At 42.2% G+C, this 72,089-nt stretch overlaps 1 protein-coding gene across 1 annotated transcript; it reads left to right on the forward strand.

The window, feature by feature from the left end:
• Nucleotides 1–12,312: 12,312 nt before the first annotated feature.
• On the forward strand, nucleotides 12,313–55,429 carry LOC124145346 (rho-related GTP-binding protein RhoN-like). Its single transcript, XM_046515087.2, has 5 exons — nucleotides 12,313–12,751; nucleotides 33,347–33,437; nucleotides 52,529–52,638; nucleotides 53,231–53,365; nucleotides 54,311–55,429. The coding sequence occupies exons 1-5, from the start codon at nucleotides 12,533–12,535 to the stop codon at nucleotides 54,557–54,559; spliced, it is 804 nt and encodes a 267-aa protein (XP_046371043.1). The 5' UTR covers nucleotides 12,313–12,532; the 3' UTR covers nucleotides 54,560–55,429.
• Nucleotides 55,430–72,089: the final 16,660 nt, after the last annotated feature.

The following is a 72,089-nucleotide window of genomic DNA, read 5'->3' on the forward strand; positions in this document are numbered from 1 at the left end:
ATGTGTATGTGTTCGAGACGTGTGTACGTATTACCTGTAATTAGTTTCTTCTTATTAAGAAATTTATAGTACTCTATAGAATATTTGCTTTGGGGATGGACATAGCAGAAAAATATTTCGTATAAAATACATTGCACATTACAACATTCCGCCTGGAGAAGAAGAACAAAACACGGTACAGATAGGTTCTGACATATAACGAGAACACTGCAATACCCACCATGACAAACAATGCACAGCACTTCAAGATTTCTGCTTATTCATTCCATGACTTCAATACAAAACTTCAAGATGGTTAATAATCCATTCCTTGACTTCAATACAAACTTCAAGATGGTTAGTTATCCATTTCATGGCTTCAATACAAACTTCAAGATGGTTAATAATTCATTTCATGACCTCAATACAAACTTCAAGATGGTTAACAGTCAATTTCGTGACTTCAATACAAACTTCAAGATGGTTAATAATTCATTCCATGACTTCAATACAAAACTTCAAGATAGTAAATAATCCATTTCATGACTTCAACACAAACTTCAAGATGGTTAATAATCCATTTCATGACTTCAATACAAAACTACAAGATGGTTAATATTCCATTCCATGACTTCAATACAAATTTCAAGATGGTTAATAATCCATTCCATGACTTCAATACAAAACTTCAAGATGGTTAATAATCCATTTCATGACTTCAATACAAACTTCAAGATGGTTAATAAATCATTCCATGACTTCAATACAAAACTTCAAGATGGTTAATAATCCATTTCATGACTTCAATACAAAACTTAAAAGATGGTTAATAATCCATTCCATGACTTCAATACAAATTTCAAGATTGTTAATAATCCATTTCATGACTTCAATACAAACTTCAAGATGGTTAGTTATCCATTCCATGACATCAATACAAAACTTCTAGATGGTTAATAATCCATTTCATGACTTCAATACAAAACTTCAAGATGGTTAATAATTCATTCCATGACTTCAATACAAAACTTCAAGATGGTTAATATTCCATGTCATGATTTCAATACAAACTTCATGGTGGTTAATAAACAACGTTAAACAACAAACAAACAAACACACAAACAAATAAACAACATCATACAGACAGGTGATGCCACCATGGGGGTTATCCAAAGATGGCCTTCCCGGGTTTCCATAGTTATAGCTGTTATGGCATTGAGCTTGCAAGAACTAATGTGTTTTTCTTAATCCCATCTTGACATTTAAAAATCCAAATAAGACGCAATAAACAAGCTGCTGTCGACGTCCGTGTCTCCGGTTGAACGCATTCAATGTTCATTATGTGGAAGAAGTCATGACGTTGTCAGAGTCCTCGTGTTAAAACATTTGAAATACTACGATAATGTTCGTTATTCTCTGTTTAATGTTCGCCGATAAATAGTTTAAGCAGACAATTAAGGAAGGTATTTGAAAAGATCCAGTTTTACTGGAGATAGTGGATTTTGACGTTTACGTAAAATGTAGAGTCGCGTGGTTATTATGGCCATATTATTGTAGGTCTTTGTAATCGGTACTGCGTTTTCAATGCATTTCGGTGTATTTGAAATGCATGGGATTTCCGGTGTAGGATTCAGACATATGATCAATTCGTCTACTTTGGTTGGTGGATTGATTACATAGATAGTCCCTACTCATATCCATCTGCATCGTGTTAGCTTCAGATCGCAATATTCAGGTATACTCGGCTTATCCCGTTAACTGGGTAATATCACGGGCAGCATTGGAGTAGTAAGATTGTCTAGCTCACGTTCGGCTATTTCCGTCACAAAGAATAGCGCCCTCTGTTGGCAGACAGTGAAATGACACATAGTTTCATGTGAGATACCCTTTTTCGTGTTCATTTGAAATGACGGATTCAGTCTGAGTGAGTGAGTAAATAAATTAAATTGGGTCAAACGGCGTGTCAGCTTAATGTGGGAGGAAAGCCCGAGAAGATGCAGGTATCCGACTTCCAAAACTTTGGTGCAACCCACGTGCACGGGTATGGTGCTGACAGAAACATAATCGGGTCGAACCGGGATTCGAATTCTGGTGTGACCAAGGGACGCAACTGTGCAGAACGAATTGCGACACCTTAGACGACTGGGCCACATGCGCCGCCTTCAGTTTGAAATCGAGTAACATTACCAGGAGGGTTCACGACTAACGCATGGTGTGTTTTGTAATTTGTCACGATAACTAGTTTAATGTCTCTGAACTAGTTAATCCAGATCCAACATGGATCCCTTCAAAGAAGGGTGATTGTTCTTTGCGAATAACTCTTTATAGTCGATATCGATTTTGCTCGATATTTTATCGGTTTTGCGTTAATCATAATCGTAAAAGTGAAAAAGTAATGTGAAACAAAAGATTTTGGTTACTTTGCGTTTGGGTGAATGGAGGTTTCATGGGTGTTGCGTATGCGTGTGCGTGCGTGTGCGTGTGTGTGTGTGTGTGTGTGTGAGTATGTGTGTGCTTGGAGGGCGAGTGTGTGTATGTGCGGTAAAGTCAATAGTGAGTGAATGTTGTTTAACGCCGCATTCGGAAATATTCCTGCTATGTCAAGGTTGTATCGTCTAAACCAGATAAACCAGTGGTTGACATTATGATCAACATCCTACGTCTTCGGGTACAATGACACGCAATCAAGCCAGACCACCCGATCCGTTAACGCACCTCTTACGACAAACACAGGCCACATGGAACTGATTCTACCCCCGAATCACAACGCCGTTCGTACTTCATGTATTTATGCATGGTAAGGATACACAGACAGAGATCGTAACCCAAGCGGTAAGCCATGAACCTACGCCATTGTGGTTTGTTTTTCGGTTAACGCCGCATTCGGGAATATTCCAGCTAAATCACAGCAGTCTGTAACTAATCGAGGACCAAACAATCCTGTGATTGAGCATCGACCCAGGCAAATGAGATGTGATGACGTGCATTCAAACAAGTCACCGAACCGGAAGCACCCGATCCATTAAGTCGCCGCTTACAACAAGGTGGGGATCTATATTCTTACCTGCACTCCCCAAGGATGCCATCGTGGTGGTCGGAAAGATTACGCCCCGTCGTTTGAATATCGGTTTTATTCAGTCGATCTCATCTCATCTAATCTCAACTTGTACGACAAGCATTGGCAAGAAATGGTCAGGCAGCACAAGCAGCCAAGGTCAAGCCAAACCCAACACTGAACACAGGACAAAGTCGCTTCTCAGGTTAAGCCAGAATTTAGCATTAAATTGAGTTATTTTGATTTTAAAAAGTTCCTTTCATACAGTTTCTTTGGGTCATTAATGGCGTGCTCTGATCTTCTGTGTTATGAAATCTTCGCAACTAATTGCTTCTGATTAGATCAAATTCGCATCAACTTCTCCTCCGTTGCCGCTGAAACATCTCCCGTTCGACCAGTCAGGGCTCAGCTTAGAGATACAATTGAGGGAAAAAACAGAAACCAGAATTAAAGTGAAAAATACAACGAAAGGAAAAAATATAATTGTAGATTCCAGGACACTGCTCAGGCAAAAGGTCAAGATTGCACATTAAAACAGATTTAGAAGAGTGAGTCAGTATGGTTTTACGCCGCTTTTAGCAATATTCCAGCCATATCACGGCCGCCCGTTTGTTAGGCAGAAAAAGTAGTTTTTAAACTAAAGATGCAGTAGATCTGTCTGTTTCTAATGTCTGAGTAAAATAAATGCCAAATCGGTTTGTAGTGCATGACAAAGAAATACCCCAGCTACATAACGTAGGCTTGTAAATAATCGAATCTGTACATGACAAACCAGTGATTGATATCATGAGCAGCTACCCACCTAGTAAGGTTACGATGACATGCTTCAAACCAAGTCACCCGATTCATGCTGTGACCTCATCATTGGTTGCTGGGAACCAAGGCCCCGTTCCACAAAGCGATCTTAGCACTTATACGACAATCGTTAGCCTATGCTAAATTATGGGAGTTAAGACCACCTTAGCGCAAAGAGCGCTTTATGGAACGGGTCTCTGTTTTCTGTAACCCTCATAGGTTCCTTGTTCCTGCAGCGACATGTACTTCTGGCAGAGGTCTTGTCATATCTTCATGAGATGTCTTCCTATCCACCAGAGGCAACACTGTGCATTTGATCCGTTATAACTTAAAAGGTTAATCACAACGAATATCACAAAAAGTAAGGTTTGACTTTTTTATTTCTGTCCTCCATCAAAAGGAGATCCGGCAAATAAAAATAAGCTTTCCTTTTCTTTTCTGGTTTAGAGCTTTTTTTCTCGACGATCGATCCGTTAACCGCAACATTTAAAAAGTGTCTTCCTTGGTGATGTGTTGCCTCGACGGTATTGAGACATGGAAGGAATATTGAGCAGGTAGGAGGGTGTGTAAAGACGAGCATATAATCCTTGAAATAAAGTTATGGTTAAGGTTAAATAAATAGTAGTCTCTAAGGGAACCCTCGAGTATTAAGGAGCCCTCAAGTCGATGGGTTGAGTGTAGACCCGAGATGGAGATAGGTATGGGCTGATAAAATTGAGAAGGAGCTGAATAAGATAGGCTGTTTGGGCTGAGAAGAGTATGAGTATAGGCCGGTGGAAATGAGAAGAGGTGAGTACAGACTGGTAGAGCTGAGAGTGGGTGAGTACAGACTGGTAGAGCTGAGAGTGGGTGAGTACAGACTGGTAGAGCTGAGAGTGGGTTAGTATAGGCCGGTAGAAATGATAAGGTGTGAGTACAGACCGATAGAGCTCACAGTGGGTTAGTATAGGCCGGTAGAAATGATAAGGTGTGAGTACAGACTGATAGAGCTCACAGTGGGTTAGTATAGGCCGGTAGAAATGATAAGGTGTGAGTACAGACTGATAGAGCTCACAGTGGGTTAGTATAGGCCGGTAGAAATGATAAGGTGTGAGTACAGACTGATTGAGCTCACAGTGGGTTAGTATAGGCCGGTAGAAATGATAAGGTGTGAGTACAGACTGGTAGAGCTGACAGTGGGTGAGTACAGACTGATAGAGCTGACAGTGGGTGAGTACAGACTGATAGAGCTCACAGTGGGTTAGTATAGGCCGGTAGAAATGAGAAGGGGTGAGTACAGACTGATTGAGCTCACAGTGGGTTAGTATAGGCCGGTAGAAATGATAAGGTGTGAGTACAGACTGATAGAGCTGACAGTGGGTGAGTACAGACTGATAGAGCTGACAGTGGGTGAGTACAGACTGATAGAGCTCACAGTGGGTTAGTATAGGCCGGTAGAAATGAGAAGGTGTGAGTACAGACTGATTGAGCTCACAGTGGGTTAGTATAGGCCGGTAGAAACGATAAGGTGTGAGTACAGACTGATAGAGCTCACAGTGGGTGAGTACAGACTGATAGAGCTGACAGTGGGTGAGTACAGGTTGATAGAGCAGAGAATGGGTGAGTTTTGGCTGACAGAGCAGAGAGCGGGTGACTACAGACTGATAGAGCTGACAGTGGGTGAGTACAGGTTGATAGAGCAGAGAGTTGGTGAGTATTTGCTGATAGAGCTGACAGTGGGTGAGTACAGGTTGATTGGGCAGAGAGTGGGTGAGTATTGGCTGATAGAGCTGACAGTGGGTGAGTACAGGTTGATAGAGCTGACAGTGGGTGAGTACAGACTGATAGAGCAGAGAGTGGGTAAGTATAGCCTGATAGGGCTGAGAAGGGGTGAGAACAGGCTGATAGAGCAGAGAGTGGGTGAGTACAGGCCGGTAGAAATGAGAAGGTGTGAGTACAGACTGATTGAGCTCACAGTGGGTTAGTATAGGCCGGTAGAAATGAGAAGGTGTGAGTACAGACCGATAGAGCTCACAGTGGGTTAGTATAGGCCGGTAGAAATGAGAAGGTGTGAGTACAGACCGATAGAGCTCACAATGGGTTAGTATAGGCCGGTAGAAATGATAAGGTGTGACTGATAGAGCTGACAGTGGGTGAGTACAGGTTGATAGAGCAGAGAGTGGGTGAGTATTGGCTGATAGAGCAGATAGTGGGTGAGTACAGGTTGATAGAGCTGACAGTGGGTGATTACAGGTTGATAGAGCTGACAGTGGGTGAGTACAGACTGATAGAGCAGAGAGTGGGTGAGTATTGCCTGATAGGGCTGAGAAGGGGTGAGAACAGGCTGATAGAGCAGAGAGTGGGTGAGTACAGGTTGATAGAGCTGACAGTGGGTGAGTACAGGTTGATAGAGCAGAGAGTGGGTGAGTATAGCCTGATAGGGCTGAGAAGGGGTGAGAACAGGCTGATAGAGCAGAGAGTGGGTGAGTTCAGGCCGGTAGAAATGAGAAGGGGTGACTACAGACTGGCAGAACAGAGAGTGGGTGAGTACAGACTGATAGAGCTGACAGTGGGTGAGTACAGACTGATAGAGCTGACAGTTGGTGAGTACAGGTTGATAGAGCAGAGAGTGGGTTAGTATAGCCTGATAGGGCTGAGAAGGGGTGAGAACAGGCAGATAGAGCAGAGAGTGGGGTAGTCATGCTAAACTGCGGCATTGTATCTCAGTGTGCTAGCACTATTAAATCGGCATTAGTCCGGACTGGTACAAACAGCCACACAAACACACACATGCATGCACGTCGCTATGTAAGTGCAATAATCTTGAACGGGGCGTTAAACCCCTTTCACCTCACCACCTCTACCCACAAGATCACGGACCGAGGTCATATTATGAATAAGAGAAAGACATCTTTCAAAAATCAGTAATACGTATGTTTTGAGTTTAGCCAAGAGGCCCTGTGTTTTGTCATCTTCACAGTTTTCTGTCAACAGTACTTAAAATCGCTTTGAATTCCAGCATGTTAAACATGAATTCACTCATGTACACCTCTTGTCGCACAGTTTGGTGCCGCCAATCGGAGACTGGTACCATGCATGTGACGGGGTCACGTGAGAGATCCGTTCCACAGAAACGGAGCTTAGTCACGACATAAAAAAACCCAACAACACAAAAAAGGTCTTTAAGTTTCATAAAATTCCAAATTCCATCCCCCGTGCCTCTTCAGACTAATACTCTGAACAAGGAAGTGGGCAGTCACGTGAGTGTGATGTTATGTCATCCGAGACATATGTGCTCGTCATGGAAATCCCGCAATAACAACAACTCATGTCACTCGTGAATATAAAATCCCCGCTTTTTGTTCATAATTAAGGAACCACTTGTAACACTGGTGGAACTTTGATGCGATGGTGACAACGTCAAATAGTGACCTCATCTTGAAGTAGGAGTAACGAATGCCGCCCCATGTCTAGACATATCATTAAAGCGACACGTCATATATTTGTCGCGCGACCACTTAGACCGGGTTCAAAGTTCACTGGCTGATAAGCGGGGAAGAATTTGAGATCACCCGATCTCGCATTCCGAGAATATATGGGTATGAGATATAACATTTCATCAACAAACGCTAACAAAATAAATGGATAAGTCACCGCAATTCACTGTGCAGAGTTGCGTCCCTTGGGCACGCCAGAAATCAATGATCGTGGGTTCGAACCCCGGTTCGCCCCGATTATGTTTTGGGGTTCGTTTGTACCATACCTGTGCTCGTGGATTTCCTGCATTACCTCAGGCTTTTCTTCCACATCAAGCTGAGACTGAAATATTGTTTTAAACCCAACTCGCTCACTCACTAAATACATGTATACAAATAAATAAGGCCAGATAGGTACTACTGTCAGTGTGTGCAAACGAACATGTCTTGTCTGCCGGCTACATGGTCAAAATTGACTATCACAGATCAATATAAATTACTGGGACAATTGTAATCATTATCAAAATAATATCGAAAGGTACCGAAAATATGCGTCTAACTGGGACATAGCTAGGCATTTTACAAGTGGAGGCAACATCGAAGATGTAAACTGGTAAACTAGGGCAACGTTACTGACATGAGTTTCCATTCGTCTTTTACCTCACTTCACCTCACCTTTTCCCCAAATCAAATATTGTTTGATTTGGTTGAAATAAGACCGAAATTTCATTTGTTTCAAATTGTCGCTTTGTGTGACATCTGTAATATGTAAAACATACAAGAGTAGCTTCCCTTTGGTCAAGGACAAATACTTATGTGTAGGCAACTGTTTTCAGTTGGAACTAATATTATCTGTTGTCACTGACTAATCACTGAGATTGTGACGTTATATATTAATGCGCACATTTCAGGAAAATTTGAATTGTTTAGGTACCGTTTGTGAGAGACAATTGTTGAGAAGAATTTAATAATGGCATTAGATACCAAATAGGTTATTTCGCTTGTGTGCTTTGGGATGGTGAATATCCTATATAAGAAATAAATACTATTATAATTAGCCCGCCAAGTTTCGCTAAATACAACGTGTTTTCCCAAATAAAGCTAAAAGCGGCAGAAAACACATCTCACTCACTCCTTTCAGAAAGCAACACTTTTCTGTTCACTTATATACATTTGAAAAAACTCTTGATGTTAGTATTTAATCGTATGAAACATCGGTCTGGCCGACAGCGCTTATACTTAAAAGCCCAGTTGCCACTTCCACTCTCTATAACGAGACACGCCGTATAGCGAGTCCTCACAGCAAGCAGTTACACAATCAGGCAGCTCTGCCCTACATGTGGTCACCTGGTATCTGATGAACTGACTCAAATTCCCCTAACTTGGCCCATGTACATAGATATATATTTCGTCATGTCTTAGGTAGATGCATATATCCGAATCCTGAGAAACTAGATATGAGAAAGACGCCCCCTCCTCCTCCCCCCTCCCCCTTCCTCGTAAGAGGAAGTACGCTGCAGGATTTTAGTTTTGAATAAAAACACTCGTAGAAAAAACTCATGAACTTTCTTCCTGTTTCAAATTCAAGTCGGTTCGCGTTCGGCAATAATGAATGGCTGAGGTCCTTGACGTTTGAAGGTTATCGCCAGCCCACATTCACAGTTAACAGGTTTCAGCTCGTACAAATTTTCTTTCAGTTTTATTTATAACTGACAATAAGAGGAGAAAGACAGATTTATCAAACTATTTCTTCTTACGTCAAAGTAACATTTTTGCTCTTCTCCGAGAACAAAAACAGTGCCGCCGTGCTATCATATATCACACTAATTTCATTACGTCGCTAAAAGAAGTCAGAATAAAAATGTATAATGGTGTACTAATGAGTAATATTATGTCGTATTAAGAATGTTTCTTAAAGCACCTTGACAGTATTCCAATTATATCACAGAGAGACAGCTTCTGGAATGAAAAGCCACTGTGATGCAGGTAGTAGAACTTGACTACATTTGTACTAACAGTCAGCGACCCCGGCACGAAAAGAGGACGCATCTTTGCTGATCGTGATCAGAATCCCTGTGTCCTCAACAAACACCATCCAGTGAATAAGGTTTATCATCTGAGAAGGAGGTTATATTCACAGCCTTGGGGGAACCCGTTGGGATATTTCTATAAATTCACAAAATATCATTATTTTTAAAACACAGTTTTGTTGTCGCGTGTGAAAAATGATTTGCATACCAACATTTGATAATTAAAATTTGATTTAAATATTTCAATAATACATGCTTATAATGATGAAAAAAATGATTCAATAAAAAAAATCAAACAAAGTTGTTCATTTAAGGTCCAACTTCGATTAAGAGTAAGTCTTATGGTCCTTTTAATAAAAGCTCATCACTCAAGAAATAAGATAATTATGAAACAATCACCTTTGCATGAACGGATTTTAAAAATTTAAATCACACCAAGTTCTTTATTCAAAGTCAATCATCAAAAGTCAGGGCTTATCTGTAGCAATAAAACACATCCATAGAAAGTTAATAACTGCACAGAAAGCGATCTGGTATAAAGTGGTTTTAACTAATTAGCTACATACTGTGGTAACAGATTAAAACCTAAAGGCGACATAACAGGCAAGGCCAGTTGACTGCGTATCAGTCACAATCTAAGCCCTCCCACACCGACTATACAAATGCAATTACATGCAGACATGGTTTCTGTAATAATGACACCTGGGTATTCGTATCGGATTACCGTGAAATACAGCGAATTAGTGATGTTAATCCACCCTGACTGTAAGCCGATTAGTGGAATTAAGACCTTGAGTGTTGAGTAATTCTAAGTAATGGGTAGTGATAGAGATATTGCTCTTTTCTCTGAATGGGCCTGTGTTCCTCCAAATAGATACTCCACAGGGGTAAATGGGTGCACCGGGATTATATATATACAGCCATGTTCACCTATGTGTGATATGTGTGTTTCTAGTCAGGGAAACTTGTGACGGGCGAGCGTGGAGAGGTTTCACATCATGCCACAGCCGGGGTATTACACTTTAAAACTGGATTTGACCAAACAATTACGAGCGTTATCAAAACGTTACTAGCCTGATAACAGTCACCGAAACAATTAATGTCCAAAACACAATAGACTTCCATAAGTCTCAAAGGCAAATATTACTGGTTTAAATAATATGTTCTTGATTATAAAAGTGAAGCGTCCTCACTGTCAAGATTGTCCGCTTATCTAGACTTGCTTCGTATAAGGTTAGAATTACTATACACCCATGGACATATCATTCAGTACAGCCTTGGAGCATGAACACACAAGGCCATTTAGAAAGTGGTCAAATGTAACAAATGTTATACTTGGGATAACGCTTTCTGAGTAAAGTACAGATTCTCGTACTTTTTGGGGTTGAGTCCCGTCCGGAATTTGAACACACACTGCCAGAGTGATGCACCTAATCGCCAGCACAAAACGTCAGCGAGTGGGTTTGATCGCTGACTGTGTGTTGGCGATTAGGTACGAGAATCTGTACTTTATTCAGAAAGTGTTATCCCAAATATAGCATTTGTTACAGCCTTGGAGCAAGGCTAAAACGACAAACATGATACTCATCTGAAATACACCGCCATCGAATAACCATTTCATTTGTTTCATTTTAGTCACCATCAAACATGGCGGAATACATTTTTTGCCCGACAGTTTAAGCACTCAAGGTTTGGGAATTATTATTCCGAATATGTGTCCTACCTTTTCGTAAGTGGCTAGTATGTTTATTATTTGTTAATTCATGCCATTTGAATATTGAGCAATTATGCTGGGAATTGTGTTTTAACAATACACCAAGACGTCATGTTTACGTGAATGTACTATCAAGTCTCGCAGGCCCGAGCCGAGAAAACTTATTTTATTGCTTCTTAGAATTGGTGGAACTGTTTTATAAAAAAGGATTTTAATATCGATATGTGGCACAGCACAGGGGGAATGTTCTTTTAGGCATTATTCATTAAAAAATATATCAGAATTAGAGATCTCTCCTAGAGGGTTAGTGAATGTTGTATAAGCATGGCTCATTTGCGTATTATCGTGAATAACTCATTTTACTCACGAGCACTCAGCATACACAAACTACAGATTTAAATTCACTTGAACCTATCATCTGTAAGGAATAACAATCAATACGCCTCCCATTGTATAACATCCAACATTGATTTCAATGCACAGATAACATTCCCCGGAGCTCTGCTTCTGGTTATTATTATCGTGTACTCAAGCAAGCGATCATTAAAAGCAGTAAAACATCTTAAATGCTGTAGGTAAATCTATTAGTTGTTGTGCAGCGTTATTGAGACTGTAAATGGGAACGCAGCGGGCTAACCCATTTTACAACCCAATGTTTCAGCACCAACCCATCCGTTTGATAAACCTTCTGTAATAAAAACGTCAAAAGTTATCCTTCCCTTGTAAAATAATCTTTAAAGACCCTGCAAAGATTTCCAGCTTGTATAAAAACCAGATGGTTTTAAATTCCGTGGCTCCCTGGTGCGTATTTCAACGTAAGGCATTCGCCGTCATTATTCCTCCCAACTGAGAAAATAGCCCCTAGCACTTGGGAGTCAAGTAATAGCGACCCGTGGGCCGCATAAACTTCTGTTCTCCTCGTCTGGTTGATAAAACTACTCCGATACCGTTACGCATAACCATTATGCACCATGCAGCTTTAAATTGTATACTCGCTGCTTGGAGCTTTGTTGAAAATGTCTTGGGTCAAAGGTTTTGTTCGTTGGTCTCCGTGGGTTCTCCAGGAATGGATTGCTATGCAATAACCTCGAGTACTTCAACCTTGAGGATAGCGACAGCCTGGTTTGATTCATATAAAGGTAGATAACTGCTCTGTAGCTGGCACAACTCAAACAGGTTTCGTCTGTCAATGAGGTGGACTTTCCCATGTCGTCTGCTCGTGGCTACGCTGAGGGAGTGTTGCTGACGCCGATTGGCTGATTGCGCTGTACCACGTGATATCCCATTCACCAGAAGCACGTGACACTAACTCCGACTCGCACTGTGTACACAGTCGACAGTAAGCTAGCCTTCCATGCTTCAGCGATTAGTGAATGGGTGCAGTCTTGTCAGAAACTAGAAGGGGTGTGTGTTGATGGGTCACAGACAAGGAAGGGAGTAGAATTCCGTCTCAAGCTTCGGTTCGGATTATTATATCAAGACGGATTCTAAACGCACAACACCAATGAAGGACCAGGCTTGTTCCGAGTTTGTGTTTATGCCTCTGAAAGGGGACTCGGCTCGAAGCCCAACCCCAACTAAGGAAACAATGAGTGCCCCGACAAGCCCAGACACAGAGTCCGAAGTGACTTTAGTGAGATCTAAAATTGTCGTGGTTGGGGATTGTAGCTGTGGGAAAACTTCCCTTATTCGGATGTACTGCAAACCCGGTGAATTCTCGGATGTAAGTATGCTTTGAACTTTCCTAAACTAATTGTTTGACGTTTGTGTATTGTCTGTCGGTGTCAGGCCTTTATGAATGTCCCAGGTTGGGGTCTGCTTGTGCAATCGGGTATATATGTCTGTCAAAGTTGATAAGACCATTTCCGGCTTTCCTTGTGATTAACGTGTCACTATTTATATACATTCAGATAATTCCGCTAACTGCTCATCCGCGTTAACACACCAAAACTGTATAAGCGGTGATATTTAGAAACACATGGTCGTTGCACAACACGTGTTTACGCTACAGGTGAAATACATTCCATTCGACTTGCGAAAACAACCCATCTGTCATCAATATACACCAGGGCGTCTGTGGGATGCCTCTTCTATTGACTTCTCATACTGATTTGTCTCCTTATTCAACCCAGCGTCACTAATGCCTGGTTTCACCGCATGTTATAAATTCAGATTGCTTTCAGATGGTGTTGTATCACTGAGCACATCAATATTAATCACATCTATGGCGTGAGTAAGCATTGTATATAGGTATTATGTTCAACATTAAAGTTGACGCCCGGAGCTTAATTACATATCAAACATACTTTATCGTATTGATGAAATACCGGATAGATTTTAAGATGTTATTTTTGTATCCGAATATGTGATAAATATCACACCTAAACTATTCGTGTCTCGAAGTATGTCCTTGATCGAACCCTCAACGAGGGTATACCAGGGCTCACTTGCACAAAGCGATATTAGCGCTAAGATGATCGTAACTCCCATACTTTAGCATAGGCTTACAATAGTCTTAGCGCTAAGATCGTTTTGTGCAAGTGGGCCCTGGACTAAATAAATTAAACATTTGATTCATTTACTCTATAATCCCAGCCAGTTGCTTTCGTAATAAAACGTCTTAATTTAAACAAGTACGCTCATTTACTTCTTTGACATTCTTAACGTGTTTTAAGTTGCATCTGACGCTACTAATCACCCGGCTTGAGCGCAATACCTCCTATAATTAAGACCCGTCTTGACTTTCGCCTTATTAAATACTCCCGTACAATATCTGGGTAAGAGCAATTGTTATTAGCGGTAATTCCCTTTGATCTAAGCCGCTCACGCCCCACTGACTAATTTCGTACGTATTGTGAGGTAATGTGAACTGTTAATTAGCCGTTGACATTCGTGGACATGAAAGCGATCATCTCATACAGCATCGCACGACCTATTCCATTGGATATGGCCAAATGTATGCAGTGTTTCAGAGGAATGACGAACACCAGTAGGTTGGCTCCCAACCTCATGTCTTGGAATGACGTTTCTCTTTTCGCAGTGCTCTGGTGAACCAATTTGTTTTCCCGTTTGTTTGGAAAGGAGTTTTTAGGGGTTAAATACGTCATCGTTTGGTGTGTTCAACGCTTGCGGGATTGGAAATTCGCTTCCGTTTTAATGAGATTATACTGTTGATAATTTTTTATATTTTTCTCGAGCTTTACATTCAGTTCCGTCGTCTCTTTAAACTTTCTTGGCCGTTTCCAGTTTCACAACTTCGAATCTTTTATAACAGGGTCATTAAAAATGGTAAACAGCAAACCTTGTAGTTTGAATAGTGTACGTTTCCTTCAAATATATCCAAATTGAAGAACTTGATACCGTTTATGTGAAGATATAAGACGAAAACGTAAAATGATTACATGTGCTAAGTCAGGGCCGTACAGATACCACTCCTGAGCCGTAATAGGTGTAAATATGTGTGACATTTGTATTAAATATATTGACGCTGTTCGGAAGAATATATCTTACTTTGATATGACTATGTTACCTGCCCCGAGCAAATTAAACGGAAAATCTCGTCTCACCGTATCATCTTTATACAGCAATCTTAATAATTCACTTTGTAAGACGATCGTACACGTCCAAATGAACGTCTAGCCAGCGGTTGTTTTTGTTTTACCTTGACCAAAAGCGTACAAAAACATACAGGGATCGTATTGCAGTTTGTAATGAGAATCTTTTTTTGTGTAATCAAATTGAATTTTTATAAAAAAAATTTAATATCTATCGAGAAGAAAGACCGTATAAGAACACCAGCGTGGGAACAACGTTACTTGAAGTGCTTTTGTGAGTCTCTGTGTAGCGTTACGATGTGGGCACGTGTATAATATATGACAGCTATCGCTACGGTCCTGCGCCATAACTGTGGAATTAATTTGTATTTCATTTTTGTAACTAAAAGCCAAGGCAAGTCTAGTTTTAGACTAAAATCTAGTCTCTGAAATGAACATATCGTACATAAAAAAAACAGTTGTTCAGTTATCTTAATAAAAATATAATAAAAAGGAGCCCAGTGACTCTCTTCATTTTCACTGAAGTGATCTAGACTTGCCAAACATTATAGACTTGCATGGGCTGTATTTGATATATATTTGTATCAGGGTCTGTAAGACAGACTAGTCTAGTTTATTTGGTTCCACAGCAGAAGAGGAAAGGTTCTTTTGAACAAAAAACCTACAATTGTCTTAACGAAGTGTTTTCTTTGACTAAGTATTTGTCTACTCTAGCTATGTCAGGTTTCATTGACGAAAGTTCGACTACCCTGAATGTTCAACGGGAACAATGTTTCTGTGTTCGGTTTTGCATCCAGAGACTGGCAGAGTGGAGATCGCAGCAAATGCATGCCATTCCTTTGAAAAAACGTCAATGCAGGTGCATATGTGCCAAACCACTCATATTACATCAAGCACTTGGTAATCGTTCTCTGCCCCTTGGCGAGTAAAACCACAACGAACACGTTTTGGCATTCATCAACCCGAGTGGCTAACGTACCTTCCATTTACATGTATTGGAATGTCCATGGCTTGAAAGGTTTCTAAAAAGTTGCATATTATGTGAGATTGGAGGTAATGGTACTTTTCCCATGTGTAAGTTGCTATTTTTAGACGGGCATCTTTTTGCACAATACCTTCCTGCACATCCTATAATGGGCAAGCCATGGGGCTTATATTTAGCGCAGGTGTGCTGACGTCTTTGGATGGTTATTTTGGATACTGCTGGCTGTGCTCGTGTCTCTGATCTTCATGATAAGGGGTGGCGTAGTGCTGGATTCCTAAATGATTGAGTTTTCCGTCATCGTTTCCATAGACAATGACACGAGTTATGTTTATTTATGGCGCAACTACCTATGCGTATAACATCCAGTGCCATATCGGTCATGTAGAAACAAACGGCTGTCTTTACAAACAAAGGTGATGAAAACGAATGGTAATTTATTGATAGCAAGAATAAGAACGTTTTTTTTGACTTGTTGATGATAAAAATTATTTTAAGTTGTGATTGTGTTTAAATATTATTTGTACTGATAATCAGTTTTTAGTTGGCATGAAATGTTTTCACGACTTGATTATTGCTCATCATTATGGAAACGATTCCTTGTGATGTGTGGCGTTGGTTATAATGACTTATTGACGGTTACTGCTAGTCTGTCTCCCAGACTCAAAAGAATAAATTAAAAAGGAGTCCAACTCAAGTCAAGAATAATTTGGCAAGTCTAGATTGCCTCACCCGAAGTGGAGGATTGTCCTGGACTCCATGTGGAGTTTATGTTATATTTAGTAGATATAGGTTTTTGAACAAGAGAACTTTATTTTTGGGACTAAATGGCAGTCTAGGATACTATGCTCGTGCTCGATAGTGCGATGGGTTTGGATGAGTGAACTATTCGAAATTAACGATTAACGATTTTGAGCCTCATGAGTTAGTTTGTTCTGAATCTTGGATTCTTCATTGATGAGGTGACTTACACAACACAGCGCTCGGTTTAACAGGGGCGTGGCCTTTGACAAATGATTGGCAGATATTGATGAAGCATCAGATTTATCTTGACTTTTATTATCTGAAGTGAAGGTTTGCAAGTGTGAATTACATGTCGCTGTACAGCTGAAGGGTCCAATACGGACAATTTCACTCACTTAAAGGGACTCTCCAAGGAGACGTAAAACAATGTTAATGTATCTCGTATCTGGTAAAGCGTCCTCTGGGGTCATACCACAGCCTTAGGTTTTGTGAGACGGCGAGGACTATTTAACCAGCTAGCATGTAGTTGTTTTTTATCAACCTACAGTAAACTGAATTAATCCTAGTTTGCTGACATGCGCACAGGGGACTATTGATAAGGCACGTGTTTGTGCAAGAATCAAACGTTGTTTATAATCTCGTTGCGTGTGGGAACATACTTAAGGTATTTAGCAATCAATATCCATTAAACTGCGGTTGTAAATTTCACGTTGTGACGATATAAAAACTAATATTTCAAGTTGCTTAACAGTGAGGGTGTTGCCTCGGCACAGACGCGTTTCAATATTTCATTTTGGTTTTGAAACTCACGCGTGAGAAGAAAAGAAGTTGTTTATTTATGAGACTTTTCATGCAAAAAATACAAAGCATTAAATGGAATATGTTCCGCGAACTGATAATTTGAGTAATAGACTGTTGGTTTTTACTATGAAATCTATGGAAAAAAGAAAAATTGGAAGCATTTTGTTTTCAATTTGCATGAACAGGAAGTAATCGACCCACGTTTTCTACCCTGGGAACCTCTCCATGTAGTGAAATGATGTGAAATGGGTTCAACTGCAGTATTTGTCAGCTCTGATTGGATAATTCAATCTCTCCAAAACATGAACACATTTCTTGCAACACAGCGGAATTCTCCTTAAGAACCGTTGCATTAAAAAACAACAGGTTGTAAGACGCGATTATATGGGACTATTTCAAATAATGTTTTGATAAAATTACCGCTAAAGTAAATTACATCTTAATAGAATTTCAACTTTAGGATGCATTTGTCGACAGAGATGATTTGCCGATCTATTTAATGGACTGGAGTATTGGCCGATTCGCGGATAACATCTGCTCGACTGAGTTTGAAAATTTGCGAAATTGGATGTGAAATGTTTCATTAATATCAGTTGTCTGCTGTGGACTTCTGAGAATATCATCATCAATATCTCCGCCTTCAGCCGTCATCTCCCCCTCCACAAGTTGTAGGTTCCATTGCCCGCGGATGAATTGCATTAAGACTATCTGCACAAAGTTAATGCATTGTCATTTTTTCAAATGGATTCCGGTTTCTTAGAGGATTCCATTAGATGTGTCATTTCTTGAACTTATCACTTTCAACATCCCCGCAATGCCATCAACGGCATGCTCCTCGTTTTTATTATCGTAGTGCTCATTACGCCAGCATATTTGGTCATAGAGACTTTGTGTTTACCATAGCTCATGATTTCGTAAGGTTTACTGGGTTCAAATCCAAAATTCGACGTTATTATGTTTCTAGGTTTGTCGGCACCATGCCCGTGTTCCCCGCCGTGATATTGCTGGAAAATTGCTCAAAGTGTCGTTAAAGAATACTCGTTCACTTTAATATACCACTCTGAAGGTGTAGAAACATGACAGATTGAGAGAAATATATCTTCTTGTGTGTGTGTGTGTGTGCGCGTGTGTGTAACGCAGTGGTGCACTTTGTAGACAGTTTTTCCTTTTTGGGTAATAACTGCTATCCATATAGAACATAGAACATAGAACATAGTTTCAAAGTTTGTAAATTTAGCAAAAACCAAAAAATATCATACCCAGATTTTGTTTGAAGAGCAATAGACTAACTGACTATGGAGTTTCCGTGGCATGTAGACAGACGTAAAGTGCTACTTTTTATTCGACATGTCAGCGGGTTATTACCGTGTTGGCTGCCACTGACCTTTCACCTGCAGGTGGTGGGGACGCAGGATGGCCAAGGTTGAAGGTCGCCGAGTGACCGGAAACAGACGAGCTCTAATTAGCACTCTGTCAAAGATACCTGAGGGGACGTATTCTTTCCAAGTCTCCATGGCGAACGTGTTATTGTAGAGGTGAAAGAGGCAGGTTTCTCGCGTTAACCATAAATCTGATCTAGTGAAAGCTGTAGTTATCCTTTGTATTGAGCTTTATGGCAAACCACATGCTTCATATTGGACGTAGTCTATTTGAAGAGTGATGCACGAGATGATGTAGCCTAATGACAAATTACCACGTGAGGAGTCTCAGCGCCCGGAGGAGGGAATCATTTTGCGATCTGTTGATAAGAATTCAACCGCCATCGAACGTGCCTTACAATCTCGAGCTGCATATTGAATTTAGATAAATATGGCGACAAAACGATTCCGTAATCATATGAAATATCTTTTTACGATGGTACGGTCTTTTCGTAAGATTCCGACTAAATCACGAGCATGTGTGAATAAACATATGAAAAGACAAGTCAATTGTTTACCTGAAAACACAGGGGAACGAAAATATGGTACAAGTCAAACAAGGGAATTGCTTCAGAATTGACAAGTTTTGTCAATGATGCGTCAAGTTTGGAAATGTCTACCATAAAACGGTTTGAAAGCTTTCCTGAGGCCTTGAACACCAACCAACTTTTGCGCAAGAGGCGTGTCCCCGATGCATTCTTATAGATAGTTTGTTTTCAATCTGGTTTACGCCTTAGTATTACTGTTGTATATTGAACGCGGCTTAAAACTATACTCACTCAATCCAAATTTTGGTGACATATACTCAGTTATTTGATATTTATGCGAACTTAAAAAAATCTATAACTATTTATTCACTAATGTACCACCTTCAGCGTGAATTAGGATGTAAGATGGTCTCGCCGTTAATGCACTCTATTCATTTCGGAGGATTTTCGGAGTTTTTGTTATATTGGTGATGGCCAATTACCATTTGATACTAGTTGAAATAGAAACAGGGCCGCTTTATAGTGTTAACAGAGTTGGGATGAGGCTTCAAACCCTTTTAAGTTTGAGTTCTATCCAGTAGGCGTCTAGTCCAGTAATTGAGGGGGATTGAATAAAATTACCTCTAATTTAAGATATTCATGAAGAGACGAGATATTGCTTGATCAGTAGTTTATGTCATCAGGGAGACCCAGACATTCCATTTGTACATACACCTTGAGATCAATTCTTCGTTTCCATTTAAACCCTTAAAAATCGTAAAACGCCGAAATACATCCACCACAGGCTACTTTATTACCTCAATTACGGGAGACAAATTCCTCCGCGGTCTGTCTCGCATCGGTGTAATGCCGGGGGACTCATTACGTCGGCTTTTATTTTCTCTCTCCGCGGAAAGATGGTCACTTTGCAATCGAACTGATTAAAATAGACGATGACGATTGGAATTCCGATAGAAAATCCACTTATGTCACCCAAAACACCACCTGATGGACTCCATTGCGTAAGAAGAACAGGCCAAACGGTGATCGTCCGGCACACTTCTGTTTATCTTCCAATGCATTTGGAGTGAAAAGGAATCGATTAGGTTAGAACGGCTGAACATATTGCTATGTAAGTAGATGAGAGAGGCAGAAATAATTGGTGACTTGTGGATGGAAGGAGAATAAAGTTAGTTTGATTCGTGACATGGAAGATATTGGATTCGATTTCTGGCCATGCAGTGTTGACTTGTGTCATCACCTCCACTACATTCAATGTGCAGTGATATTGTTAAACTTGGGGATGCCAAATTGATGTTTTCCTTCGTTCTGTGAACGTTTACTAATGTACTAGACAAGAAAACTTAAGATTTGATCTCGATATGAACTAATGCCTACTCCAGCATACACTAGTATCGAAATGGTATTGGTATGGATTTCATCGGTAATGTCTTTGTCGATTGAAATGAAAGAGTGATGCTTCTGCCCACGAAATGGGATTCTTATTTCAAGAGAGATGCATTCATCAAATTCTGTTGTCAGAATTGACAGTTATATATGGTAGTTTTGTTGCAAATGATCGAGACGATAATAAACAGAATTGATATAGAAGATTCGCCTACACAAGAATAGGGCCTCACGTTGACTGTCGCTCAGTCTCAGAAAATAAATAATTTTGATACAAACATGCAAATAAATTTGAATTGAAAAGGAACCACGTTGAGATGGGAGATTTAGAACCTGAACCTGCGGAAAATCTGGACTTGCTTCTTTTAGGGCCATAGCATTACAGTAAGGGCTGGTTTGAAGGGGAAATCATATGGTTGAGGGACTGTGAGAGCGATTAGGGCCCACGTACAGAAGTTTTGCAAAGCACATGCACGCACACGTCGTTCTTCCTGCCAGTTTGAGGACGTTTCAGTATCAGGTCCTGACGACCACCATGTAGTGTCCAGGAGTAACATGACCCTAATCAAATACATGAATCATGTAGGCCACCATGTGTTACCGGAAAGGCAATTAAGACAGACAATGGTGTAGTACAGTATCGTCAGTATTGTGGATCTAGGTTTATTGTTCGTTGCAATTAAACCCGGAAACACATACTGATACGTGGTGTGCATTTTAAGTCGGTCATTTAAAGTGATACTTGTTTAATTCAAATGCAAATGTTGCATTATGCAACACCGTAAAAGACAAACGTTCTATTTACATACATTATTTGCGACTCCGTAAATATGCACTGGAACCACTATGGCTGGACCCTACTTTTCCTCAGTCACGGAGTCCATCTTTAAACACATGAAACAAAGGAAAAAGAATCACACTTATTCCCAGCGCTACACATCATGGAAAAGCCAAGTGCAGTTAGGTCGTTTACAGAATCAACATTCCTGGAGTACGCCATGTGTCATTCATGATTAATGATTATTAATGAATTGAAGCAATTACCAGAATGCCAACGCTTCATATGACGATATTTACATAGTGTCGAAGTAGTCTTTAATTGGACATTCGATTTCAGGTCAGCCTTTCTTATTATGTAAAGTTCCAGGTTGGTGAAGTAACAATTATGTTTTAAATTGGCCATTGATGTACGTCATTAAACACGGCATAATGCCAACTTTCAGCCGTTAATTTTAATTACCTTACTTAAATTAATTAAATCGAATGTTAAGACAATATTATAAATATCATGACATTTAAAGAATATTAACTGGTAAGGATAAGATATATGGATACTTGCTTGATAACGGTGTTAGAACCTACACCGAAACGTCACCGAAATTGTAATAAAGAAGTTGTTCATCCATATATATATATCTTTACTTAATACTCCCAACTTCTAAATGCTTCTATTAGCTTGTAGTTAATTATATATAGCACATATACAGCCATGACTCCACCGTATCATCGAACATATGTTAATGGTGTGTAGTTTATAAATTTGGTTAAACCAACAGAATTGGACAAAATAACCAGCCTTGCAGAACACCTCAACTACAGAAAATACGTATCCGCTCAGGCTGTACCGCTCAATTATACAACACTAAAATTCAACATGAATGAAAGAGTGTATTCGGAAAGGCAATGTATCAAAGATTGTAACTTCTTTCCACTCCCAATTATCTTTCCTTTGAGTCTAGCATCTTTGATTTAGGTGCCCCGCTGCTTGTTGTCGGGCGTGAAGTAAGAGATTCTGATAATCTTGTGAAATGAGAGGGCGCTGTACACACCTGGTTTGCGGGCACAGGTGGTATTGCTTGTAATTAATTGCAGTGGGTTGTCCGCGTTGCATCACAGGTCCCCGCGCTCCATTAGAATTAACTCCTGTCGAATGAAGCAACAAGTTTATTGCTCCCTACGGAATCACGGTCCATTTCCCCTCAAACACGTCCATCTCCCATATCAAGCTGTACATCTCGTCATGCAAGGCCAAAGTTCAACCCTTCAACACAGATAACATATTTCGACGCGTTGAATGAATGTTAAATGTGGATTCTGGTTCAGGGTCTCACCTCTGTACCATTGATCCTCGGTCAAGAATAAACATATTATGTTATCCGAGATTCATGTGCATTTCGTTATGCACGTTCAACAACGTCCACATGCATCACTCAGGGCTTTTCTGAAATAGTGTTCAAAGCGCCGTCAAGCCAAAATCGCTCACTCAAACGTCCAATCCGGACAGATAGCGTTTCTACGAATGAATGTAGCTTCTGGTTCAAGGCCTCATCTTATGGAGCCACGGTCAAGAATAAATCATCACTTTGTACGTGAGGGAGTTGATCCACACATATTGTGCTCCTCACAACACGTCGATTATTCAGTATTTCAGTTACATGAGGTATGCCGATCATTTAGCAGCGATAGCAAAGTCTACCTGCATCACTTCGGGCTATTCTGAAATAATGTTCAAGGCGGTGTCAAACCAAACCGCTCTTCTCACACGTTCAGCCCGGACAGATGACAGTTCTACGAATGAATGTAGCTTCTGGTTCAGGGCCTCATCTCTATATCATTGAGCCCCGGTCAAGAATAAAATCATATTGATATCCAACATCCCGTGGAAGAGGGGCTACTGATCACATGGAATGACCTTAACGGCTCATCGGTATTGCTTCAGCAACAAGAACAAGTCATGGAATTAACAAACCTAGTAATATATACACTTTATTTTAGAAGCAATGTGACATTTGTTAACATAGCAATGATTAATAAAGCTGTTTCAAAACGCGCACCGATTGCGTGTAACTGTATTCTAATTTAATGGCTCTTTGAGGTTTTACAAGAAAGCTATTTGGTCTATTTTATCGTATGTCTTAAGCAGTTCAGAAATAGTATGCGGTCTCAACCCAACCCCCAGCCTCCACTCCGTCAGACGCGCTGCAGGTTCACAATGTTTCAGTGGCTGGGACATGCGTCTCCCTGTCTGCTGTGGATACCTAACATACATGGCCGACAGTAATGTCTTTGTACAGAGATCAACGTTTATACACCATCAGCAGTACCACGTGCAGGTAATGGCTCCTGGCATCGAGGGATGCCGACCATCCCATTGTGCTGGCAACTTGTGTTATTGCAGCGTAATTGACACCAAGTGTCACTCGCCATCAATTATACCGCGATGATTACTACGACTACGTTTGTGACGAACACGTGACGCTACGCAGATGAAATAATAGCCCAAGCTGCGAAACATATAAATATATAATATATTATATATTACTTGGACATGACATTTTATATATTGGTTGGTTGGTTTGTTGTTTGTTGTTTTACGCCGCACTATTCCAGCTATATGACGGTTGTCTGTAAATAATCGAGTCTGGACCAGACAATCCAGTGTTTGATATCATGAGCATCGATCCACGCAATTGGGATCGATGACATGCTTCAACCAAGTCAGCGAGCCTGACCACCCGTTAGTCGCCTCTTACGGCAAGCATGGGTTGCTGAAGACCTATTCTACCCCGGACCTTTACGGGCCTTTATATATTGACCAATGTGTTAGAGAGTGAGTGATTTGGGTTTTACGCCGCTTTTAGAAATATTCCAGCAATATCACGGCGGATGACACCAGAAATGGGCTTCACACATTGTACCCGTGTAGGGAATCAAACCTGGGACTTCAGCGTGACGAGCGATCGCTTTTACCACTTGGCTACCCCACCGCCCCTGGTGTGTTAGAGCAGGCATCATGGATGTGTTCACCCATGTAACTGTGGGAACGAATAGGTCCCATGTCTGTCATTAAAGCCGATGAGAGAAGATTTGGTAGTCAGACTCAATGACTTGACTTAATGTATTACTTGTCATCGGGCACCGTATTGAGTGTATCGTCGTTCATGCTTCAATCAATGGTTTAAATTTGGCTTGCTTAGACCAATGACGTATATAGATATGTATATTGTATATACGTCTTTGCTTAGACTTATTGAATTGCAGCTTTCTTTTACGTAGCTGGAACATTGCGAACTTCGGCGCTAAACAAAAAATGCACCCACTCTCTTCACATGCGTGGCATTGTCAATATCTATTTAGTCTTTGAAAGTCAAACTCCCGACACAAAACGCTATTAAGGGTTTAGAACAAGTCCCAGATGACACACTGGCAGATGAGTATGGACAGAAATTGGTGGGCTGTGGGCATCTTGTTCAATCAACTCCCTGTTGTGTCTCGTAGCGCAATAAGGCCACATTTTTAAAAATTATATGGTTACGGATTTTCTGCTAACCAATGAACTTAAATTCTCATATTAATATACGTGTGTTGCTCAATATTGTTTTACCTTATTTGGCATAAAATAACTGAGTCAGTTTGTTTATTTTGATAGGTTTGTTTTAAGTTCATGATGTTAACTACCTAACAGTAACATTTATGTGTAATTCGCTTCATACGATGTGTGACGTGACCAGAAACTTTACATACAATTGATTTTATTAATTATGTGAAACGCTGTATTACCCGGAGGCCTTACTGCACCTTGCACAGGCAAATTTTGCTATAATTTGCTGACTACATCATTTCCAAATATGAAAACTATGCGGACATTATATATCAGTCTTGACCTTCTCAATCACCCTGTAGTGAAATCAAAACACCTGCCAATCTGTCAGCAAGTGAGACGATAAGGCCTGGGATTTGATCAGGCCGGCAATGTGTCAGATAGTTCACAACCATACGACCTGTGTTATCGATGCTATCTCTGCTCGGTGCCATGTAGAAATCTGCTGTTGCTCTTACACGCTCGTCTGAGACGTCAACAGACAGTTCCTTACCAGTCCAAGAGACGACCATAAACCATTAGTTGTCCGAGAAGCCTGTACCTGTTGCACCTACAGAAATACTTGCGTTGATGGCTGTAACTTCTTAACTATCCCAGAGACTTCCATATCAAATCATCTGATGCAATGCGGTGGCGACAGTCTCCTTGGTACAGTTAGGTATGATCTCTAAAAGTAATCAGGAACGTCCAGGAAAATGGATGTGTTTCAATATGCCCTGAAACTTAACGCCTCTGACAATTTGTCAAGCTGTCTGTTGCCATGTTATGAACACGTGAAGACACATACCTCCACTCGTACACCTGTACCATACCACTGATCTTTGTTCATAATTTCAAGATATTTAAAAACGTCATATTACATTAGATTGTCGAAACTGGCAGACGCTCCGGAAATGTCAAACATAACATCATTAATCTGATGGTGTCTTACAAAATGTCAGCTGTCAAACCGTGTGCGGGATCTGAGGCGTCAAACGTGCAGAACCAAGGATAGCTTATGATGTTTTATATTTATTATTAGTTTTCATACAACATGTATTAAAGGGCCAACTGATCTAGCCTATGGATATAGCCATTCTATTAATAGTGGGTAACATGTGCTTGAATCCGTGCTGAACAACTTGATCCATCTTGTATTATAGCCTTCGTTGACAGATTTTAGGACTCCATATGGAGCAATAACCACAAACTATGCCAATATATTCTTGTTAGAAGCCCTGGAGCAATAACATTGTGTGTTATCCCGGTCTATCTCTAAACCTATACTCCGTCCGGCGTTCATCCGACATTTGCCCACTGAGCTGTCTTGCGCAGACAGGAGGGTGACAGATGACGAAAAACAAGATCACTTAATGGAGCAACCCCACGAGAAGCATGTGTAAAAACATGGAGCAGAAATCCAATTATCCAACATATACACCGTGTAGTTAAAAGGTCAACTGTAACATCCCCACACTTTCACACACTGCCATGCTCCATATTATACACCAAACGCTGTAATGGGACATTTTAAGCCCCGCGCGGTAGTCATGCCTGCAGATAGACGGCCCGTGCAGTTGCTCGTCTGCTATCATAAGGCGCGGGAAAATTCGTGTCGTCTGCTCATGAAATTGCAATAACAGAAGACAATCAGCCGATATTATGTTCGGGGTTGGCTGCCAATATTGCCCCTAACTAGTGTCAGGACCCATAGACGTGTATGCAGTTTCGTGAAATGGACGCCATTTCACCTTATTATTGCTGTTCGTGTTGGTTGAGCTGCTAAAACTGATTATTGAGAACCATTCCCTTGTATATTACCCCAGCGGTCGATACTGAAACGCTTTTTCGATGACAAAGACGATCAGTTATATGGAGTTGTCGTCAGATTAGATATTTTTCGGAAGTTTTAGCAACTCCTGCTGTTCTGAATCAATTGATAGTTTGGGAAAGGAGAAAGAAGAAATAATCCGAAACAATTCTTAAACAGTCGTCAGTCGCTGAAGGAGAACAGCATGGCAGCAGTTCCATGTTGTTACCCCACTCGTTACTATTGCTGTCGCCAGGCTTCTATAAAATTTTAGATTCTGAAGGCAGTTTATTCGAGTCGAGTGGTTTGTATTTTATCGGCCCATACTGAAACATCCACTTATCCTGATGCTCTATTGTATAGGTGAGATATTGTAAATTATGCATCAGAGATCATGTTTGTACCCTGCCCTCTTTGGGTGTTTATGTACAATAAGTCTTCTCCTTCTGCTTCCCCAAAGTATTGTTAAAGGTCTAGGATTGACAACTACATTATGAAAAAGTTCGTTTAGGACCCCTTTCAAATTGTCTCCTCACAATACGGCCGCTCTCACACCATTCCCACCAAACCCCATCCAATCGCCTTTCACTGCTGTCCTCCCTCATTCTATTTACATTCTTAACTGTAAGACGCGTCGTCATTCCATACATCTCACGGTTTTCAAATTAAGTCTGGAAGGACACGGTTGTTGTTTTTATGCATATTTGGAAATCTTTACTGCCATCCGTGGACGAAAAGAAATATTTATGATGTGAACTGCAGATTGTTCCGCCTGCATGGAGTCGTCGCGTGGCTGCTCGCTGGGAGCCTTCTGTTGGTCTTAGAGGGGGGCATCACACTCTGCTCCGCTTTTTGCAAGTTTTTGTGCTTGTTTGTGTTGTTTTCACGAGAAAAGTTTCTAAAACTAAACTGATCAGACAGATGAAACTTGGTATGGGAACAGTGCCGTCACTTTGCTGTGACCCGTGAAGATCCGGGGTAGAATAGGTCTTCAGCAACCCATGCTTGCCGTAATTGGCGACTAAGCATGTCGTAAGGGGCGACTAACAGGGTCGGGTGGTCAGGCTCGTTGATGCATGTCATCGTATCCCAATTGCGTGGATCGATGCTCATGATGTCCATCACTGGATTGTCTGGCCCGATTATCTCCAGACCGCCGTCATATAGATGGAATATTACTGAGTGTAGCGTTAAACCACAAACAAACACTATTTTGAATTTCAATTACTGTCATCACATATGACAAAGGTGACAGGGGTGTGAATAAGGTAACCTTATTTTCAAAGTAATTATGATTTTTATGACAACAAACTTGGCTGTTGGGAGGGTCATGAAAAAGGAGCAACTGTTCGGAAGGGTCGCAGAAGTACTTCATGAATGAAAAATCACCGCCTCGGCTATAATTAAAGGCCCATCCTTTATGCCCTAGTCTTCCTATTTGTTGTTATTTCACACAGACCGGCAAATTATTCTTCAAAGTTGTAGAAGCCCTTTGGTTGTGGAGAACCCACACCATGACTGTATGTTCCTTTTATCAACGTCTAAAAATAAACATTCTTAGCGATGAAACAACTCGAGAACTTTACTTTCCTTCATATGAAGTTCTCAAATTACACAACTTGTCTGGGTGGTAGTGTCCTTCGTAGAGTGTGGGAAACTTGCCTGGATTCGTGCCTTGCGGCTCAAATTACCGGAAGTCTGCGTTTTTAATTACCAAACTTCCAGAATTGTCAAGTTGACTTCCGCGTCCTAAGAAAGGCACGACTCGCTAGCACTCTGAGACTGTCGTGGTGGAGAAATAGTGTAACATACTGGACCATCCCCACCCATCATATGTGCATTACGATCCGGCTACGCCGCGGAAACGTCCAACTACTCGCATACCTCCCCCAGCTGTGTTATAGATTATGTAAACGAGATTAGACATATTGTAGACGGTGACAATGACGCTCCCAGGCTGATTCTGGGACAACAGAATGAGCATTGATATGAGTGCTGTGTATGATAGAATGTAGGTTTTTTTAAGAGTGAGCAATCACAGGGTGCCACATTCTTACAGTAACTAAGATTCATCTCCTCTCCTCCTCCTCCTCCTCCTCCTCCTACTACTACTACTACTACTACCAATATTTCTACTCAGAGGCTTAAAGGACTATTTACTGACCTATTCACCCGAACTGTCTACCATGAAGTTTGTATGCAATCTACTTGTTTTGCTTCTACACAAATATGTAAATATTATAATACTGACGTACTTAGAGTACTTTTGGTCTATGCAGTCTTGTTGATTACCAATATGCAATAAGTGGAATATTCTTTCAATGAAGCCTTGGAGCAAGGCTACTACTACTACTACTACTACTACTACTACTACTACTACTACTACTACTGCTCCATCTGATACATTGAAGCTTCAACGAAAACATAGATGTCTGTCCAACAGCCTGTTGCGTGCAGAAACTCAATACGTTCAAGTTGGTGCAAGTCAAATACCCAGCGCGAACATTGCCTGACCAAGAATACAATCAGCCGTCATCTCTTCCTATTGCGAACATGCTGATGTCCTGCTGCGGGCAGGGCTAGGGAAGGCCCATGTGTTTGCCACGTGGTTGCGGAGATTAGAAGGAATAACGCAATACCCTTTTAACGACAACGAGAACGAGAAAGTACTTAAGCGTGTAGATTTGTTTAATCCTGATTTGTCTCAACCCTGTATCTGCTGTTGTTAATTCTACCCTTGTGGTGTTTGTGCTTCTTTTATTGTGCTACCCCGTTAGGAGCTATGAAGTGTTGGTTGTTTGTTCACAACAGGGTGTCAGACCGTTCCCACTGACGCGTGGTTGCATGATGAACAATCACCCATGATGGCACCCACGCCGTCTCACACACTCATTGCACACATAACTTACTCACACATGATGAGACCCTTGCTGACACATGGCACACTCTCTAGCACATGATGACACATTCTCTAATACATGACACTCTAACACACGACACACTCTAACACATGATGACACTCTCTAACACATGACAGACTCTCTAACACATGACACTCTCTAACACATGATGACACGCTCGGGAGCACATGGTGACACACTAGCACATCATGACAGTCGTTAGGAGTAACACATGATGGCACAACCACAAGCCCATGCCAAGATTTCTAGCTCATGATGACGCGCTCGCTAACAGTAAATGACACATGACACAGTCGTTAGCAGTAACATAAGATGACATACTTACCAGCACATGATGACACAATCGTCAGCACATGATGATACACTCACTAACAGTACGAAACATGATGAAACGCTCTGAAACACATGGTGACACGCTCGCTAACTGTAAGCAACACCTGACACACTCACTAACACGTCTTGTAACGCATGATGACACGCTCGCTACATTAGCGGCACAGTCTCACAGTTGACTTTCGCTGACTCTCTGGTGTTCACGTGTTCACACAACATGAAAACTAGTCTATAAAATCTCATATTAACAAAATATAATTCTCTCAGGAATACTTAGCCTGTCTCACAGACCCTAGACTAACATTTAGTCTATGAAATCTTATATCACACAATACCCTTCTTGACTCTAAAAATAAAAAAAATTCCCGATGCTGATTTCATAGAGCCAGCTAGCGCTGACTAGAATTGCTTTTGTATGCGTTTTTAGATATTTTTTTTTCTTAAAATAAATATATTCCACATTCATGGTGCGGGACTACCAAGACCCTAAAGAAGAAACTTAAAAAGGAGTTCAACACAAGTCAAGAATGATTTGGCTTGCCTAGATTGCCTCAGCTGCCTGCCTGAAATTAAGGATTGTTTGAGGCTCCATTTGGATTTTATTCTTTTTATTTTGTAGATATAGATTTGTAAAAAAGATAACTTTATTTCTGGGACCAAATGTCAGTCTAAGGAATACTGAACCACCGGATGACAGGCGTAATGTTACATGTTGGTTACATCAACATAAGCCATTCTTGAGTTTGTTGACCGTTGACCTTTGCCTGTCATGGAGCTGATTATATGGTAAATTTAACCTTGCTGTAAAATAAACCAAATCACGTGGGTAATTAGCGCTGACATCTGGGGTCGTTATCGTTGGCATGTGTTGGCCACGCAATAGGCTTAAATGTCACTACTTTAGGAAGTGTGTGTTTAGATCACCGTGGAACAGTATTGCCAAGGACATGATTTTTTGCGATGAGTTTTTTGCAAGGAGTTTGAAATAGATTCTTAGATTCTGCATGTTTGATGTTTGGACATAAGAACACAATCTGTATACACATGATCTGGGCTACGTCACTTCTTCGTTTGGCCCCGAATGTTTGTGAGATAAATCGAGGTCAAAACTTTTAAAAAGTTGAGAAAATGTTATCTTGGTAAAGTAACTTTAAAATTAAGCTATGGATATTGTGTCTACAATATCTACATCAGCAGGTGTTATAAACATACTCAATCTGGGCGCACATACTGCTTACGCTGAGCCCTGAACATGGATGCATACGTACCAGGTTAAAATCGTCAAGCAATGGCTTCAGCTAGGGAAATCAGCCAATTTTCTTTTCTTTAATTGAATTGATTAAATGCCATCGGCAATTTGCTGATGGCGTTTTTTTGCAGGACGGATTTAGTCCTGCTTAATTCCAGTCTCCAGAACTGTTTCGATTATATGTCTGACGGAATTTACGAAAACTAGAATTATGCACCAATACACCACAAGCATCAGTTAATTAAATCCCTGCAAATCTATATCATATGATCAAGTTTACCATAGCTACAACGGTATGACGCTGACGGTATGATATAAGCTACAACGAACCCTCGTGGGATAATTGTTGAAGTCAGCATAAATGATGACAGCAGCATCGTTCGTTCTCGCAATCATCCTTCAAGCCGATTTGAGACTGACGATATGTACACAATCGCAATCTGTCCACGCTCACTTCACTTGATTCTAAAATTCAAACATCGAGGTACAAAAAATGGAACAGCAAATCCTAGCGAGGAAGGCTCTCCGGAAAACTACTTTAAAACTTTTTTCATGATTTGTTAAGGTCATTAATTTTAAGATGTGTTTTGAAACTAGAGTCAGGGATAGTCAATACGTGCACCTGTTTTAATATATGAGCGCTAAGTAGCATAGTCACATAACTTGTTTTGTGTTTTGGTATGAATTAATCTGAACCTCGTCTTGTGCCAGGCGCGAGCCCGTTACCGGAGACTGCCGACTTTGGGAAAATTAATTAGGCATAAGTTAAGTCGGTGGAACTGGTCCGTTCATTAGATGAATAGCGTTATGGCTGGCGGTAGAACTAGGCCGTGTAATGTGGAGTGTGATACAGGATTGCTTCGATGCATCAGAGAGCTGTGTACATGAGCTTTTCACGCTACACTGAAACTGTATGAGAATATATCAAATGTCTCGTAAATTAATGTCTTCAACACCAATGAGCCGCAATGCGTATAAACGGCTATCCTAGTCTTTGACAACAGCTAAAGTGCCATTATGACATCGCTGTTAATTTGGACAAGGAAACAGCTCCTTCTATTGTTAAAACTAAAACCCAAAGGGTTTCTGTGAGAAATGTGTATTTATTCCGTTACGCTGCAATTTCAATAATTTCATCGTACAAACGAATAATGGGGTGATATACATTTGGCTATACTTTAGCTTCATGATCATCTTCGTTCTGTTTGTCAGTCGTATGCCAGACCGCCTCCGTGGTCTAGTGGTAGAGCGTCCGCCCGGAGAGCGGAAGGTCTTGGGTTTGATCCCCGGCCGCGTCATACCAAAAGACGTTAGAGGATGGTACTTGTTGTTATCCTGTCTGGCGCTTGGCATTTAGAGGCTAAAATAAGAACTGGTCGGTTCAAGTGTACTGTGTACTGTGTCTGAGTGGGATTTCGTGTTGAACTGCGGCATGGTATCTCAGTAACATCGCTTTATAAAATCGGCATTTGTCCGGACAAGTACAACTACAAGCACACACACACACACACACACACACACACCGAACACACACACACACACACACACACACACACACACACACACACACACACACACACACACACACACACACACACACACACACACACACCGAACACACACACACACACACACACACACACACACACACACACACACACACACACACACACACACACACACACACACACACACACACGAACACTTTATTTGTGCAATAATCTTGAACGCGACGTTAAACCCAATTCCACCTCACCCCAATAATATTCCATCATCTTTCACAATACATAAGTAGGATCTGTTACAGAATGTGGAAAAAACGGGATCCAGATTCTAAGAGTACTTTCACCTATTGCAATATTCTGTGCCCTTTTCACATTATTGCTTGATAATCATCGCAGTTGTCACTGTCAGATTGATGGGAATTCTGCTGGAGGCTTTAGCCACAAAGCATCTACAAAGTATGCGCCGTGTTGAGATGCAGACAGTAATAGATGTTTCACCTGCCTTCCAGACACGTCTTCGACCATTTCATGCGGGCTTTCATGGTTATCAGCTGTTTTGAAAGCATGCCAAACTTCCGACTTCTCTTGTGGAGTGGGTGAAAATATTTTCATAGTTATCTAAGATGGGCTGATTGATATATGTGCCCTGACAAAGTCCTCGCGTGATTTCTTACCAATTATCTCCCTTGAATTTGTAATCCGTATTGCTCGTATTTCTCATTCGTATTAGACTCAAATGATGAATCCCTTTTGATGATTTTTTTCAGACCTACACACCAACCGGTTTTGATACTTTCACATCCACCTATAATGTATCAGAGACCTACAGGATACAGATCAGCATATGGGATACATCAGGTAAGAGTAACCTCCTCTTTGTGAAATGCTCGCTGTTACACAGGTCGTGTGAAAATGGCAGTAATACCCATGATGTTGATTCTCAAACATAAGGGGTCCCAGTGTCATGTATGACATGGATTATGAAAAACATATGTCTACTGCAACCATTAATGCATCTCCATTCATCAAGATGCACATAATTTGTTCTTGGGAGGTGTTGGTTTCAATCCAAGGGACGTTTATTTCACAAGTCATACACCTAATGAGTTAGAGGTACAGTGGCGAGGGAAATTAAGCAGATAGCCACGTATTGTGTTTGTCTTTAATCATAGTAATTGTAGGCCTTGTGGAGGGGGTCAGGAAATCAACGCTGTGGGGGTTGACGTCACATGTTCTAAGCATTAGCAGAGATGAGGACTATTCTGTAAGGAATGTCATGTTTCCTGCAGACTAAAGCACGGGATCGCGAACATGTTGGCTACATTCTGGGAACATGCAGGTGTTCGCTGGTTTTAATAGACCCAAACTATTATCTAGCTTGATAGATAAACGGGCTAGTTTGACACGGGGAGATAGTGTCACAAGACTATGTACGATGTAAGCAATGTTGTCGGAATTGGGTTACACAATATTGGAAGAAGTTTTATGTTTGGTTGAAGTGGACATGCAGTAAGTTCGTATTAACATTCAAAAGTATGTTTCGTGTCATGTTCAAGGAAATAGCATTTTGTAACATCGACTTAGGTATGAGGGTTCATGTAGGAACAATTACCCCCCCCCCCCCCCCCCCCCCCCCCGACCCCCCCATTAAAAAAACAAAACAAAAACAAAAAAGCCCAGCCCTGCTCAATCCACCACAACCCCCCCCCCCCCCCAATGCACTTCTTGCCATACCCAGCTCTTCGCGCGCCTCTGGTTCTGAGGTCCAGGTGGTTGCTAATGGTTTTGCATGACGTGTAAATGTTACAGCAGATTACTTCACAGTGGGGCTGACTTATCTCCTGTAGCTTCTAGACACTTGTACAACACTCAAGGGGATTGTCAATAAAAATTCCAGAGATTTCAGTGGGCAAGGTAAACAAAATGTTCTACAACTGAGGCGAGATGTCAAAATATGCCGACGTTTTCAAACCTGGCAGACAAATAGTGAAGATGGATGCATTTCTACAATGCGTTGTATAACGTTCCTTTCACATACCAAGACTTTACTCAAGCGAATCCACAGCAACTGAAGAAACAAAGGGTTGAACGTCCGAGTGGGTCTGGTATGCTGGTGTTCGAGTTATGGAATCTGTATTTTAATCCGTTTTTTGTCGACGGGCAATGACCCTCAGTGTATGAAGAAATACACAGCTACTTTGAACTTTTAGCGTTACCCGAACAATGTTTTTCGTGCCTTCCGTTTTTTACCTTGAAAATACTTTCTTTGAAAATGCTTATCCTGAAGCTGCGAAAACGTAACGTTAAAATCATTACACAACAAAATCCCGGTCTCATTGGACTTAGAACACTTGTCGCTGTGCCATGTGGGGGCTATGCACCGCGTTGCTTGTGATGCAAATTGTGTGAGTGGCGGGTATTGACAGTAGAGCTGGACGTGCTTACCCTATCCGCGAACACCCGGTGTCACGATTGTACACATGTAGCTGTGCCATGTGGGGGCCATGCACCGTGTTGCTTGTGATGCAAGTTGTGTGAGTTGTGGGTACTGACGGTAGGGCTGGACGTGCTTACCCTATCCGCGAACACCCGGTGTCACGATTGATTTTCAGCAATCCATTCATTTATGTTTTTGTTTACCTTTTACTCTTAAACTTGGACTTGTGTCGGCAGATAATCGAAACTGATTTTTGTCTGGCGTTGACGTTTTAAACAGTGGCCAGCTAGAGGGCAGTGTGCTTGTTCGGCGTGTCCTGGTGGAATATCGCTCAGACCTGTCAGAATGATGCCATGAATGGCAGTGGCACAGTTCACGTGCAGTTCGGCAACGCTGGTGGTGTAGAGTAGCTGGCTTGTGGCCTCAATCGGTAAATTTGGGTTTCGGTCCTGCCCCACAATGAAACACATGTGATAAAGCATATCGTGTTGTCATATCAAGTACCTCGGAATCGTACAATGGACTCCGTTTTTAGTAGATATTTCTTATGATTTATGAAAGGGTCGTGTGGCTTGTGCTTTTTCGAAATACAAAACGCCTCTCTTCACCCAGCAGCGAATGGGTACCCGGTAGACCAGATCGTTGTGTGATATGCAATGGTTTTATGGTAGTCCGCAAACTGAGCATGCATTAAACGAAGCTCTAACCGTTTAGCTCCGAGCATTCGTTGGTACGATGTTATGTTAATACACATTTATTTGCGTAATGAAGAGCATCGATAATACACACACGCGAATACCATATCTGACCACATAACATCAAGTATTACTATCAAGGCTGTCTGTGGTCTACAAACGTACTCTTGTTAGAAGTAGCTATATGTGGTACAGTAACGTAATCTGGCCTTCACTGTTGACCTGTTGGCGGAGGACCTAGCCTACATACAATGTTTTATTAAGAACAATTGTGAAGACAACAACTTCCTCACTGCCTGGAGACTGCTGGAAAGCGGATCTGGATCATCATTTCCTGACAAAATCCCAGGAGATTTAGGAATACAATAAACACAGGATCGGACTAGGGTATAAATTGAAGCCTTCCCTTAGCCAAATAAATTGGATTTTTTTCAGATGCGCAAATCTGCCAATGTGGTATTAAGGATCCCCGCACCGTGAAATTAGCAAACATAATTAATTTTTTGGGGTCTGGCTCTTTAAACATGTTAAATGGATTTCTTCTTATATTAGGAAGTCTGATTCCAGTTTGATGAGCAGTGGTGTTTTTCTTTTTGGAAACACGGTTTTGTTCAATGAGATCATGAATTAAGAGTTTATTTTAATAAAAGGATTTCTCAATTCTCAAATGTGGTTTGTATCGATTTCGTAGGCAGCAAGCGTACTGGTGATGGTTTTGGTTCGTTGTTGTATTCTCCTGGGTCCAGAGGTCGATTGACTGACATTTAGTCTCTGAAATGAACTATTTTACAGAAAAAAACAGTTATGAAATTAATTACGAAATATAATAAAAAAAGAGCGTAGAGACTTTCTTCATTTTCAGATATTGCAGTAATCTAGACTTTCCAAACATTATAGACTTGCATGGGCTGTATTGGATATATTTGTTTCAGGGTCTGTATGACAGACTACGAGGTAGAATAGGTCCTCGGTCCTCAATGTGCATATTGTGGCAGTAAAGCTGTCCAGTATTCCGTGCTTGTCCCCCTAATTCCAAAGTTGTTTACCTAGTCTGTGTCATCGTTCTCATACTAGAAGTCTATGGTTTGCCTGACCCTGACCCCCGAGAACAGTGTGGTGTTATTGTTGGTGGAATACCATGAAGCGGAGTAAACCAACATGCACTCCCTCACTCTAGGTTCCTAAAATGTGTTGTGTTGGACTCTCTATACGGGTGCACAGCTGTCACAGATTTTGCGAAATATCAACATGATTCATAATCAAGCATGTCTGGTATCAGTCTGGCAACAGACCTAATGTAAGAAGGGCGATGGGGTAGCCTGGTGGTCAATACCCGGGCTCGATACGACACATGGGCGCAACGTGTTAAGCTCATTTCTTGTGTCCATCGCCGTGCTATTGCTGGAATATTGCTAAAAGCGGCGTAAAACCATACTCCCTCATTTACTAATGTAATAAGGAAGGACAATTAAAAAACAGTTCCACCCGTGCAGGTTCGGTAGACATTCCGATTTCTGGGATAGTATCCTGATTTGATGACGTCTATTAATTATCAGTATCTGTTCTCTTGAAACCAAGTGCCCCAATCATACCACAACAACATCTCCAGCCAATTTCAAGGGAGGCATGTGTGGTTTCTACACCCCTAAACACTTGACCTTATCTCCTGGCAAAGGGGAAGACCTGTTCTGTGTATGACATACCGTCGAGTTGAGCAAACAACATCAAGTGGCTTGACTTGAAATATGTTCTCACGGAAATATCACCGTGTCCTGCCCAGCATATTTTTCCTGTGAAAAGATTCTTTGTCATAGAGACCACTCCAAAGCACTCCAACTGTCTAAACTATGTCAGATAAAACCCGATTGCAGACCGTCTCTGCACGATATTTATGTTTTATCTTGGCGATACCACAGTGGTTGTACCGCAAGGAGATAGGTTTATAGCCTTGCTATTAAATTAAAACATGATAAACCCAGCCCTCAGCTGTTTAATGAACCCCGGATAAAATTTTATTTGGTTAATAGAAATATGCATGGTTGAGATTATCCGATGCGTCAGTTTTGCAATTCTGAGAGAATTGATGACGTCCGTGCTACACCGAGTACCTGGTGTTTTGTGCATTGCTTACAACACGTGTACCACCAAAACAGTTGGAAGTTGTATGTGTGGTGTGATGCCAGATTTTTTTTATGATCACCACTGCCACTGTGTCATTGCAATATCGCGGTAGAGCAAATATTATGTCTTTGTATATGTGTTTATGAAATGAAAGTCTATCCAACAAGGAAAGGTTTGAAATTCTCAGAATTAGTCTCTGGCTCTTCCGTCAACAGTTTCAGGTTCATTCAACAGAACAAAAGCTTCAGTCAAACTAAGATATCCGTCTTGCCCCAATTAGCATTACTTCGCCAATGTTAAACATGAACAAATCACACCAAGGTATTGTTGTCCAACCCCGATGAAAGCCTCGGTGATACGTGCCACAACATTAGGATCCCTTGCCCGCCCCATAACGACCCATTGTTTCACAATTGAGACAGTCTGCGGATTATTACAAAAATGTTCACGGGTGGCTGCTGAATGTGGACTATTTCAACGTTTTAGGTAGCAAGCAAAGGCTGAAAAAAGGACAAACCCCTGTGTAACTGCTCTCAATGATTTCGGCAAATAAAACTGCACTTTTGCAATCTATTCAATATTCTCCCGACCATTGTGTATGATTAATCATATTCTAGGCGTCAGTGTTGACATTTTATTTTACGGCTTGACCCTTAAATGCGGCCAGGTTTCCTGTCAAACGAAGCCAGACCTATCGACACATAGCCACATAGCCTGTGCCACGAATCTCTTGCTGTCAGTCAAGGCTGTGCTTACAAGGCATATTCTACTGAAGGTCAGAAGGCTCACATTATGTGTCGTGCTCTTATACAATTAAGGATTGACACAAACCTAAATGGCCAAATAAAATCAAACAATGGCTAATGGTTTTACAACAGGACTATTAACTGTGTCCACAGAAAAGAACAAACAAAAGACAAATCATGTCAAACTGTATAATTGCCTGAGGGTTCAGTGATGTCCATGGGTCTACAATGGCCAGATGGGCCTTGTCAGAATGATTAGGCATCAGTTTCAATGACGGTCGGCATTTGGTCCGACCAACCAATTGTTTATTGTTTTAACTATACAAGTGTATGTTTGACCTGTATTTTGGGGGCAGTTTATGACACTAGCTGTAAACAGATAAAGGCGAGCCTTCGTCAAGCCAGACCCAACGGTATCATAAACTGCTGTCTCAACCAGACAAAATGAAAGTGAAGAGTGTCTATCGCAAAGCTTCCGGTAATAATTTCCCACAGGGTAAACAAATAAAAGATTCCCCCTTTTCATATCGGACACACGGGGATTTGTATATGGTGGCCAGCACCGCATTGCATGGATACAGGTTCCCCGAGTAAACAGCAATCGCAGCCCTGTTTATGTTTCCACCCTCTATCTCTAGTCTTTGAAGAAAGCCATTTAATTTGCTGACAAGGAATTTGACAATTTGGACACTTCTATCTCCACATGCCTTATGTTATCTTTACATTTTATTATCGGCCTACTAGATAAAATGATTTTTGTAAATATTTACATATCGGTATTCCAACACAACCAAACATAGAGTGACACCGCATCAGAGAACGAGAAGACGCATAAAAGGATTAGACATTTCAGAAAAATAATCATATTCTTCCTGCCCGTCACAATATACATGTGTGCAATATATTGCTTAGGCCCCCGACTGTTTGAAAGGGTGAAGGTTAAGTTTCTTCAAATATGCCCCTGTGTTTATGTCTGTGTCTTACTCTTTTGGTTAGATAACCATTTCCTATCTATGACAGCTGAATGAACTACATGAACATAGCGCCTGTGTTATCACATTGCCGTGACATTGCACCTCTTATTAAGACTTATACCCCTTCAGCTGGAGAATAATGGAATACTGTATCGTCAACAAACAGGGCCCGTTCTTGTTACCAATATCTCCATCTGCCCCCCCCCCCCCCCCCCCCCCCCCCGTCTCTGGCTTCCTGTTCATCTTAGCAACCAAATGCCACACGGTTCCCGTGTTGCCCCGCCCTGGGTGTAATTCGAGCCCGGTCTGTTCCTATGCACAATCTGTGCCAATCACGATAGGAATTATTCACTGTCAAACGAGCATTAACAATAGCGGTTGTCAGAGTCTACCTCCCCGGTCCATCCCTTCATAGTCGTTAGTCAATATCAGACAGACATATTGGGAATATTTTACCCAAGGCTGAAAATGTAATTTGAGAAATCGATTATTTGGTTTATTGTCGTATTAATTCTACAAGATCGGCAACATGTATTGACCAGAATGTCTACTATTCAAAACGGCAAGAAATCCAAGTCACAGTCTCGAAAATGTTAAACTTTTAAAATTATTAAATAATTAATGTTGGCTAGATGTTTAGAAGTTCATCTCATACATGTTATTTACGCAATTGCAATAAAACAACTCAAAACTGTACAAATTGGATTTCGACAGACTGATTAATGAATATTTGTTACGCCGAAAGTATAACTATAAGCTATACGCTAAAAAACCCTTTCCACAAACATAAGAAATCTCCGCCGTAGTCACGTTGAAATTTATTATTTTTTGTATTCAGTCACTTAAATAGTTCCACAATCCCAGTCTTTCTGTAGTAAGGTCAAACTCATGCAATCTGCAGTCATGCCTGTTTACTGCAATTACGGCAAGGAAACCCTACAATTCCGTCTTTTGTGCCAGGAACGATCACAAGTAAATGTCACGGAAGTCACATGCTGACGTGAAATCGATGGCGAACTTCATCAAATCTGACCACTCCAATATTATGACGCCTCTGGCTAAAATAACAGGAAAGAGGATTATGGTTTTGACAGCAGTAATGGACGGCTGATAGAGCCATGGGCCACATTCTGACCGGCGACTTGAAGTATTTCTCCTCAGCTCTGGAATTTCCCCAGTAGCGGCGAGATAGTTAGCCCTCTTGTCCTCTGCCCTTATCTATTTCCTATTACACATGTCTTACTCTCGTCATGTTTAACCTCGGGGTTATCAGAAGGATGCGGAGTTTGCCCCATGTTATCAGTGTTCCTGCGAACGCCACAAAACAATGTGTCATGAACTCTGAAAGGCTATTTCAATCCATCAAACTTTTCTTATCCCGTGTGTCATTTTGTTTGAAAAATCAGGATATGCGCTATCACAATCATTCGTTCATATGTATCTGGTAAGATTGAAATAACGTTTTAATAAAATGTATCATAATTTCGTTATATGAGTTTGAGTTACCCTGCGGACTTCGTGTATAGGTTCCTAGATATACATCTGTGGTTAAACAGACTGTCCTTTTCTGTTGACTAGATGATTACACACATGTGTCTTGCTCATGATCATTTCCATTGTGCTAGTAATTCCCCAGACTACAAGTACTCATTCCAGCATATTGTTCCTCTGATGGCGACTACCGACAAAGACATCCCTTGGCACTGTCTCGGGAAGACAACTTAGGAATAAAATCTCCATCTATCCTGGGATAAATGTCTGTTATTCTGAAAACTGACACCCGGACTTAACGGGATTTATCTATGTATCGTTTTCCAGATGCCTGTTTCCGAGGGTAAGCTTTGTTCTACTGTATGGGATGACGTTTGCATTTGTCAACTCATCCATCAAAGAGTAATAGCACCGCGCTCCTGACTACAGCACTTGTTTGTGGCGGACACTGATCTTATTCAGGCTGTATCTATTATCGGCTTAAATATATACCAAATAGTACATATTCTTTGGAAACGATGAATAAATGAATTTTCTTATTTTGGTCCATATGCATGATTACACCTTCAGAGAAATCTTTTTTTGTATCGCGCCGACAGATGCATCGTCGATTGACACATTGAGAGTAGACACGGTGTTGTCAAATATTTGGATTAATTCGAATAGAACACGTCGCATATCTTCCGCCAAACTGAACTGAATATAGTTTGCCTGGCTGGACAGTTATGTCCGCAAGGTGGTATTTTCTTTCAGTCATCTGTTAGTTCAATGCTTCAGTGCGTGTTACTGTAAATCTGAGGTATTGTTTTGGAACTGGGCTTGTGACGAACGATGTATCACTGTGTATTTAACTATTATTTAATGTACATCTCATTTCGTTATATTTTCATTCTATCTATTCACCTTCTTTATGATTGTGGACCCATGTTTTTACGTATGGTGAGAGATGTGTACGTAACTGTTACGATTGTTATCTCATTACCTGCGGAAGAAGTGCTGTCTTTCGCGCCTGTTTTTGGAACCCTGGTGGAAAACGTCGAAGATGAAAATCATTGGTAATGTCAGACGATGTGTCAATGTTTTTACATGACTGGATGATAATGGTTTTAGGTTATTCGGTCGTATGAAAGTACGCCCGTATGTTTTATTATAAGACAAATGTAGATGGTAATATTACCCATCATCCTCACACGTTTGACAGCAATTTTGTGAGAGTCGGAACGAAATGTATTATCATACGTATGCTGATTCTGGGCATTACTTTTGTGTTGTGTTGTGTGGTGTTGTGTTGTGATGTGATGTGATGTGATGTGTTTTCTCCAGGCCCCATTGCTGGATTGTCTCAACACTATATTCGCGTACAGGACCGGTACGGTTTAATTACAAGTACTGTGGAACAGTACTCTTGCACTCCATGAGGGGTGGTGGGAATGGCCCAGAGGTTAAAGCGGTCGCTCGTCATGCCGAAGGCCCAGGTTTGATTCCCCACATGAGTAAAATGCGTGAAGCCCATGTCTAATGTGTCCCCTCTGTAATATTGCCTAAAACCATACTTCCCCAAGTGCTTAGTATTCTTCCCACCCTTGACACGTACTCGCTCTCTCTCTCACACACACCATGCACACATTACGTTGATCGATGCTCATGATGTCAATCAGGGGATTGTCTATTGTTGAGTGCGGCGTTAGACATAAAACAACACATACTAGTAAAATACTTATTACTGTTAATCTGAAACACGCTCATTCGTTTTTTCTTTCCCTTTACCCGTCTTGTTTTAACCAGTATATGTGTCACCTGATCACCAACACGATGACAATGTCTCATCACTCAAGACGTATGTGTAGGAATGTCATTATTATTTTCATCAAATATCGGAGAAGATAATTCATGACTTTTATAACGTATGCGAATGGGTTTTTTCAACGGATGTATAAAAGCAATCTCTTTTTGAGAGATCGGTCTTACAGTCCATTATTTACTTCATCACGAACGTTCAGTCCACTAACAACTATATTTCACATCTCCCTAACGTAGACATGAGAACACTAAATAAATACTGCCCTCAGTTGCCCGAAGGCAATTGATCTGTCGGTGTTAATTTCAACACTTTTTCTTAACCCTGCCTTCACCCCACGGCGATATTATCTAATGATGTGTCTAGCGTCAACTCTGTCACATTAGATAGCCTGTAACTTTAAGGGGCAATTTGAGGTTTCCCAGTGCAACAACCTTTCGTCGTTTCATAGGAAATTAAAGACGCCATGAGCTCCTCGACTTGCCGGACGCTATCCTACTAAGTGGCAGAATATAATACTACATCTTACAGTCTTTCCTCGCGAAACATGTACCCAATTATCAGTTGCCTAAGGACGTTCGTTATACCTTGCGTTAGGTTTACGTCGTGAAATGAATTAGATATCTAAACCTTTCAGCAGTTTAGAAGGTGTCAGTTTAATATGGTTAGAGTGTTTATCTCAAAGATAACGTTAAAATGTATAATGTGCATCTCGTTTCAAATTGATACGACCCGTACGGGTTGTCTTACTAGTTAAATCGGGAGCCAGTGATGAATATGAAGGTAGAAGGGCTTCGTGAAATGTTTTGCACCAACTACCTCTCATGATAATTAGAACCGTAGCCTCCCACAGACACCTTAATTAAGCCCTGAGATAAGCACACCGCCTACGTCACGGTCAAGGCGGTCTGCTACTGGGCCACTACAGGGTTGTTGATTAGGCCCTAGCTTGTTTGTTGATACTGCGTGGTGTTATTATATGCACCGTTGCTGCCATAATCACCCACAGATAGATAGGTATTCCATCACAGCGTCATATGTCCCAGTTAACCCTTGCTAAAATCTAGTTATGATATCCTTGCTTAGCCATCTGATTAACGAGTCAAAAGGTGTTTGTATTTTCAGCTGTTGAGGCATGATTTTGGAAGATGTGCTGACAGTTTGGGTGAATCAATGCATTAATGTTGCATTGAACCTTATGTATGGACTAACATCTAGTCTCGGAAATGAACATGTCTTACAGAAAAAAAATAGTTGTAAAATTATCTATATATAATAAAAAGGACCCCAGAGATTCTCTTCATGTTCGTGAAACTGCAGTACTATAGACTTGCCAAACATTATACTCTTGCCTGGGCTGTATTGGATATATTTGTATGAGGGTCTGTACGACAGACTACCTCATCTACATCTGCTACCCTCCATCCCCGAGTGAGGAATGTGAGTGAGTGAGTGAGTTGGTGTGTAACGCCCTTTAGTATTACATCTTCGCCACGGCCTGTCTGCGTCATGCGGAAGGACATTCCAGCGTGGATAACTCAGTAGATGCTCACCAAAAAAGCAATGACGAATCTGGGACGAAAACTGGGACGAATCTGGGACTCGAACCCAAGATCAATGGATATTGGCATCTCTGTTGGAAGTTTTTGAGTCTTAGAGCCCAGGCCGCAGATGTCTCGTGTCATTCTCTCTCTGTTTTGCCTCTGTGATTTAACTCTGATCCTGAGACTATTATGACTATTTAACATGTGTAGACTTATGACTAAAAGTATTGGAACCTCCAAGCAGAAAGCATTTGGCAAAATTAGGCGACCAAATTAATCGCAACGGAATTGTCTCATTTATTGTAACAATGTTTGCACGCTCGTACGACCGCCGAGTAAAGTTGATGTAACGATAGACACGAGTCCGCAGTGAATCAAATACACAGGGCGTCAGGTGACTAACTTGACACTCTGTCAACAGCGTAATTTGCTGGTAACGTTCTAGTTGCCTTGCTGTAGCATTACTCCTTCTAAAGTCTCTCAATGTGATGTCAATGCCTGGCCCGTAACACACTTGAATTCCCCCGATTTGTCTGCATGGGTATTTGCTCTTAGTTGAATCATTCCGTCTGCTAGCCGGAGCAGGTGAGAAAACAGTCGTCTGCAACCTGTTGTGCGAGTCGAGCAGCGCCACCTATATGCATATCTGTTGCCATGTGGCGAGCACAAGGCGAGGAGAGAATCAATTTTCGTATTTGCATGCTTATACAAAATTTCTATGAGGTCGTTTTTTTCGCGTGGCATTAGCACCAAGGACATATAAAGTGTGAAAACACACGATGATATCTCAGAACTTGCGCAGAATTAATGTCTGAATGACACAAGATTGTAAAGAGGTGTACGCGTGTGCTTACAGACGCTTAATGGTTGTTTAAGAGCGTTGGCAGGAATGTATTAATCCCCATGTCTGGTGCAGACCGCTTCCCTGGTCCAGTGAATAGTAAGAGCGTCTGCACGGAGACCGAAAGGTTATTGGTTCGATCCTCTGGCCGAGCCATACAAAAGACCTTGAAAACTGATAGTTGTTGTTACCCTATTCGGCGCTCGACATGAAAGGGATAAAACAAGGACTGGTCAGCTCGGAATCCGTATAATGTGTCTGAGTGAGGTCGCCTTGTTAAATGGTGGGATGATACAAGATACAAGATTTTATGCGTGAACGTCCCATGTAGAAACAGTGACAATATGCTTTGAAGTATATAAACAGATACATAATAAGTCAGGATAACAATACAAAGTACCAATCAAACATATTATGTTGTGACCTAGGATCACCTATAATAAGAATTTCAGATTTATTTGAAGTTGTGTACATTATAGCAGATTATTTCCATGTTACCTGGTTCATTATTTGAAAAAAGTGGACTTAATATTTCAGTAATGTTAAGGTTTCAAAATTATTATTTTTTAAGGAAAGGGAATTAAAGCGCCTTACATTTGAATATTCTGTACAAACATCAGCTACTGTTCTCCATCTTCATAGACTGAGCAGTAATCACAGATACGTTATTCCAAAGGTGTAGGTGGTAGGTGACATATCTGTGATCTAGCACTATAAAACCGACCTAATTCACACAGGTGCATTCATATAAGTTCAATAATCTGTAATGCAACCTAAAACCCCATTTCGCCTCATCTTGTCTGGTGCGATGAGAAACTCTCTTTCTGCTGTGAAATTATAGATGTATTACATTTGATCATCCACATATTCAGCACAGTCAGTATCAAGGTGAAGTAAGATCAGGTTTCAATGTTTAATTTTCATAGCTATGGCTGAACCTAATGACCGACTGCACGATTACCTCGTCGATAATATGCATGACCGCTTCATCTGGTTTTAACATCCTACCAACACACATGTATATATGTTGAAACACTTGCCATTCCTATCAACCGTCCTGTATATGTCAAACCGTGAGAACTGCCTACAACAACAATATGAACGAGCACTCACGATGATATATCTCTCACGGAACACGCGAACCATGACTACACATTTCATATACCGACAATTGACAGTGACTCATGGGATATTTACCTGTGATCTGGGCTGTGTTTTCCCAACATATTGAATGCATGAGCTTTTAGAATAATTCAACGCTTGAGATAATGTGACAAGTCTACCGCTTGAGCTAGGAGAAAGATACAATTACCTACAGTCAAATGTTGTGCTGGAAAGTAGACATTTCGACCTTCCTGCTTCTTGTGAAGCAGTCACCCCGAACGCCTATATGTGTCGGCCTGTATATACATCTGTCATAGAACACGTGGTTCAGAATGTCGGGTGTCAGTGTATGTTGATGTATGTGTCAAAAGGTCGTATATCTTTCGGGATGGATGGAAATGAATAACTCTTTTTTGTCAGTTCGACCTATTGAACATGATGGTCAGGTGAATTTGAGAGACACCTTTAAACAGTGAAATATTTGAATGTTTTGATAAAAGATACGGAGAAAGAATAACGCCTTGTACATACGTATATACTTTTGTCTTTTTTAAGTTGTCGATGTAATTTTGTGTGCGACGGTTGCTTTGTTATATTGATATGTATGTGTAGATTGGAAAAATAATATTCTATTGATAGTGATTCATAAAGACATACCTGTGATGTTGGTGGAAATAGCCTTGTCGCTTATATTTGTATACATTCCGAATTCAGACTGCCTGTCGTTTTATCTACATGACCCATGGTATTTGAAAGTTTACCTTAATCATGGTGTAAGCCGCCGAGGCATAGTTGAATATGTTCAGAAGTGGATTAATAATCCCTTTGAAATTAATTCAGACCTATGAAATTCGTGACAATTCAAAATGAGCTACACCGCAACTATGTCGCCGATGAATTGCACGTCACGTAGAAGTCAACATTCCTCGCAATCCAAACACGTCAAATCTAGATCTGAACGATGAGAGGTCTTCTCACACAGGCGGTTGGAGTGAATTGTGGAGGATATCTCGGCGCGGTAAAATTAGTGTCTCTCAGACAGACCCCAAAGTTAAAATATCCGAAAAATCCCAAGTATGTCTTCACCGCAAGTCAGTTTCTAAAAATGAAGACATTCTCTGGACTTCTTTCTCTTATATATTGAAACACACACCAAAAAAAAAAAATAATTACTAGATTTTCATTTCAGAGACTGACTACAAATACCACCACTAATACAACACAAAAGCGCCAGAAAACATGTTCGTGATACCAGGCAGCATGTGGTGTATTAATCCTGTTACATGACCTTACCCGATTGATAACCCAATAAACAAAGATATGTTTGCGCTTAATACTATCCCTCTGCATAACCCAGAGCGGTTGGGTAGCCTAGTGATTTAAGTGTTCGCTCATCACGCCGAAGGCCCAGGTTCGATTCCTCTTATGGTTACAATGTGTGATATTGCTGGAAACCATATCCACTCACTCCCTCCTGTCTGAATTTTAAAAATCAACCACTAAATGATGGCTTCACTTGTGACACAGTGCTCGATGTCACGGAATGCAAATATGCATTGCTATTCATATTTCCCAATAGCCGATAAAGTGCTTCAAGGTACCGCCACCCTCAAGTGCAAACTCAAGCAAGCTCTCCAGCACCACCGCTCAAGGGCTTGGATGACACGGTCATATGTAGCCTCATATCTTGCTATCACTCACGTTATTCAACTTTAATGCTCCATCATCATGCGATCCCTAATGATCCTTGTACTGGTTGCGTATAGAATTACGTCTGTCTACCACCGTTTCAAATAATTAATTCTCTCTGTTGAAAAATTCAGACTATGAAGTGATAATATTTCACAGTCGCTAAGATTTTATGAAACTGATAGTCATGCGTACGGCCTGTGGTAACATCAGATCCTCGATCGGGGCTGTATAGGAATAAGACGCACCCCAAGGACAATAAATATTAGGGTATGCCTCTATGGCTTTAATTTTTTGTGATATAACTGAGACATTCATAACTGTTGACTCATCCGCCAAGGTGGCGTTTTACAACCCCCACCCTTGTTGGACGGGAAATACTCCTTGGCCATAATTAGAAATAATATATTAACAGGACTGCAGTCGTTTATAATCTCTTTGCATCAATGGTTCATTTTAATTGAACGAAGTGCCATCCAAGTGATAGTTCTACACTTTCATTAGTTTCATATTTTGCTCCAGTGGTCTGTTAATGGTAATGCTGTTTAAGTAGGGTTCATTGGCTACGTATTTTGATAACATTGTTTAAACCATGTCACCACAGATCTATCTATCTAATGACAATAAACTCTTGAATATGTCTATCTTTAGGCGATGTCGTAACAAAATATTATTGAAAATGACAGTTATTACCCCATTCTCCACCAACCCTGACAATGAACCTAAACACACGGCTTTTTAACCACATTCAGTCCAGATCGATGTACTTGGGTTTTCTCAAAGTCAATTTGTTGCCAGAAACTCATGTCGTAAATGAACCTCGTGGGCAAAATGAATATGTCCCTCGTAAAGATTCTAATCATAAGAACATATAAACGTCACAAGTCATTGACTTTTGTTGCATACTGACAAAGTCGTAGCTCTGCACAACGACTGTGAAATATATTTGATGGAAACCAATCTAAATTGTAAAAAATAGCCATCTGTATTCCACGCCTGAAAGACATGTTATGAAAAGAAAATTAGGAGAGAAATGTTTTGTGTCATAAAAGGATCCCATAGACAATATGTTAGTCTAATAAAGATGTACATTGATATGACAGATGGATTCATTCTCAAATTCTAGAAAGAATATGTTTCAACAGTATATTGTCATTCGTGGCATATCGTCTGAGTTAATAGCAGGATAATATTTGAAGCATACTCACATGTTAGATTTTTGAGAGAAAAAATCAGTGAAAAGGTATGGAGTGAGTTAATGTTGAATTACGGCACAGTAAACGCTTTCCTAGCAACATCATGTTGTTTAACGCGCCGGTCTGTAAATAATCGAGTCTGGACCAGACAATGCAGTGATTGATATTATTAGCAACGATCAACGCAATTTGGATACGATGACATGCATCAACCAAGTCGGCGAGCCTGACTACCCGATCCCGTTAGTCGCCTCTTACGACAAGCATGGGTTGCTGGGATTCTAGCCCGTATCTTCACAGGTATGGAAATGCAATGATACATGACCAATCAGATAGAACGGAATTCTGGAAATACTGGTGAACATTTGTTCAGTGACAAGCTTATCTGTTTGATTAGGTCTCCTCTCTGCAGGAACGCGATGTCGCCCATCACCCCATAAACAAGACCGCCGATCGTGTGTTCGAATCCCACATATCCCCGATGATTTGCCTGATCTGTCAGTTCGATGTGTAAACGTTTTGCTTCGTCACTTCAAACTTTCCTTCCAGACTTTCTGGCAAGCCATAATATAACAGAAATCCAAATCGCAAGCTGGAATCGAATTTGATACGGACCCAGGATATATAAGTTTAAACAGGCTTAATTATAGCTCGAACACAAACACCATTGTATTTACCATATTTCACAACGTATAATACTCAAATTCTTTCTGACTGCTATTTCTTCGATCCTGAAACACAAATTTGATTCATGTTTCTCCTTCTTCTTTTTCTTAGCTATGCTAAGAATGAAGAGGCCAATGTCATTTAAATCAGATCTTGGTTCTCGATACCGGTAAACAACAATTTGTTTATGGCGGTAGCGAGAACTAAGATCTGATTTTAATGAGACTGATGCAAAGGCTCGCTTGTTTGTAGATTTCTGGTTCATTTTCAAATTTAATACGTTCGTCTTTCACATGGAACATCCGTAAATATACGCGAACAGTGCACGTGTAAATGCATCGCCACACGCGTGTATCGCGTCAACTTACGTCATAGCCTGGTATGAAAGACTGATTCCTTTCTGTAAACTGACAACAACAGTTGGTTTCTTTAGTCCTGCCTCAACATGAAGGCTACGTATTTAGAACACTTCGTTTGAAATATAATCTTCAAAGACGATAACCCCTTTCAAATGGGGTTGCGGAAAATCAGGTCCCAATGTGTTTCGAATCAGCATCATGTTATGTAATTTGAGCAAGATGTGTTACTTTGCCGTGTAAGACAAGTTGGACGAGAACATGCTTTGTGATCGGAGAGACGGAGAGATAAGGGGTGGGCATATAGAGGTTTCGGAGAGATAAGGGGTGGGCATATAGAGGTTTCGGAGAGATAAGTGGTGGGCATATAGAGGTTTATAGTGGATGGTGAGTGGAGATGGTTGTGAGGTCGGAATGGTTGGAAGAGGGTGTGGGGTGGGAGTTGGGGTGAGGTGGGCTGGGAGATGTTGGGATAAGGTTTGTGGGAGTGTTTGGGGTTGAGTTAGTGAGAATGATTGTTGGGATGTGGTTGGGGGGAGGCTGTGGGTGAGGTGGGAGTGGTTGTGAGGATGAGGTGAGCGTTCACTGCAGGGTTAATAAGGCGTGGAATGGATATAGGGCGTGAAATGGATGTGGGGTGAAATGTGGGGCTGGGATATGGGGAGAAAGGCTATGAGGGTGAGGTGAATGTTGTTGCAGTGTTGGGATGAAATGGGTGTCATTGTGGAATGGTATGGGAGTTGGGAGGTAGACTAACACATAAACTATGAAATATTTTATTACACAATACATTTCTCTCCTCTAAAATTAAAACAAATAATTTACCTGATGCTGATTACTTGTGGAATAGAGTTAGAGTTGGCTTGATAGGCTTTTATATTAATCTAGATTTGATTTTTAATATGCATAGTTCCACAGTCATGGTGCACGACGATAGTGGAGGGTGGGTCGGTAATTAGAGACATAAAGGTGGCCACCGGTATATATGTTGAAGAAGGTTTGCAGTATTTTTTGGAATCCGAATTAGTTGCGTTGTGAAGTACAAGCTATACCAGCATGCGGTCTACTTTGCTGCTTACTGTTATGGGAGTAAGGAAAACTAGCCGTCAGCTAAGGACGCTTCCCAGCTTATCTTGTGGGCAGCCATGAAGTATTGCACAACCTCCCGAGTTACCCCAGGGAATAAACAAATCCACACCCATCAATTTGGCACAGTAACAAACCCAAAGATCTTATTTATGTTCACTTATGCCCCGAGGGCAGCCACAGAGAATTTCCGCCAATGTTACTTGTTCCCTGGCATCTGTCGTTTTTATAATTGAATGACCTGGCGCATCATCTCATCATGTCGACGTTTGGAAGTATCGCGTTATCTATCTGGAATGTTGACTTAGCGAGAAGCGGTTTTATTTGTTCTGCTTAGTGGCGGTTGGATGAATACGTGTTAAACACCTACAACAACTTTGGCTATTAAAATGTTAATGTTTCAATGCCACCCCGTCGTCAACAAATATCTTCTCTCAAACTGTTGGTGGCCCTAGGATAGTGGTTAGATCATTCGCTTGTCACGCCACAGAGCTGTTCTGATTCCCGTCGTGGTGTGTGATATCCATTTATGGTGTCCCTGGAGAAATGCTGGAGAAATGATGTGAGCTCGCTCACTCACTCACAAACAAAAAAACAACAGTGAAACGAACAAGGGATATAGTTCTATGGATATACAACATCTTTCTTACAGTGAATGCGACGTTTCGGTATAGATACTAACACTGTTATTAAGCAAGTGATGTGTCATAAACGGGGAACCCCCAAAATTGCGGACTCGTGAATATTGTGGAATGATCATGAATAACATGTGTCCAGATCAACTAATCATGTATACATAATAATGTCCAATTGATTACCGACAGTCTTGCGTAGAGTTTCTTGAATAAGGTTTCATAGTTTCCCTCTAACTTATCACGAATAATAGGTCTCCAGCAACCCATACTTGCCGTAAAAGTCGACCTTGCTAGTCCTAAGAGGCGGGCGACTAATGGGATCGGGTGGTCAGGCTCGCTGACTTGTTTGATGCATGTCATCGTATCCCAATTGCGTGGATCGATGCTCATGTCAGTCATTGGATTGTCTGGTCCAGACTCGATTATTTACAGACGGCCGTCATATAGCTGGAATATTGCTGTGTGCGGCGTTAAATAACAAACAACCAACCAAACAACAACAACTCTAACATATCACAATCGACTACGATTCCGAATACCGAATAAGATTGACTATTGTTGGTATTTCAGGAGATTCCGGGTACGACCGGGTCCGACCCTTGTCCTACACAGACGCAGATCTCATCATGGTGTGTTTCTCAGTCGCAGACCCAGAGTCCATGGAGAATGTCGTGTCAAAGGTGAGTTCAGCATGGCCTATAATAGTTGCTATATCAATGAAACATTGCCAAGTCGACAAATGAAATTGGAATTGGATTCCGAATCAAAATATGTTTCAGTTCCCATGCTTGACCCGTGAAGATCCAGGTTAAAATAGATCTTCAGTAACCCATGGTTGCCATAACAGGCGACAATGCTTGTCGTATGAGCTGACGTTGCCGGTGGGTCGGTGGCTGGCTCTGCAACATGGCTGATCATGTATACACTTGATAAAGTCCAATTAATAAATTCTATCCATTACTAGATGACCCGGGGTAGAATAAGTCTTCAGCAACCCATGTTTGCCGTAAAAAGCGACTTAGCTTGTCGTAAGAGTCGACTTACGGGATCGGGTGGTCAGGCTCGCTGACTTTGTTCATGTCATCGTATCCCGATTGCGTGGATCGTGGCTCATGATGTCAATCACTGGATTGTCTGGTCCAGACTCGATTATTTACAGACCGCCGTCACACAGCTGGCATATTCCTGAGTGCGGCGTTAAACAACAAATAAACATTCCTAGAGTATTAAATGGCATGGCATCATCTCAACTAGATGTAATATTCGTTTCAGTGGTTACCCGAGGTGCGAGAACATTGCCCCAAACAACCTCTCATGTTGGTGGGCTGTAAAACAGATCTACGAAACGAGATAAAAACTGTCCCACCGAGCAAAGACAAGACGCCGTCAATAGTATCATACGACCAGGTGAGTTGTGTAATGATACGTGTTCGGAGACTCAACTCCGAAATAATGAGACTGTTAGACACGCTGTTGACGAATGTGTGAACCAAATAGCGTGAGATGCCACGATTCCCCAGTGGTCCTTCTTGCCTGGTATCGATCCCCAGTAACATGTGCTGGTCGCAAGAAACGACTTAAATGTATCTGGTGGTCAGGCTCTGATACTTTGCTGATTATGTGTCATCGCTGCCACCATAGATCGTCGGGATGTGTCCCAAAACGTATATTTGGGTCCTCCTTTCGAAGAAGAAAATTGTCTTGTAGCGTTGAACGAAATATATTCCGTCAGACTGGATGACCATTATCTTAAACATCAGCGCTCTTACACTGAATAACGAATGTTAGGGGTCATGAATACTTTTTGGAATATTATGAACTTTTACCAAAAAAATTGCTTAATATATTCATGATCCCTAGCTTGTTTTTCACACGCACGCACGCACGCATGCACGCATGCACACACACACACACACACACACACACACACACACACACACACACACACACACACACACACACACACACACACACAGACACACACACACACACACACACAAATACACAGACTGTCCTCGGTTGTAGTTTTGGTACAAGTTAATTTTGTTTAGTAAGGTTATTTCGTCATACCTTTGATACATCTCGACCTTCCTCTGTCCTTGATAAACATATGTCCGTGTAGATAATGACATGTGTTAAAGTCACAAGAAAAAGACACATGCTTGATCAGTATGTGAAGTAAAATCTGCTTATTGTACGACGATAGTATTTAGATAATTGAATATTTTTTGTAGTAAGAGATCATTTCCCAAAAGTAAATTTGCCTTCGAATGTAGCAAGGAATCTTTCCCAATGTGTGTGAATGGAATCAGATATCAATAGAATCATGACGCATTACACTCTTATTTTCAGGGTTTAAAGACGGCCAAACACATCGGGGCCCTTGTATATTCCGAAACAGCATCGAAAACGTCGCAGAGAAGTGTCAATGACGTCATGGAGGTTGCCGCACTGTCGTCAGCCGGGACAAAAGGCAATACACCTGAAGCTACCAGTTTTCGCCGTCAGAGGTCCTTCATTCGCCGGAAACGGTTCAGTGGTATGAACGAGGCCAAAATGCATTTGCGAAAAGAAGCGGCCAAAAGCTGCGTGGTCATGTGATCCTGTGCACAGAGACAGCTGAACTTTAATTTAACTTATTTATAATGCATCTCAGTTCATAGTTTTCAACCATGAACCGCTCAGGCATTTGCGTACTGACGTCACTAATGCTCATCGGACTGAACCTGTGTACACGTTTTCGTCATAAATAGTGACGTCATAATGACGCATGGAACACGTCATCAAAACGTGTAGTGAAAAACACTAGCCATAATTCACAACTTGTTTCCACTTACTTTGAAGCATATTATTGCTTGTATCAAAGATCTCTTTTGGATACGTCACTTGAACTTGTGTATGCGTCATTGATTTATGTGTAGCCCGCATTTTAATGGCTTATCTGTCAGAACTGCACTTTTGTCACGTTTCAAGCTCCACAAAACCCGCTTGCAAGCCGGAGAAAATATATCTCTCTCCTTGTGGCATTGTATGAACCAGTATGTGTACTCGTCATCACGTTTTGTGTACTTGTCATCGAAATGTGTTCTCAGCTGTGATATTATCGCAAATCCAAACCCAGCAAGTATTCTTGCCCACGAAACGAACACAGGTGATGACGTCATCAGAAAAGAATAGCAGAACGTATGACGTCATCTGAAAATGTTTATAACAGGTGCTTTGTTGTTTCGTTTTGTTTTCTCACTCGTTGTCTTCAAAGAAGGCATAAAATTGACTGTGGAATCTAGTGCAAAGACTGTATATAGGGATGATGTTTGAGATAAGTGGGAGTTACCATGTGAGAGAATGAATGAGCTGTTGAGTGAGCTGTTGGGTGAATGACATCGTTATGTATTTCATGGAAGTTCGTTTCTGTTTGTAATACCTAAACGACATAATTCTTTAAAAAAGAATAAAACGTCTTTTTGAAAACCATATTCTTTGTTATATGTTTTGCATGCATTGGGCCCCAGAAACAACCGTCCAGATATCAGAGTCTTCTGTTTCCTTTGGGGGCACGGGCAGCCCCGTCGTCTAAGGCGCCGGAATTTGCTGTGCATAGTTTTGTCCCTTTGGCACGCCAGAAACACGATCTTCGAATCCCGGTCCGCCCCGATAATGTTGATAGTGCTCGTGGGTTTCACCAAAGTGGTAAACGTTTAAGACCTGCATCACGTCGGGATTTCCTCCAACCACACCGTGATGTAACTGGAATACTGTTCAATTCGAAGTTAAACCTAACCCACTCTGTTTCCTCTGCCAAATTCTCCAACCTGATATTGTGGCAGGCACTTAATTAGTTTCGGACAAGGGGTGGAGGGATAGCCTTCGCTAAAAGCAAGTGCTCATCAGACTAAAGATTCGGGTTCGTTTCCTACTTGCACATGGATTCCAAGTCCTGGTGTCCTCCGACGGTATGTTGTTGGAATATTGCTAAAAGCGGTGTAAAACTATTGTCATTCATTCCATTATTATTTGCACTTAAATGGATCGATTACAGGCTTCATGCCTTTAAAACTCGAATAGCTCATGTGTTTTAACTCTGCGACCCAGAACGTAAAGTTATTTCAAATCACAACCAACCCACATCTGCCAATACTTGTATATTGCTGATATATTAACCAATGGAAAGGACTGGTTGCAGTCGAAACTCACGGCGGAACTGCTTGTCCTAATCTGCATCTGTGTGTGTAGCTGCTTGTGCTAGTCCGAACTGATGCCGATTAATATTGCTAGCATTGTGAGATACCATGCCACAGTTTAACATGACTACCCCACTCAGACACAGTATACTGATTCCGAGCCGACGAGTCTTTGTTTTAGCCACTTGATGCCGAGCGCCAGACAGGGTAACAAGAAGTACCATCTTTTAACGTCTTTCGGTATGATGCGGCCGGATCTTCCGTTCTCCGGGCCGGCGCTCTACCACTAGACCACGGAGGCGACCCCACTGATACGAACAACATTGTAAAGCCACCGCGTCTTGAGATAAAGTATACGAACACCACTGAAGTACAGACGTGTCTTTGGATGATCAATTGAAGTTGTTGTTGTTTGTCGTTTACCGCCGCACTCAGCAATATTCCAGCTATATGACGGCGGTCTGTAAATAACCGAATCTGGACCAGACACATTAAGTGATTGATATCATGAGCATCGATCCACGCAATTGGGATACGATGACATCCATCAACCAAGTCAGCGAGCCTGACCACCCGATCCCGTTAGTCGCTTCTTACGACAAGCATAGTCGTTATTTTTTCGGCAAGCATGGGTTGCTGAAGACCTATTCTACCCCGGATCTTTCATCCGGTTGATGCATGTCATCGTATCCAAATTGCATGGATCGACGCTCATGATGTCAATCACTGGATTGTCTGGTCCATACTTGATTATTTACAGACCGCCGTCATATAGCTGGAATATTGCTGAGTGCGGAGTAAACAAACAAAATGTGTGATTCCACGCTCTTGGAAGCCACTGGAGCCTATGTGGAGCCCATTGGTGTACTTCGTGCAACCACCACGCTCACCCATTCCTGCTTCATCACTTGATAATACAAAATGACGGGACCTCTTTTCAAACAGATGTACACATGATGGGACTGAAAATATCCACAAGGAAGGCCTATTCTTTTGTCAGAATCGAATGTCATCAGATACTGATACATGCGCCAGCAACTGAAGTTCTGATACAATGAGGAAATTGTATGCCCCTGTATTGTACAATAACCTCTCTCTATATATACAACACCACCAGGAGTTAAATCCCATCTCTCCAAATCATGTCATGGTGTCTTGGACAAGACGGAAAATGGTAGCATCTCGCAAAACATCGTACAATAGAGACCTACGAGTTAGGGATTGGATTTAATGGAGCGGGAGTGAAGTCAAATTCACATTGAGACTGAATAACCGTATAATTGCCAATTGCATCGATTTATTCATGGCAATACGACACGATATATGGGGGTGATGCGTGAAATTTGGAGATACGGCATTGCACTCCTGTGCCTTGTAATAAACACAGCACACAATTTCATTATTTTAATCCGAACTTTAGATGTGAGTGACGGCTTGTAACTCCCTGATGGAGAGCGGGTTCGGTGCCGCGTCTACTGTTCCAGCAATTTCACGGAACGGTACAGAGAATGGACTCCACATACAGTACCTATATGGGGATTCAAACCCGATGCTTTGACTTACCGCTTTTTGGACGGTGGGATTGCCGAGTGGTTAAAGCGTTTGCTTGTCACGCTGAAGACCCGGGTTCGAGTCCCTTCATTGGTACAGAGCGTGAAGCCAATTTCTGGTTTTCCCATACTGAAATATTGCTAAAAGCGGGGTAAAACTATAGTCACTCACACACTTGACGCTCAAGACATTCGGCACCGTAGACCTCGCGTTTAGAGAAAAATAGAGAAGTTATATAAGACCAGAAGCTCTTGGAAGCAGGATTGAAACGCACATTAAATGCGTTTTACTGCTCTCACACAGCAATAAAATGGCTACATAATGTATACTGAACCGCAAAAGAAACGTCACCCCAAGTAGCATTGCATGAAAAGTTGTCATTTAAATATCTGGGTATTTTTTTGTCAACGTTTCTAAATTTAACATTACCTTGTCCGGAAAAATGAAATTAGATGATAATAAAACCAAAGCAGATGACAACAAAACCGATCACCCATGGTAACCCGATGCATTTGAGTTCCGTACAAATTGAAATGCACATGCGTTCACCCATTTCTTGCCCTATAAAAATCCACTCAGATCGGAAAACATTCATTCGTTATTGAATTGCTACCACATGCCAAGATTGAAAAGAATCAAGCCCTTGGACGATTGCAAGCTGTACAAAACGCCCGGCAAGTACCCAATGCATTTCAAGTCCACGTAAGGACCATATACATGCTTTAGCAACGGTACCAGACCACCAACAGTACAGATGACCGACCACGTCGTGGAAGACCAAGGGTCACTACCCGACATCAGGATCGTCAGATTGTGAGACAGCATCTTCAAGATCGCTTTGTTACTGCTGCGGAAACTCCTCGACAGTCCATGGGGACACACCAGCGACACACTAGTGCGGACACCGTGCGTCGACGATTGAGCAGAATGGCATAAGAACCATGCAGTGGCCTGCCCTCAGTCCCGATTAAAATCCCATTGAGCACCTGTGAAGACTGAATGACGTCCGTCCAAGGCCGACAACTGCAGCTGAACTGCGTAAGGCGTTCCTCAGAGTGTGAGCGGAAACTGCTCGACAGTCCATGGGGATACACCAGCGACACATCAGTGCGGACACCGTGCGTCGACGACTGAGCAGACACCTCCACTGTCACAGACCACACCGAGGACCCATTTTGACACCACGTCATCGTCGGGACGGTCTTCAGTGGGCAACACAGCAACAGCATTGGCGCCACCAGCAGTGGAAAAGAGTCCTCTTCTCAGACGAGAGCCGTTACTGTATCTCAACAGCAGATGACAAAAAGAGTGAGAGTCTGGCGACGCCGTGGGAAACGTTTTTCGGATGCTTGTGTTGTTGAGAGATCCTCGTGGGGTGGTCAGAACATCATGGTGTGGGGTGGAAATGGTCTTGAACAGAGGGTCGGCCGAGTAGTCTTCGAGAGCATCGGTCCAGGGAGAGGCAATGGTGTCACAGCAGCTCGGTACATTGATCAAGTCTTGAGACCACACGCCATACCTCATTTGGCACGTCGCCGCAACCACGAGTTTCAGCATGATAACGCCCGTGCCCACACTGCGAGAGCAACAAGAGACATCCTCCAGCAGAATGGCATAAGAACCATGCAGTGGCCTGCCCTCAGTCCCGATTAAAATCCCATTGAGCGACTGTGAAGACTGAATGACGTCCGACCAAGGCGTTTCTCAGAGTTTGAGCTCAAGTGCCCATGACCTTCATCAACTGCCTCATCCATTCCATGTATCGACGTTGCACGGCAGTCATCAATGCACATGGCGGACACACGAGATACTGACTTGTGATGCCATTTTCTCAGAGACTAGTGTTGTGTTTCACTTTAAGAACATTTGACACTTTAATTTCAACCTTGATGATCAGTTCTGCCAAGTTTCATCCTTTTAATATGTCTCAAAGTAAGTGTTACAGTGTTTGGACAAATACGGTTTCTCATATATCTATCCATGGTGACGTTTCTTTTGCGGTTCAGTATATAAATATATGGAAACTTAGATCTGACACTCCAAAACCACAATTCCAAATGTTTCTCGACCTGTGAGCTCAACATAAATAGTGTTGGATAGACATATCTGTATAAGAATACAAACAGAAACCAGTGCATCCCGGCCAGTAGACTCCACAAGCAAATAGTCAGCTTGAAGTAATAAATGAGTATGGTTTTGCGCCAATTTTATCAATATTTAAGCAATATTATGGCGGGGGACACCAGGGAAGAGAAAAGGGCGTCACAAATTGCCACCATGTGGGAATCGAACCTGGGCATTCGGGGTGAAGAGCGAACACTTTAACCACTAGGCTACCCTACCGCCCCACAGTTTGAAGTAAGTGATATGAGGGCGTATATATCATGCCATACATTATTGTACTAGTTTCTGTGTTAGGGGATTGTTCTAAATGTCAGAAGAGATAAAGTGGGAATGCGCCACGAGCGTGTAAATTTTCACGCCACTCGATATTTCCTTTTAAAAATATAGCACATGCGTAGGTAATAGATCATTGGGGCAAATGCCCTGCTAAGAATAAATCAGCGGAAGTGCATATGCAGGCACCAAGGTGAAATGCATTTGCCATGCAAACATCTTGGTGCATATTCAAGTGGCGAGATGAACAGTGTTCTACACAAAACGGCCACTGTGTTTATCTGTATGCCTCTGTAACCCCACTCGGAAAGCCATCCATTAACGTAGGGACGTACCTTACAGCGACCTATCCCACGTGTGTTATTAACGTCCAGGAGAATAACATGTGACGTGTATTGTTTATGACCACCAGACGTGGCTTAAGAGAAAAGTAATTAGATTATTGACTCCTTTTGTTTACTTCTTGCAACCGACAGTTTCCAAACAAACTTTTTAGTGGTTGTGTTGTTGTCTTTGAGGAAAGAAATTGTGGTTTCAAGGTTCTGTTCATTGAGTGCACAGGACTGCCTGTGTATCTGTGTCATAAGTCCACCTTTGGTAATATCGCGTTTGTTTGTTGATTACGGCGTGTACTAAGTAATACTGCATCCGCAAGAGGTCGTCCTGAAATCGATTCTGACCATCCGAGGCATTACTAGTTGCTGTACTAGCAACTACTAGGTACTAGTTTGTGTACTAGTTGCTGTAAACCAAGTCTAACTGGAATCATCACAGGCGCTTTTAATCCGTAAGCGAGGATTTTTCTAAGAAGGGTTCGATCCCCGGCCGCGTCATACCAAAAGACGTTAAAAGATGGTACTTGTTGTTACACTGCCTGGTGCTTGGCATTAAGGGGCTAAAACAAGGACTGGTCGGCACGGAGTCAGTACATTGTGTCTGTCTGTGTCTGAGTAGGGTATTCATGTGGAACTGTGGCATAATTTCTCAGTTGGCACGCACTATAAAATCGGCATCAGTCCGGACTAATACAACCAGGCACACACACACACACACACACACACACGCACGCACGCACGCACGCACGCACGCACGCACGCACGCGCGCGCATGTACGTCGCTAAAGTGCAATAATCTTTGACGTGACGTTACGCCCCGTTTCACCTTACCTGTAACGAAACGTCGAATTGAAAGAATATACTGAAGTTGTTTTCTTGATAAAGAAAATGTCCCTTGGTTTAGGAGCGTATAGTTTCTGTGTTCCGTGCAGATAATGTTTGTTTGTTTGTTATTTAATGCTTCACTCAGCAATATTCCAGCTATACAACGGCGGTCTGTAAATAATCTAGTTTGGACCAAACAATCCTGTTGTTGACATCATGATCATCGATCTACGCAACTGGGATACGATGACATGCATAAAGCTATTGACCGAGCTAGTTAGTGGCCTCTTAAGACAAACACGGGTTGCTGATTCTGATCCGGATCTTCACGGTTAAGTTATGCCTGTACTGAATCAGCGGCGTATTGCCGTGTTGTTGTATTCCTATCTTCCCTGTTTCTCTAGGCTTGTTTTTATTTTGATCTTTCATATTTTGACAAAGGTATGGTTCTTATAGCATCGGGACAATCGAAATTGGCTTAAAAATAGTCATATAAAGCCACCTCTTCTGACGAAGGATATTTAGGAGTACTGGAAAACACAATAAGCTTGAACTCTTTAAATTTTCAATTGTCTACACTTGGCTACACATTGTGCTTGATTAGATAAGTGAGGGTTCACCGCCGCTCTAGACATTATTTCAGTTGTCGCCATGCACAGGAGTGGAGGAAAACCCCAAGAGTCGAATGTCATAGATCTTTACGTTTTGATGAAACCCACGAGCACCGATATGGTGTAGTCAGAGGGCACACTGTCCAAAGCGTGCCCCAACACTGCACACTGAACCGCCCGTGCACCTACATACTGTAAGAGTAACACAGGGCACACTGAAACACCAGTGCCCCTACATACTGTAAGTGTAACACAGGGCACACTGAACAAATCGTGCCCCTACATACTGTAAGAGCAACACAGGGGCACACTGAACCACTCGTGCCCCTACACACTGTAAGAGCAACACAGGGGAACACTGAACCACACGTGCCCCTACATACTGTAAGAGTAACACAGGGCACACTGAAACACAAGTGCCCCTACATACTGTAAGAGCAACACAGGGCACACTGAACAACTCGTGCCCCTACATAATGTAAGAGCAAAACAGGGCACACTGAACCACTCGTGCCCCAACATACTGTAAGCGTAACACAGGGCACACTGAACCACTCGTGCCCTAACATACTGTAAGAGCAACACAGGGCACACTGAACCACTCGTGCCCCAACATACTATAAGAGCAACACAGGGCACACTGAACCACCCGTGCCCTAACAAACTGTAAGAGCAACACAGGGCACACTGAATCACTCGTGCCCCTACATACTGTAAGAGCAACACAGGGCACACTGAACCACCCGTGCCCCAACATACTATAAGAGCAACACAGGGCACACTGAACCACCCGTGCCCTAACAAACTGTAAGAGCAACACAGGGCACACTGAATCACTCGTGCCCCTAGATAATGTAAGGGCAACACAGGGCACACTGAACCACTCGTGCCCCAACACACTGTAAGAGCAACACAGGGCACACTGAACAACTCGTACCCTAACATACTGTAAGAGCAACACAGGGCACACTGAACCACCCGTGCCCTAACATACTGTAAGAGTAACACAGGGCACATTTATTTTTTTATTTTGATCTTTCATATTTTGACAAAGGTATGGTTCTTATAGCATCGGGACAATCGAAATTGGCTTAAGAATAGTCATATAAAGCCACCTCTTCTGACGAAGGATATTTAGGAGTACTGAAAAACACAATAAGCTTGGACTCTTTAAATTTTCAATTGTCTACACTTGGCTACACATTGTGCTTGATTAGATAAGTGAGGGTTCACCGCCGCTCAAGACAATATTTTAGTTGTCGCCATGCACAGGAGTGGAGGAAAACCCCAAGAGTCGAATGTCATAGATCTTTACGTTTTGATGAAACCCACGAGCACCGATATGGTGTAGTCAGAGGGCACACTGTCCAAAGCGTGCCCCAACACTGCACACTGAACCGCCCGTGCACCTACATACTGTAAGAGTAACACAGGGCACACTGAAACACCAGTGCCCCTACATACTGTAAGTGTAACACAGGGCACACTGAACAAATCGTGCCCCTACATACTGTAAGAGCAACACAGGGGCACACTGAACCACCCGTGCCCCTACACACTGTAAGAGCAACACAGGGGAACACTGAACCACACGTGCCCCTACATACTGTAAGAGTAACACAGGGCACACTGAAACACAAGTGCCCCTACATACTGTAAGAGCAACACAGGGCACACTGAACCACTCGTGCCCATACATACTGTAAGGGTAACACAGGGCACACTGAACCACTCGTGCCCCTACATAATGTAAGAGCAACACAGGGCACACTGAACCACTCGTGCCCCAACATACTGTAAGAGTAACACAGGGCACACTGAACCACTCGTGCCCCTACATGATGTAAGAGCAACACAGGGCACACTGAACCACTCGTGCCCCTACATACTGTAAGAGCAACACAGGGCACACTGAACCACTCGTGCCCCAACAAACTGTAAGAGCAACACAGGGCACACTGAACCACCCGTGCCCTAACATACTGTAAGAGTAACACAGGGCACATTGAACCACTCGTGCCCCTACATACTGTAAGAGTAACACAGGGCACACTGAACCACCGTGCCCTAACAAACTGTAAGAGCAACACAGGGCACACTGAACCACTCGTGCCCCTAGATAATGTAAGAGCAACACAGAGCACACTGAACCACTCGTGCCCATACATACTGTATGAGCAACACAGGGCACACTGAATCACTCGTGCCCCTAGATAATGTAAGAGCAACACAGGGCACACTGAAACACCCGTGCCCCTACATACTGTAAGAGCAACACAGGGCACACTGAACCACCCGTGTCCTTACAAACTGTAAGAGCAACACAGGGCACACTGAACCACTCGTGCCCATACATACTGTAAGAGCAACACAGGGCACACTGAACAACTCGTGACCCTACATACTGTAAGAGTAACACAGGGCACACTGAACCACTCGTGCCCATACATACTGTAAGAGCAACACAGGGCACACTGAACCACCCGTGCCCTAACAAACTGTAAGAGCAACACAGGGCACACTGAACCACTCGTGCCCCTAGATAATGTAAGAGCAACACAGGGCACACTGAACCACCCGTGCCCCTACACACTGTAAGAGCAACACAGGGCACACTGAACCACCCGTGCCCTAACAAACTGTAAGAGCAACACAGGGCACACTGAACCACTCGTGCCCATATATACTGTAAGAGCAACACAGGGCACACTGAACCACTCGTGCTCGTGCCACTACATACTGTAAGAGTAACACAGGGCACACTGAACCACTCGTGCCCCAACATACTGTAAGAGCAACACAGGGGCACACCGAACCACCCGTGCCCCTACATACTGTAAGAGAAACACAGGGCACACTGAACCACTCGTGCCCATACATACTGTAAGAGCAACACAGGGCACACTGAACCACCCGTGCCCTAACAAACTGTAAGAGCAATACAGGGCACACTGAACCACTCGTGCCCCTAGATAATGTAAGAGCAACACAGGGCACACTGAACCATCCGTGCCCCTACACACTGTAAGAGCAACACAGGGCACACTGAACCACCCGTGCCCTAACAAACTGTAAGAGCAACACAGGGCACACTGAACCACTCGTGCTCGTGCCACTACATACTGTAAGAGTAACACAGGGCACACTGAACCACTCGTGCCCCAACATACTGTAAGAGCAACACAGGGCACACTGAACCACCCGTGCCCCTACATACTGTAAGAGCAACACAGGGCACACTGAACCACCCGTGCCCTAACATACTATAAGAGCAACACAGGGCACACTGAACCACCCGTGCCCTAACAATCTGTAAGAGCAACACAGGGCACACTGAACCACTCGTGCCCCTACATACTGTAAGAGCAACACAGGGCACACTGAACCACTCGTGCCCCAACAAACTGTAAGAGTAACACAGGGCACACTGAACCACTCGTGCCCCATACATACTGTAAGGGTAACACAGGGGCACACTGATCACTTCTTGAAGTGAATTCCTGTGAAAATAGCAACAGAACATGGAGGTGGAATACAGTCAGTGTGTGCGTGAATAAAACAGATATTTAACAAGACATTTTATTTAATTGTATATTTGCACATAGTTTGAAATAATATACAAATCACCTGCACACGTGCCGTGGTGGCCTTGCCATATGACGACCCGGGCAGATGTTTACTGATTATATCGTATTTCGTAATCAGTTTCTTTCACATCAGGTGAAAGCCACGTGAGATAACGTGAGACCGGATGTACACCTCCGCTGTCACCTGAAGAAATATATACCGTCGTCCCTCGTGAGCTTTCCGTTCTGTGGAAAGGAGATAAGATATCAAGGTCCCCCTTTTAAGGTTTAACACACCATATGGTCACGGCAACAGAGCACACCGGAATTGTAGTATTTTCTTGAGCAGTCGTGTAACGGAAGAATCCGGAAATGAGGTCTATCGTCACGGATGCGCATGTTTCAGGGCGCTGCGCTTCATTTCCGTGAAAGCACGCATAGCGGATGTTGACGTCTTTGAATCATACAACACAATTTTCGACTTTAGACTTGGTTGGGGTAAGAGATGACATACTGTCTCAGTAACATACACTTCACCAGAAAATGTGTTTGATTTCTTCCTTCCAACGTACGACTGCCGCACTTGATCAAATTTCCGATAAACAGAATCGCGTCAGTCTCCCATATGTCGTCAGAGTAGGAAATTATTTTTTTCATGTTCAGATTCATTTTCTGAAATGATGCGAAGTTATGCAGATGCCATATATCAGTGAAAGATTATGAAATGTTTCCAATAATACTGAAATATATATTCATAAAATGGAGTTATTGTCTATGCCCTGGTGGCCTTTGCCTGTCTAGCATAGACATTATGATTAATTCCACGTCTGAAACTGGTACATTAATTGTCTCTGATTATTTAGAGTATCATTCACTTTTAAACTGCTTGCCGTAAGCGGCAGCTAACGGGATCGGGTGGTCGGGTGGTCGGGCTCGCTGATTTTTCACAGTTGTGCCCCTTGGTCGTCCAAGGATCCTGTTTACGTGGTTCAATCCGAGGTTCGTAAAGATTAACATCCCAGGTTTGTCAGCACCACAGTACACTCCTACGATCTGTTTCCTTATGTATCTGACATTTCATGACATGACTGTACAGCCCACTCGCTCATTTCTCCATCACCCCTAGCTCCCTACCTCATCCCCTATGACCCGTGAAGATCCGGGGTAGAATAGGGGCACCAGAATTGGGCTTCACACATTGTACCCATGTGGGGAATCGAACCCGGGCCCTCGGCGTGACAAGCAGCCGCTTTAACCACTAGGCTACCCCACAACCCCTTACAAGCAGGTAGTAATGAGGATGTAATAAAGAGGCCCGACCTGACGCGTACTGGGCAGATCCGTGAAGATTCCGGGGTAGAATAGGTCTTCAGCAACCCATGCTTGTCGTAAAAGGCGACTAACGGGATTGGGTGGTCAGGCTCGCTGACTTGGTTGATGCATGTCGTATCCAAATTGCGTGGATCGTACTCATGATGTCAATCACTGGATTCTCTGAGTGCGGCGTTAAACAACAAACAAACAAATCCTCATCCTTACCCTATTCCCTCAATGTTCCCTCAATGTGCTACGTGCAATTACCCATTACTATATTACGTGCTGACAGTACACTGCCGTGAAACCATCAAGTGTCCATCTTACATTAGCCTCAGGTGTTGGAAGATGGAAGCTGGCTTAAACTCGCCTCTCACCTCCTTCCACAGGCCGCTCTTTGATCCATGTTTATTTCCTGTTACTTTCGTTAACTAGGTCAACGTTAACAAGAAATATCCCATTATCGATAAAAGATCAAAGTATAGAGGCAATTTGCACTTATTTTTTATTGTAGCTCTTTGTCAGAAACACGAGTTAACACGAGTCTCTTGATGCTTTGGCTGGTTTATAGCGGAAGAGTTTGTCGTTTGTTTGTTGGTTAACGCCACATGCACTCAGAAATATTCCAGCTACATGACGGCGGTTTGTATAAATTCGGGTCTTGACCAGACAATCCAGGGATTGATATCTTGAGCATGAGCCCACGAAATTGGGATACAATGACATGCATCAACCAAGTCAGCGAACATGATTCCGTTTGTCAGTTAGGGTTCTTTTTGATGGAATGTCGTCAACGTGTAACGTCAAATATGAAACTCTAGATGGGTACCAGGGTGGATTGACTCGTACGTGTAAGCGTGAGCGCCGCTTTTAACAATATTTCAGCAATATCATGGCGAGCGACACAAGAAATGGGCTTCACACATTGTACCCATGTTTGGATTCGAACCCGGGTCTTCGGCGTGACGAGCGAACGTTTAACCACGAAATTACCCCACCACCCCTCGACCACATGCTGGTTGATTGCTGTCACCGATAACCCGACGTCGTGAATCGTTGTTCACAATATCAATCACTGGACTGTCTTGTCTAGGAACGATTTTTTTCTGACAGCCGTCATATAGCTAAAATATTGTTGAGTTCGGCGTCAAACGACAAACAAACAAACAAACAAACAAACTAAGGAATGCATGACTTTGCTTTGAAACCAGTTTGAACAGTACTTCATTTTAATCACACCGAGGGGGCACGGATGGCCCAGTCGTCTAAGGCGCCGCGATTCGCTGTGCAGAGTTACGTCCCTTGGGCACGCCAGAAACCTATGATTGTGGGTTCGAATCCCGGTTCGCTCCTATTATGTTTCTAGGTTTGTCAGCACCACACCCGTGCTCGTGGGTTTCACCGAAAGGTCTGAGACCTGCATCACTTCGGGCTTTCCTCCCACATTAAGCTGACACGCCGCGATATAACTGGAATATTGTTAAAAGCGGCGTTAAACCCAACTCACTCACTCACTCACCACACCGTGTCGGCTTTATGTGGCAAGAAAGCCTGTGGTGAGTGAGTGAGTGTGGTTTAACGCCGCTTTTAGCAATATTCAAGCAATATCACGGCCCGGGACACCAGAAATGGGCTTCACACATTGTACCCATGTCGGGAATCGATCCCGGGTGTTCGGCGTGACGAGCGAACGCTTTAACCACTGGGCTACCCCACTGCCCCCCTGTGGTGATGAGGATCCCACTCGTTTACCACTTCGGTGAAGTCCAAAAGAACCGTTAAGGACAATGACCGACACGCCCAAGGGACAACGAAGTCACTAACACGATTCAGCCATTCTTAGCCAACACCGAGTGTCTGTGCATATGGTTAATACAACCAAGCCGTACCTGACACAGGTTGTAGTTGGCAGTCGATGGAGATGTGTCACCGTGCATCGAGAGCCCCGGGGTCTCCAGAATCAGATTCCTCAGTTCGTTACCTTGATCCTGATGTGGAGTAGCCTGACTAGCGAGCATCCAGGGGGACTACATGCAGGGGGATGCAGCTAGGTCAAGGTGACATTTCATGTTTGGCAGACATCGTATTATCTGTTTGACTGACATTCTAGAAGTTGGTGATTAAGTAAGAAAGTAAGTATTACTTTAAACTTTATACTACGTTACTTCTCTTTGTCTGTTTGTTTCTGTGTTTCTTTGTTTATCTCCGTAGTCATCAATATCCAATCTATGCTGCAGAAGTATATGATTGTGGATTCGAATCCCGGTTCGCCCTGATTATGTTTCTAGTAGGTTTGTCAGCACTATACCGTTCTGGTGGGATTCACTAAAGGGGTAATCGTCTGACACCTGCATCACTTCGTGCTTTTCTTCCGTGATACTATGGAATACTGTCGGTGTTAAACCTCCCTCCGTCCCTCCCTCCCTCGATATGACTGCGTCCTGTCAATAACTCCCTCACTCACTCTATATGACTGCGTCCTGTCAATAACTCCCTCACTCACTCTATATGACTGCGTCCTGTCAATAACTCCCTCACTCACTCTATATGACTGCGTCCTGTCAATAACTCAATCACTCACTCTATATGACTGCGTCCTGTCAATAACTCAATCACTCACTCTATATGACTGCGTCCTGTCAATAACCGATCCTGGGCCAGACAAACCAGTGGTTGATAGTATGAACATTAGCACACGCTGTCGGGGATGATGAAGCCAGCATCCGAGCCTGGCAACCCGATCCAATGTAGTTGCCTTAAAGCCTCCCGTGGAACCCCTCACACGGTGTCTAACCAAGGCCATCACCTAAAGTTTCCATTTCCATGCCCCGTTGACAAGCGGTATTTCTGTGCTGTACGATGTATGTATGTATGTATGTATGTATGTATGTATGTATGTATGTATGTATGTATGTATGTATGTATGTATGTATGTATGTATGTATGTATGTCTTATGCCTTATGTTGGCACGGGTGGCCCAGTTGTCTAAGGCGCCGCGATTCGCTGTGCAGAGTTGCGTCCCATCGGCACGCCAGAAACCTATGATTGTGGGTTCGAATCCCGGTTAGCCCCGATAATGTTTCTAGATTTGTCAGCACCACACCCGTGCTCGTGGGTTTCACCGAAGTGGTAAACGTCTGAGATCTGCAACACTTCGGGCTTTACTCCCACATTAAGCTGACACGCCGTGATATAACTGGAATACTGTAAAAAGCGGCGTTAAACCCTACTCACTCACTCACACCTTATGTTATTTTAGACTGTTATATAAACATATATAGGTAACGCTGTCTGTAATAGTAATACCCCATGTTTGGGGTCACGTTAATCCGCCCAGTAATCGTCATTAATCCAACAGTCTGGTAAGTAGCATCAACTGATTCACATGGCATGACATTCACACAAGTCGAGATGAGAACCCATGCATCTCCAAACATTTGACCGCTTGTCAGCCTGCCGTGAATGACCACGTACCTCCATCGTTGTCTGGCCTGGAGGCACGGGAGCATCTGTGACTATGCTGCTCTGCCCACTCCGCGTCAGGTAGGGCCTCTTTATCACATCCTCATGACTACCTGCTTGTAAGGGGTTGTGGGGTAGCCTAGTGGTTAAAGCGGCTGCTCATCACACCGAAGACCCGGGTTCGATTCCCGACATGGGTACAATGTGTGAAGCCCATTTCTGGTATCCCCCGCCGTGATATTGCTTTAATATTGCTAAAATTGGCGTTAAACCATACTCACTCACTCAAATGCTTCTCATAAGAGGCGACTATTGGGAGTTGATTACATTGGCTTGTGTTTCTCACGCTACCAGTGTGCCCTGCGAGACTCCTCTACATGCTGACGTGATACACAAGAAATTTGAATATTCCTGACTGCGGCGTAAACAACATTCATTCACACATGAGAAGCACATGTCAATCTGCAGAAATGTAGAGCAGTCGGGTAGCCTAGTGGCTCGTCACGCCGAAGACCCGGGTTCGATTCCCGATATGGGTACAATGTGTGAAGCCCATTTCTGGTGCCCCTCGTGGAATATATATTTATGGAATAGTGCTAAAAGCGGCGTAAAACCATACTCACTCACTCATATAACCTCAGAGACCCTTCAAATTCTTTCATGCTTATTATGAGTTCTCCAAAATTGAGAATACCCCTTCCTCATAGTCTGAACTACAGGTAGGCGAAAGAACAAAGCTGTTGTCCTCGTAGTAATGTTCAACATAAAAACATTTCAATTTCCAATAAGTAATTGTTTCCTACATGCATAAAAAACGATATTAATTTTAACCAAACCTAAAACTTACAAATTTGACCTGTATTCAACATACATGTTCACTTAGGCGCTTGGGTTCAGATTCGAATCTTGAGATATATCTCCTCAATACCTGCTCGTGCAGCACATGCCTATAATCTCCACCATCACCTCGTGTGGCAGGCAGGATTTTCTTTCAAGCTTAATTCGCTTTCCAGATGCCGGACATCATACCTTGATATGCTTCAGAAGCTGCAAGTCGAGACTCCATCTGATACCTTTGTGATGGGGCCGATAGCTACAGTAGCTGACACTTCTCGACACAGTTGATAACGCGAGCTCCCAACATGTGGAACCTCTCCACACAGACTGCCGAGAACTCACGATAGTAATCGAACACACGCTGCAGTTTCATCAGGCATTCGTTGTCTCTGCTCATAGCTAATAACATGGCCCCATCGAGCTGAGACCGTCATATAGACTATAGTGTGTACCGCGTTTTTGTGTGTAAAAAATCCTGCTTATGAAATATTTTGCACCAGATTTTCTAATTTGAAATGTAAGTTGATACATTTAAGATTTGGTTCTTTTTGATATTTTAAGCCAAATAATGAGTTAACCTGCTATGATGACAGATGTGTAATTAACGCTACAAGCTATTAATGTTATTCTTGGCTCATTTTCTTTCCCGGGTAACATGTCATCCAATATAAACACAAATCATGTACAAACTTTGATAGGCTCGTAATGTTAACCTAACCTGACTTATTCGCTAAACTATTCGCTCTAAAATAGAGATACTCTTTTACAGCTCTTATACTCCGCAGTTCTTTCTCCGTACTGATATGGCTAGACTGTCAACCAGATTCTACAGAATAAATTATGAAAGGAGTTCAGCTCAAATCTAGAATCTTTCATTTCTAGGACTAAATAACCATCCTTTCATACGTTAATAACGTGTTTGGTAGATCACAAACCAGCCATTGATATAGTTAATAACGTGTTTGGTAGATCACAAACCATACAAGCATGTTTGGTAAATCCCAAACCAGCCATTGATACAGTTAATAACGTGAGTGAGTTGGGTTTAACG

The sequence above is a fragment of the Haliotis rufescens genome, unplaced genomic scaffold, assembly GCF_023055435.1.
Source record: "Haliotis rufescens isolate VD_foot unplaced genomic scaffold, xgHalRufe1.0.p SCAF_83, whole genome shotgun sequence".
NCBI lineage: Eukaryota > Metazoa > Mollusca > Gastropoda > Lepetellida > Haliotidae > Haliotis > Haliotis rufescens.

Bases quoted from the DNA above. Each gene is read 5' to 3' on its own strand.
- LOC124145346 (XM_046515087.2), top strand. From the start codon at position 12,533: ATGAAGGACCAGGCTTGTTCCGAGTTTGTGTTTATGCCTCTGAAAGGG. The intron at 33,438-52,528 runs GTAAGAGTAACC...TTGGTATTTCAG, and splicing joins CAGCATATGGGATACATCAG to GAGATTCCGGGTACGACCGG. The intron at 53,366-54,310 runs GTGAGTTGTGTA...TCTTATTTTCAG, and splicing joins CAATAGTATCATACGACCAG to GGTTTAAAGACGGCCAAACA.